This window comes from Prinia subflava, chromosome 1 (assembly GCF_021018805.1).
Source record: "Prinia subflava isolate CZ2003 ecotype Zambia chromosome 1, Cam_Psub_1.2, whole genome shotgun sequence".
Lineage (NCBI taxonomy): Eukaryota > Metazoa > Chordata > Aves > Passeriformes > Cisticolidae > Prinia > Prinia subflava.
The window spans coordinates 82,445,369-82,517,457 of NC_086247.1; the positions used below are offsets into that span (position 1 = coordinate 82,445,369).

Below are 72,089 nucleotides of genomic sequence, written 5' to 3' on the forward strand. Positions count from 1 at the left end.
ATATTTCCCATTGTTTCCCGACCAGCTATACAAATTCAGGAGTTTCCCCAACCAGGCAGAAAAGAGTTCTTTTCTCCTTTCATATGTTAATGTCCAATTTCTATAGATCCTTATGGTTGATGAATGATCGAGATATGGATGATATTGCTTGATAGTCTGTGAAGGTGGCAACCAAGGTGTGAGTTGCTGTGCCACCTTATCTTGATTGGTCTCCTCCTGGTACTTGAGAAGGCTGCAGGCTTTTCCCGAAAATCCTTTGTTCCTTTCTGAATGGAAGCGCCTGCTTTTTCAGGGTTGTTAGTTTCACCATCTGCTACAAGGTCTCCTAAAACATAGGCTTTTACCCAATACAAATTTATACAATTTTATAGTTTTCCAATTTACCATAAGAACATGAATTAATCATTTCACATTTTTCAAAAGATGAAGATCCAAATGATGTAGACTGTGTTGTTATCTTTAGATACTCCATCTTTTATTTTCCTTGAAAAATCATCATTTAATTGGCCTCACTGCCTTGAGAATGTGAATGAAGGCAGGCTGGTATAACAAATAATATTTGTATTGGAAAGTGGTGAGATGTGACAAGAAATTAATGGGGGTAAGAGAAAGAAAGAAGGTTAAACAAAAGGATAAGGTACGTGCTTTTATTTCAGTGTTTTTGGTGGTATTTTTAAGGTTGGGACACCTGGAATAATAACTCAGATAAATCTGCACATGTTAGCTTCCAGAAAACATGACCAGTTTTTGCTGCTTTTTTTTTTTTTTTTCCCCTTCTTAATACCTGTTATATAAAAAGACATAGATGAGGAAACATTCAGTGGATTGCTGTTCCCTGGGAACGGAGCAGTCAGGAGTTCACAGAGACAAATCCATACTCTCTTCTAGATGACATTTTTTTTTTTACTTTCTTTCCTGTTTTATTTTTAATTTCCTTCTGCTATGACAGCTATTCCTGTTCAATGTGTGACTGATAGCTACCAATAATTAACTGCAATTTTGGCAAAAAGGGAAAATGGAAACCAAACAAGGTCATAGAATCATAGAATGATTTGGGTTGGAAGGGACCTTTAAGATATCTAGACATTTCCCACCAAAACACATGGCCTTGTCCAGCCTGGCCTTGAACACTTCCAGGGTTGGGGCATCCACAACCTCCTGGGCAACCTGTTCCAATGTCTCACCACCCTTACAGCCAAGAATTTCTTTCTGCTATCTAACCTAAATTTTTCCTCTTTCAATTTGTGCCCATTACTCCTTGTCCTGTCCCTACAGTTCCTGATGAAGGGTCCCTCTCCAGCTTCCCTGTAGGCTCCCTTCATGTACTTGAGAGTTGCTATGAGGTGTCCATGCAACCTTCTCTTCTCCAGACTGAACAGCCCCAGCTCAGACTGTCTTCATAGGGAAGGCACTGCAGTCCTCATCAGCTTTGTGTCCCTCCCAGCAGTTCCATGTCCTTTTACATGGGGACCCCAGAGCTGGATGCAGCACTCCAGGTGAGAGCACCAGAGCAGAGCAGAGGGGCAGAATCACCCCCTCTGACCTGCTGGCCGTGCCCCTTTGGATGCAGCCCAGGGTTCCATTGGCTTTCTGGGCTGGGAGTGCTCACTGCTGCTCATGTTGAGTTTTCATCAGCCATCAGCCCCAAGTCCTTCTCCTGAGGGCTGCTCAGGAGGGAGGGCTGCTCCCAAACACTTCTCTGCCCAGCCCGTGGGTGTTCCTGGGATTGCCCTGACCCACGTGCAGGACCCTGCACTTGGCTTTGTTAAACCTCAGGAGGTTTGCACAGGCCCAGCTCCCCACCCTGCCCAGTCCCTCTGGATGCCATCCCCTCCCTCCAGCACGTCGACAGCCCCACACAGCTCGGTGTTGTCAGTGAACTTGCTGAGGGTGCCCTGGATCCCAGTGTCTGTGTCACCAACAGGATGTGGCACAGTATCGGCCCCAGGGCTGACCCCTGAGGGACACCACTGGTCACTGGTCTCCCCGTGGATGCCAATGACCCCAATCTCAGTGTGCAGCCATCCAGTTCTTAATCCCCAAGTGGTTCATCAAATCCATGCCTCCAGTTTGGAGACAAGGATAACGTGCTGGACAGTGTCAAACACTTTTCAGAAGTCCAGGTAGACAATGTCAGTTCCTCTGCCCCATCCACCAACACCGTGGCCCCACAACAGAAGGTCACCAAATTTGTCAGGCATGATTTCCCTTTGTGAAGCCAGGTTGGCTGTCACCAACCACCTTCTTGTTTTCCATGTGCCTCAGTCTAGTTTCCAGGAGAATCTGCTCCATGATCTCACCTAGCACAGAGATGAGACTGACTGTTTGTAGTTCCCCAGGTCTTCTGCTTTGTCCTGTTTAAAAATGGGAATTTTATTTCCCCTTTTCCAGTCATTGGGGACTTTAACTGATTGTCACAGTTTTTCAGCAATAATAGACAGCAGCTTAGCAATTTTGTCTGCCAGCTCCCTCAGGACCTGCAGATGGATCTCATCAGGTCCCATGGACTTGTGCACATTCAGGTTCCTTAGAAGGTCTCAAACCTGATCCTCTCCTACAGTGGTCTTATGGTCTTCATTCTCCCAGTGCCTGCACTGGCCTGTCTTAACTGGGCTAGAGTGGCTAGAGCACTTGCCATGGAAGACTGAAGCATAGAGGTCATTGAGAAAGTCTTTCTCTTTGTCTCTTTTGGGACATTTTTGACTCGTTTTCTCCTTGGGATGCATTGCTTCCTAAGATACCCAAAGACTTTTGTCATAAATATCATCAGAGTTTTGGTATTCTTTTCAAAAAGATTCTACTCTAATGAGAGCTAAGTAGTTTTGGAAAGCTTTAGAACTTTGTTTAAAAAGTTTTGAAGTGAGGATATGTGCTTAAAACATATCAGCTCTTTAAACACTGTTGACCCCTTTGTTGGATATTCCATCTAACATTTATTTCCCATTAGACAATGCCAATTCCAGGAAATCAGAGATTTTACATAAGACCAGGAGTGTGGAAGGAGTAGATGGTTCTGATCACAGCTGACCTGCATCTTCTGAGGCTTTATTATCCTCCTGAACTAAACAAAAAAGTAACTGCCCTTAGAAAAATAAAAGATAAACCATGCTAAAGGGAATGTACATCTCTAATTCTCCTCATCTTTACCAAGTGGTACATAAGTTGAGAGAGTTCAGAGTTCCCCTCTAGAATGAAAATTATGTGTTTCTAGTCATCTCACTGCAAGTCAGTGATGAGTGCTTACAATGAAAGGACAAAATCTCTCAAACAGAAGGCTGGTAGTTATGCAAAATGAAGGGTCACAGCAATCTAATAGTAATTCCTTTTTTAATTTCAAAGCATAAAATAATTAGACATACCTTGCCCTCATTTGTACCTGTGCAAATTCTGTTATTTCCAGCAAGGCTTTATAAAGAGGACAAAACTTATCCCTTGCAAATTAAGAAATCAACACATAATGAGAATTGGTTGCTTTCCATTTCCCAAGTATTTATTTTTCACTGATGAACATTTTCAGCAGTCTTGTATTTTATGTCTATCCAGGATTGGAATCTGGACCACGGGCTGTAGCTACGCTGTTGCAGGAAACACAATCCATTTGGTTGTATTTAGGTGTTTGATTTGGTACTAGTTTCTTACTGTCCTGGAAGCTGGGAAACTTATTAATGTCTTCAAAGTGCAGGAGGTGTCCAAGTTGATATTTTGGTTTCCATTCTTTGCTGAAATATGAAGATAATTGCATTCATAGGTATTGTTCCTTGGAGAATCTGGGGCAGTATTTGGGACTGGGACTATGAAAACGGAACATCCTAGTTTCAGTTTTGGTATCCCATTTCAACAGGATGCTGTGAGACTCTTGTTATTTTAAAGTACAGCCAGCTGTGATCAGCCAAAAATATAGCTGGATCTCATAAGAATACTGAAGCTCTGAATGGACTATTGAACACCTTCCCCAGCTCCAGTGAAGGGAATAGAAATTACAGGTGCACAATATCTTATGAATAAGACCCTACTGGGCAATTTGTGCACTCACTTATGCTAGTGTGGAATCCCTAACGAAAGTGTAATGCTCTGAATTTACATTACACTGATCAAAGGAGCTGATCAACCGTACACAAAAGGGCAGTGCTTCAGATATTGATTTAAGGGACCAAAGCATCACACACAAAACAAAACAAAACAAAAAACAAAACAAAAAACCCAACAAGCCAAAAAAAACCAAAATAAGCATTCCAGGTGAGACAGCTGTGCTTTTTGAAATCATGCAAACATTTAATGAGACTTTATGGTATTTTTTTCAAATTGTAATTTTACCTTGACTCTTATTACAGCTATACAAAAGGGATGAAGGTCTGCTACCTAAAAAAATATTCTCTCTAAATAGCAATTACTTCTTTGCATTGAATCCTTAACACTGTATCATATAATTGCTGAAAGAGACTGAAAAGTTTTAACATATTTGTAAGCAAATATAATACAACTGTCTTTTGAAGAAAAATGTATTTCACTAATATTAGTAATTGCATGTTTATTACAGCTTTCTCTGCCAAGATAAGGAGGAAAATTGTACACAGTCTAGTTTTAAATTACCTAATGCTGAACAATCTTTTTTTCTGTCCATCATAATTTTACCCAAAATTAGAGTGCAATTTACAGTTTCATTCTTCCATCTGCATCGTTTTGCTATCATGTAAAATTCCAGATATTCTATGGTGAAGATTTTATTTCTCCTGGTTTTTTTTATTACTTTGGTGTTGTGTTACTGACATTTTTTAATACAAGCTTACAAAAAGGGCAAAGAAAATACTGTGAAGAGTAGCGTGGCTCATCCACATGAACCCTAAACTGACAGCCTCATTGTAGTCATGTAAACGTTGAGGAAATGCTGATCTTGAGATAATAATATTTTTTCTCTAATTGTAAAGCTTTAAAAGTAAAATATAATGTACCACAGTGTTTATTGTCTCTGCTGCACAAATCCATGATAAGAGACTAGTATAACCAGCTTCTGAAGTTTCAGTGCAAATAGAAGTTCTCAGACAGGTTTTCCATAGTGTTTTGACTGTGTTTTGAAGGTGTTTTCTTCCATACAACAATTGTCAGTTACAGAGTTTTATTGCTTTTTATTCACATATATGTTTCTCTAAAGGAAAGTGTGTTATTTGTGGTATTTTAAAACAGATTTCATTTGTTGGAAATCAGACAGTGATGGTGTTTTCTTCTGTAACTGATTTACTTCAGACTTGTTCCCCTGCAAGGGTCAACAAGCCTGAAATTCTCTTGTTATTAAAAAGTTGAGTGTATGTATCCATGCTTGTGGAGCACAGGCCTTCACTTTGTCTAATTCTTCCTAATACAACAGGCCTCTGTGGCAATTAAGAATCTGATAAAGTTGAGAAGGAGAGGATCTGAATGGGGGATGTAGCCTCAAAGTCACAGATAACCCACTTCTGTCCAACACATTAAATCTTTCATATTTCCAATAGTATTTATACAAAGTGCATGCAACGAGTACTCTCTTTATCTACCCAGAGTCCTTTGTGGAAATTATCAAGGAATTTTTTTTCCTATAGAATTTTGGAAAACAGGGTAAACATTTAACAGAAAATAACATACCGTTGTACTTTACAATAATCAGGCATTTATAATGGTGATAATAAAAAGGATGTAAAACTACCTGAAGAAAATATAAAAGCCACCAGAACTTTCACTTTTAAATGGCATCACAATGCATGTATTTTTTCAATATTAAACATGAAAGACTATTTTAAGCATGCTATGTTATCAAAACTGCTTAAATAATTCTAGAGTGAATCTGTAATAGAAGGTTGTACCTAAAGACCATTATTATTATATTATTGAAAGGTTATTTATCTCCCAGTGTTCAAAATATTTCTGTATGAGCGACATGCATCTGAGGTGTTGAGCAAGTGCTTTGATTAGCAGCTGTATATTGATAAGTAGTCCCTGAAGTAATTTGATATCCTGGGGAATAAATTCACAGTGAAACAGTCTAAATCGGGCTAGGCAATCATATACCTGCCAACCATTAGCACACAGCAGTCTCTGAAGCTGTGATCTGGCGTTAGCTTGGTGCAAAGCAGTTTATTAACTTGCACAAATGTTCAGGGTCTGTTTTAGCACCGTTTCTGTAAGTTTCCTGTAAGAGTGGTGAATTCTGATGTCTAATTTCTGAATCTTTTGCTGTGTCAGTGTAGCTGAGGAAGAACTGGTGGGAGCCATCTAAAGAACCTGCAGCAGGGATGATGAGGTATGTGTATAGAGTGCTGCAGATGTAATTTAAGCACAGTGTATTACCTGACCATACGTGCACTGCTATACAATATAATGCTACTTTTTTAAAATTTTTGGTCATTTCACTAAAGATGTCTGTGGCAGACAACGAATATCACCCCACCAATTTTTCAGTATCTTGTAGCCTTGAATGACTCGTAAAGATACAGAAAAAACTTGGCAGGCCAAATTATATGTTCTGAAGATATAAGTTTTAAAACTATGTGGAATTATATAAAAAATACCATAACTTTGGTATGAAAAAGCTTCACAGTTTGTTGATTATTTAAAATAGGAAGATAATTTCTCATCTGTTTGACTTAGAGTTATCAATATAATCATTAGTGTAAGGTTTTAGTGTAATTATTTTTTTTTTGTAGTTCCTAGATGGTGTCTGTCTTTTCCATGAGAGAATTTTATTTAAATTGTTCAAAATGTAGAATTCAAACAGATTCAACAAGCCATTAACAAAACACTGTGTGGGAGGTACAGAAAAACATTTCTTATTCATTTTGAAAATTTACAGGGCTATTATGTGTCTCTAAACCCTTCAGCTATTTTGTACCTTTCTCTGAAATTACATTTTCCTGCAGTTGGTGCACTAAAATTGTGCCTCTGAAGGGTCCTTGGGTCCTTTTTTAATTTGCTTATTTTGTAAGTGACTTATTCTTTGAGGAGATGAGAGCATGTCACTCATCTCTCCTGCTGGTTGTGTAAAGTCACAAATTCACAGCGGAGGTAACTCTGCATTGCTTGCAAGATCTAGAATGTATTTTACACTCTGATATGAGATCTGCTGTGACAGTATGGCTGATGCACTAAGGGGGAGATGTGCTCATATTACACATTGGAATTAAACCAAGATATTGCAAATACCCAGACCCCAGCAAAGACTACAGAATTTAGAATATTCATTACAGCTGGCATCTATCCCATTGTCTTTTCTCATGAGCAGATTTTAAGCTCATTGTTTTTGCTAACCTTCTTTAATCTTAAGATTTTAGGTAACCTCTGACTCTGTTTTTGATGTTTGAAAAATAAGGCCTATGTCTTTTCTTTTTATCCCTAAGTATGAAGACTGGAATTTTGAGGGGACCACATTGTATTTTCCTGACTATAGAAAAGGCTTTGGATTATTGTCAGAGGAGGGGAAAAAAATAGGAAATCCAGGTACAATGAAAAATTATACCTTCTAAACAGATGATGGGAAAACAGAACATTAAAATGCAACTGAGATACATGGCCCTTAACTGCAAAATAATTAAATTTACTTACTCTGGGGACAACAACCTTGTCCCCAGAGTAAGTAAATTTACTCTGAAATTACTCATGAAACAACCTTGTTTATGCCATGCTAAGAGACTTCAGCAGAATGTTCAGGGATGAACCTACTTGAAATAAGGAGAACTTTAAAGGCCTGAGTTCTCACTGTCCTCACCAAACTAATATCCATCGTCAGAAACAGCATTTTCTACAGAAATGGGACTTTGTAGAACAAAATACTCACCCAGACATACTATTTTCTGGTAAGGTTATGGTGGGAGAGTTCAAGTAATAATCTAAGGGCTCCTTTTGTTTTGAGATGGGATTGTTTCTGTCTAAAATAGAAATTTACTTTACTTTAGAGATCTTTGGTTTGGAGGTAACAACACAATTTCAGAGGTATTTGGTTTTTTTAGTTATATTTTGCAATTGATCCAAAGCTTAATTTCTTCAGTTTGAGACATCTGCAGTAGTTTTTTGGCCAACAAGGGAGAAGGAAGACTTTCTTGTCTCCTTCTTATCTTGTTTTTTGGTTTACATTCCCTTTTTTTTTTTTTTTTTCCAATAAATTGCTTTCACAGAAAGTAAATGAGTAAGTGCAAAATAATTCTGTATACTGAGTGGTGACATTTGAATGAATTGTCATTATGCAGGAATAAGAGCTGGTCAATTCTCAAAGACAATCCTGGAAAGCACACAGATTCCTTTCGACTAGTAAAGGAGCAGGAAGCAGAACTTAAAGTCCTATACAGCTGTATAAATAATGGTGTTTCTCAAACACCATAAGGCATTCTTGTTATCCCACCTTGAAAAGGAGATAATAGAATAAAAAAGACAAGATAAGAGCAGCAGAGATATTGAGAGGTTTGAGACAAATTGAGTAGACTGTTTAATGTGTCAAGAGAAAAGAGGAGCATCAGCTGAAAGCTGATACACTGCCATGTAAGGAATGGTCATTCACAGAACTTCCCAATGCAAGAGGCTAGGGGTAACAAATGAAGCTATCAGGCTTGACATTATAGACTTTAAAAAAATAACCAAACAGATCTCAATGGATAAGGTAAGTTGAAAAGTATAACTAATATGAAAATGAAATGTCTACATCATAGGTGAATAGAAATAATTGGCCAGAATCAAACATAATGGTCTAGTTACAGCCTATGGCTTCATGAGTCCCTATATTATTTCAGATTTGGGAGTGACCATTTTTAGACAAAGTTTAAAGGAGCTTTTGGTCTATCTCAATGAGGAAGAAAGTCTTTAGACTTTATTCCTTCTGGAACTGCCATCTTGTGCCCTGTGGTGGTGCATGTTTTTGAATTTGCTGTTTTATGTAAGGTTTGGTTATCTGTAAAAGTTCAGTTCTGTGTACTCCTACCCCCCCTAATTAATATTCCTTTGTTCCTCTCCTTCTCCCTCACGAGGGGTATTTTTTAGTCTGCACCTGTGTTCATCAGTTAATTGTCAGTCATCTTTCCCGCCTTTAGTTTTCCCCTCCCAGTTTTTTTTAATTGGTCCGAAGCACCTTTCCCCCCACCCCGTTCTCCCCAGAGACTGTAAACCATTGGCTGGAGGCGGCCAACCCCACCCCCTCCTCCTCCCCTTCTCTGCTCCCCTTAAAACCCTGTGTAAGACCAGAATCTGGGTCCAGAACCGGGCTTGGAGTTGAGCTAATAAACTCTCTGCTGCTGGATCCTCCTTTCCTTCCTCTGCCTTGCTGCTTTAACATTTCCTCACAAGCTCCTTCGGGATCATAGAACCCGTAGGAGTCAGCTCTGCCTGCGCAGCTCGCAGACTGACCCTGGACTGCGCCTTGCCCCAGCGCCTGGGCTGGCTCGGGGCGAGAGCCAGAGGCTTTGAGAGGCACTGCGTCAGTGCCCTTAGATCAAACCTCATTTACTCTCAGCTGCTATCCTTCAGATTGATAACAGGACTGTGATCACAGCCTTCATTACTCTCTGCATTCTTAGCCATAGCTCTGACAATTGTCATTTGTATTTTTATCTGAGATTGGACAGTTGGTGGTTGATGTGTACATGTTTCTGTTTCCTCAGACTGACGTGCATTTAATTTAGTTCTGGACTTTGTTCAGCTGTTTTGTTTTGCCAAAATGCCCCAGAGAGTGAGCCTGCAGCCACAAATCTTTCCAGGTTTGCTTTCAATTTGCAAATCCCATATTTGTAGTAGAAAAAAAGCACTCTCTTTTCTCAGTGGGAGTGTTTGTCAGACATTTTTTGGCAACAGCAATAAGTAGTTTATGGTCAATTTCATCTAACACTGGCCTCCCATAAATAAAGATGGGGAACTTTTTACACTGGTAGACTTGGGCCAAAGATGCTTTTTCTTTTTGTACACATCAACACTTTTGGATTTCAGACACTAAAGGAAAAGAATATTGGTCTCCAGTTCTGGCAATACTGTTAAAAACAATTCTTAGAATCTGAGAAACTAACTGTAATCTCAACTCGTGATTGCTTCTTTCACTGAAACAGGAGATTAACGCTCACTTCATACTGGTTTATCTAAATGAGAGGTTAAGTTATGAAACTGAATTTACACTCAGAGGAATCTCTTCATTTCTTCCTTATAACTGCTCTTATTTGGGAATGTATAGTCAGCCCTGGCTTTAAAATACTGTGCATTTTTGTTGAGTTCTCTTTTCTCCATGTTCTATGGCTTCTATTATGGGCAATTAGTTTGGGTCCCCCCTCCCCCCCTCCCCTTTTTTTTTTGTCTTCTGTCCCTTACATTTTTATCTGACTACATTTTTTCTCCTTAGTCTTCATTCTCCTTTCTCCCCCTCTGAGCTACCAAAAATACTTGATCGTGTTCTTCTCTTACTCCTTCAAATTAGAATCTCATTCAGGTAATATCCCTTTATGCCATCCATAAGGGATAGTTTTTTATAAAACCGCTACCAAGCACATTATAAAATGCAATATGAGTAAATGAAGTCTTCCAAGCCACTGGAGTGCTTTTTTGGGATTTGGGTGTGTATTTAGGTTTTGTCTTTTTTCAATAGTAGGCCTTTGTAACATCATCAAGGGATGGACAATAGTTTCTTGGGTATTTCTCCTGGACTTTCCCATCTCAGTAGCAAAAAGAAAATATCTTATGCTCTTCTCCATTTATTTTGGATGCGTGTATGAGTTCTTGCCTTATACAGTGAAAAGAGAATGAGCCTTAATTTCTCAGTCTGAGAGCAACACGGATGTTGAAGATTTATATAACATATACATATATAGATAATATATATGATATAGTTTGATAGCTATCTTATTTTTCAGTCCTCTGTTCTTCTGTTGAGTTTGTACTTCACATGAAACGATAGACAAGAATCTGTTCTTAACCCTATATCAGGCATTTTCTACTGTCACCATGAGATCTTCCTAGTTTGCTGAGCGTTCATACTAAAGTAGAAGGGTGCACCTTCTCACGCTCGTTAATGTAAACAGGAGATCGTGGTTTGTAAATATTGTCATTGTTTTGAATGCCTTCTCCAAGAGAAGGACAGGTTGAATGACAGCCTCCTTGACTAATGTGGTTAAGAGGTAGGAATGCCACTCTCCAATCCATGGTCACCTTGCTAGAGGTATATAACAGGAAGCAATAAACAAAGCAGGAGGATTTCTCCCCTGCTGCTCTGTGATCTCCCCAAACTCCGGACTCTGTGTGTCTTTCTGGCAAGGCTCACAGCGACATTCTTCAGTGCAAATTTTCTTCCCCATTAGTTGTCCTACGTATTTTCCCCTAAGTTTAATTTCCTGTGCCTGCCCACTCATCCTTAGGAACACTCAAACAGAACCTGGTTACTCTGATATTCAAAGCAACCTGGTGCCTTCCATAGTTTGTTCTCCGAAGTAATTTCTCAAGAACTCCAGTTTTGATGTCTATGCTTTGGGTTTCTTCTTAACTGTTTGATTGTTTGTGCCATCAGATGACTAGAAAGGTTAAGTTGTTCTTATTCTATGTCAGTCCTGGTGGATGCTTGCCTGTTTTTCTCTCAAATGTTTCCTAATGATGGAGACTCCATAGTTTCTGTTGGCAGCCTCTTGTATTTCATCATTGTTACCTTTACAAAGTCTTCTCTGCAGACTAACAGGAAACTGCCATAGACCACTTCAAGTTTGTTATTCCCACTTATAACGATCATGAGCATGATGAAGTATTGTAAAGATGAAGAGCACAATATCTTTTTTAATATTTTTAACAGCACTATTTCACCACTTGTTCAACCTGGCTTTTCCCCTCCTCCTTCCCTCAAATAGAATAAACCAACACCTATCTTTAAATTCTTATTCTTATACATTTGACTCTCCTTGTTAACCTTGTGACCTTTCTAATTTATACCTTTCACTGAAGTATATTTGTAGACAGAATGCCTTGAGGCCATTCCAAGGGTGGATAAGACTGAAGGGCTATATTCTGTACCTGACAGGCTGCATGCCTGTTAATGCCTCCCAGAACAAGAGGTCTTTACCCTGTGCTGCAATAGCATGACATTGTTGATGGGTATGCACCTTGTAATTTTTATAATTCTGTTGTGATAATCTTTCTGTAATTCTGTTACAATTGATTTTTGCTTGCTTCTTGAATTGTAATATCACTTTACCCTAAAAATCAGATATCTAATTTGCCAGGATACTTCTGAATTGGGTATTTTCACTGTATATTGTGTTCCTCCCACTCTGGTGCCATAAATAGCGTTTAATAAGCATATGCTATGTTCATTCCTAAAGTTTTTATTGATTGCATAGATTGATACTACAACTAAGGAGGAGTCCTGGAATGACGCCCTCAGTTTTGGCATTAAGTTGCTGAAAGCTAGTTTGAGAAAGACTTTCTAAACATCTGTGCCTCCTCTCTAGACCTTTTAGTAATTCCTGAATTGGCCGACAAAAATGACATTGAGATAAATCCTCTATTAAAGATAAGATGTGTCAAAGCCCACTTCATATATCCACAAAACCTATTTCTCTGACACAGAAAGAAAATAAATTAGCTTGATCTAATCTGCTTATGTATGCACAGCATGTCATTCATGTCTCTGCTTTTTTTCCCCAGGTGTTTTTAAATCATGTGAGTATTTGAATGGAAATTGGAATGAAGACTGAGTCATCCTTTTTTCTTTATTGCACTTAAAGGATGTTTACCAGATTTCCCCTCACCTAGCCTTTCTGTACCTTACCCTCCCTCCAGAGATGAACAATATATTCCACAGGTCATCATTAATTACATGACCAAGACAAAAAAAGCCTGTCTCCTAGGACAACCTGTTCCAGTAATTATTAGTGTCATGGTGGAATAGCTTTTGCTGTTGTTCAATCTGAACCTTTCAAGTTGCAATTTATGGCTGTTGTCCCTTGTTATGTTGTCTGCCAGTAGTGAGTTATTGTTTGTTTATTTAGAGAGTGTTTTTTCCTGCTCAGAAGAGTTTCTCTGTCCGCCTATGTTTCAGACTTATAAGCAGAATTTTTTTCTTGGCTTTCACTGTAAAGCTCATTTAAAGTGGAAAATACCAATAATGCCTTCCAATACAAAAAGACTTATACTTTTCTGTTTGATTTTGTCAATAATATCTATAGCAAGTGTTACTTGCACTACCAGAGGCATAAGGAGTGTGTTTAATAAAAGTCATGAGTTTTGTAAGCTGCTATGTTATGAAATGTGAGCCTGGATTTATGGAGAACTTATTCATAATTTCAGCACTGGTTACTGTTCCTGTGGGGTTGGTTGTTTTGTTTTTTTCTGCCTTAATTTATTTTAGTCAGGAGATTTATCCATAGACAACTGAGATTTTTAAGTTGATTTGGTATAGATTTAGTTTTTCATAGATAATCCACAAATTCCAATAAACTGAATTCATATTCTAGTGCTGTAATTCTAAGTTCACTAGGCAGAACCATGTGATGTAATGTTACCCAATAAGTGAGAAAAAAAAGGAGACCAGAAAAATACCTTCCCCCTTAATCATGACCATACTGGTTCTGCCTGATTCGATGCTGGGATTTTGAAGTATTAAATCCCTGATTCAGTGAAGTCTTTAAAGTCATATATAGCACTAATCATTTGAGTAATTGCAGTGATTCTCAACACAAGAGGGGAAATTGAATTCTTGTCCTGAGAGGTTTGTCCAGTTTATACACTACACTTTGTTGTATTCAAACAGTATATCAATGCATATCAGTGTTTTGTCTGAATTCCAGTTTCTCTCTATCATTAAATGAAAAATTAGATCATAGATTTGAATTTTTTGAATGTGCAAAGTTTAGTGCTAAAAGTGTTTTTAAAAAACTGAGATGTCTGGTTTTGAATTAAAGGGAATATTTTTCACAGCTTTATCTATTACAATATAAGTAATCTTATTTCATGCAACACTAACTTGGAGATGCTTTCCTAGGAGAACTGATTACAAGATTTGTTTTCTTGTAGATAGTCAGTGTCATTAGTAAGTCACACGTAAAATTTATTAAGATCTATTAATTTTCTCTTGCTTTTAAGTGTCATAGATGCATGTATGTACTCTGGATGATTTGTAAAATTTTGTTCTCAAAAGTCTGATATAAAAAGTATGAAGAAATACCTAGAAGTCATGAAAATTTTGATTCTTATGAACTGGCTTCATAGATAAATTATAAATAATTATTATAGGGCTTAAACAACTTTTACCTTTTCTAGGCTATTTTAGCACTGATTGCACAAGTCTCAGAAAACTTGTGGGCAGGAAGGTGATACAAAGGCAGTAGAGAAGCCTGTAGCCCATTTATGATAGTATTTCTGTAGTTCATGTACCTCCTATTTCTAAGCCAATTCTGTTTGCACCATGCCGTGGTGCAAGGCAGAGGAGAAATGGGCATCTTGAGGGCATGATATGGACTTTAAAGATGGTATAAATTCAGGTGATTCTGTCTTCAGATGATCTATTTTTATAACTAATTCCTAATTTTAGTGCAAATGAAACCACGAGTACTTAAGGTCTTTGTGAAAAAAGTAGTCTTCTCTGCCTAAATTTTCAGATCCAAGAGTTATGGGAAGTATTTCATGTATTACAAGAACAACTTATTTGTCAGTCAAAAAACCCCATGTGGCTGAATTGTAACTTGTTAATTGCTGTGGTATTGGTTATGGCACTGTATGCAGGAATACAGCTACTGTTTTTTTCTTTAATGTCCCAGTAGCGAAATTTAGGTGTTCATGATATGGTACAACCAAAACTGGGCCAAAGCTCTGCAAAAAGTGGGACTAATACAAATTTTCTCTAAAATCTTTTTTTTTTCAGTAACACTGTCCAGAAATGACATTGTCACATCCTAGATACATCAAACAGCAAAATGAAAAACAGTTTACCTAAAACCTGTGGGAAAACAATAAAACAAACTTATCAAAATCAAGCTCTTCTAAAATGTAACTGAAAAGCAAGGGTTTCTCTTCTGTCTGAAAAATGAAAAGTTTCTATCAAATTTGCATTTTAAAAAAACCCCAGTGAAATAGTAACAGGGTTCGAATATCTCTCCCTAAGAAATGAAAATACAGGTACAGATCCCGGGGCTTCCACATGGAAATACACTGCATCTTGAAAAACATTTTCCTTTGTTGTTCTTTTGTTGTCATCTTCTGAAGACTCTCTGCTATTTCTGTTTCAGAGGAAAAAGTAGCTCTTATAGGTCTTCAGCAAACATAAGACTTCTGTCAAGGACTAAGGGAGAGGAAGGGAAAAAAGACTACAGACCTAGATATAGATCTGATCTGGCTACAAAAACTATGACATCATTTAGATACTTGGTACCTGATAAGTGTTTGATGAGGGAAGGCATGCTAAGCAATTAGCTCTAATCATGAGAATTAAAGTTAGACATTTTCATAAATGAATGAATTACAGTCTAAAGAGAATTGGCAAGATCTTCAGCTGCGGCACATCAGATACGATACCAGACTGTATCTAATTCTCTTGCAAAACTCCAGTTTTCTGAAAGCAGTAAGACGCATGTTTAAGTTATTTTCAAAAACTGGGATGATACTTAGCCAAAATTAAAGTGGACTCAACAAATTATGCTGTATTTAGCACATTCAAAAACCTACATATAGTAATGAGTGGTTTCCTCTTCACTAATATTAATGTAGTGCACTCACTGTATACATAAAAGTGTATTTATTTTATATTTATATATAGTCTTATAGAAATACTAGAGATACTATTTTTATGTGTATGTATAAATGTATATTACAAAGCCTTTTTTTTTTTTTTTTTCCAGCCTGTGGGAAGGGCTCATATTGGAGATATTTATACAGGACTGCCTCTGAGAGGGACCCCAAGGTGGATCAGGGGAAGAGTGACATGAATCCCCCCTTGAGGAAGAAGAAGCATCAGAAAAAATATGTGATGAACCGACCACATCCCCCTTTTCCTGTCCCCCAGTGCCACTGGTGGAAGGAGGTAGAGGAAATTGGGAGTGGAGTTTTGCCCAAGCAGGAGTGAGGGATGGGAGTTTTAAGTCCTGTTTTGTTTTGTTTTTAATTGTTATTACTCTACTCTGATAAAATTGGCAAAAAATTAAACAAATTTCCCTGCATTCCCTGCATTACTGCCTACAACAGTAATCAGTGAGTGATCATACCTCTCCCTATCTCAGCCCAGGAGCCTTTCATTGTATTTTCTCTCCTCTGTTCCACTGTGGAGGGAAGGGATTTGTTGGGCACTTGATATCCAGTTAGAGTCAAACCACCACAACTGCTTTTGATAATTTGGCATAGTAGCAACATAGTTCACCACAACAAGGCATGTAGAAGGTGTCATTTTTATTTATTTTTTTCTTTTTTGGAATGGTGAGATAAAGGTTTTTGTGTCACACAACTTCTGAACTTTGCTGGGAAAGGGAAGAGTCCTTTTTATCATTTTTGCAGTTCATTTTAGTTTTCAAGTCTTGAAAATGTCTAATATAAATGCTGATAGCAAGAGCTAATAGCACATATGTTCAAGTATCTAAAAGGTCCTTGCATATTGTTAGGGTTTGTTCTTGGGGTTTTTCTGCCCTTTCTATATATCAGGGCCAATGAGGCCCTTTTAATAAATGTCATTACCTAATACATGATACCCTTACTCTGGGTCTCTAGTTTCTGAAGGACTGGGAACCATGATATTCCACTTACAACTTTTACCTCTGGAAGGCTTAAAAGATCCTGTGGAAAGGATGTAAGCAGGGAAGAGAAGAGCAGTGGAGGGTTGTTTCCTATTGTCTTTGCTCATGAGACTCAGAGCTTTTTAGCTAGAAAAAAAGGAAATAAGGTTTCTTTTAAAGTACTAAAAGGCTTTTCATGTGTAAAAACAATTGGTATGTGCTTAGTCGTTTCTGCAGTATGAAATTACTAACAGTTCAGTTTAATATTGGGAATCTGGATTTGAATCCCATATCATTCAGATGATTTACATTTTACTTTACCTTCATTCTAATCAAAGTCCTCTGTCTGAAAATTTTGGAAGTGACTAATTCTTACCAGATGCTGAAAATATTTTTCTGTAAACACCTGTGTGTTTTGCCAGTGTGTGTCTGTGTGCACAAAATATAAACTAATTCCTGTAAAGGTGAAATCAGTAACCTCACCTTTAGTGTCTCCCCTCCCTCTGGCTCATATGCAGCTAGGCATAGATGGGACCTTTGAAGGCCTTCATTCCCTTGGTAAATTTATCAAAATTATTCACCTTACCTCATTATTTAGGTATTTTTACCTGAATATTTTAAATGTGGTAATATTAATTTTTATTATAATATATTATAAAAAATATTTTTAATATTTACCATATTATTTAGGACCTGCGTCCATCCCTTTAAAGTATCTATTATCTCTATGATCTGATGTTCTCTGGGAGGGAGCTGCACAAAATCCTGCGCACAGCATTATCACAGAGGTGTTGTTGATTCTCTATTGGTTGGCAGGGTTGGAGGGGAAGGTGGGAAAAGGATAAACAGGAAGAGCCTTTCAAACACCTGTTGTCTCTTTACATATTTACTCAGTGTTGGTTATCCACAAGGAGCTTGGAAAGGCCTTCAAAGACTGATATTCCTACAGGAACAGAAGTTAAGAGTAGATTTTTGATGGCACAGCAATTAAAATGTCACTTCTTGCTGCACTTAACCCTGGGTTGTCCACAGGGATGCTGATGAAATTCATTCTAAGTGCTGAATGTTGATGTTATTAAACAGTTTTATTACAGCCAAAGCTACTACACACTGCCTTCACAAATTAACAGCATCAGCCTGTCTTCTGTAGAGATTGAGGCCAAGAGACTTGGAGACCAAGGATCTCGGGGCAAGCTGCAGCCCAGTACTTTGTGAGCCTTTTGCCTTCCCCATCCCTGTCGCTGCCTCTGCACTGGCACAAAGCCCAGGCTAATGCCCTCGGTGGACCTTTCAGTCTGGTCTTGCTCTCTGCTCTGCTGGTAAGACACACTTCATTAGCTGAGAACCAACACACTTTCTACAAGCTTGATTTCCTGAACACTGCTGGCCTTTAAACTTTCAATCTGTTCACTCAATATTAACTCTAATAACTACTTGGGTTTCAAAACAATTTGTCTTAGTTAAAGCTTGTCTTCTGAAAGAGCATCCCTTTTTGACATAGAGTCAAGAGATGGAGAATCCAGGTCATCTTTTTCTACCTTTTACTATAGTATTTTTTTTTTCTCTTTTCATTTAATTTTATTTTATTTCAATTTGGTTTTAAATTCCAGCTCTTGGCTTCGGTTTTACCTTTTCCGCCTAGATTAGACAGCTTTGTCCAACCCATTATCCTCATGATTTAAAACATTTGTAAATATAATCAAATTACGTTGCAATCTTCTTTCTGGTAAGCTAAAGAAACTGGGATCTTTATGTTTCTCAGTGTAAGGCACTTTCTCCAAACCTAAACTAAACTGGCTGGCTTCTTTACAGAAGTCCACATATGTCAACAGATTCTAAGAAATAAGGATGCAAGAGTGATTTGGAGCATTTTTATATAGGGGTCACAAAATAATATACAAAGGTAGAATTATTTTCTGGGTCCTACCCTCTAAGCCCCTGTTTCCTAAAAGGCCAACAATTTCGAACTCATTTCTACAGTTTTATATAATTACACTTAAAATGATTGCATTTCGTTTATTTAAAATGTTGTTTCAAGATGATAAAAACTCCATGAGCTCCCATCATATTCCTCAATACATTCAACCCAAATGGGGGAAGTGTTTAGGACAAGATCTTTCATTCTGAGTATTTTTAAAATAAAAAAATATCTTTGTTTCTTATTGAAAAACTGACCTGGGTTTTAAAATATGGGACGCAAAGATTTTGAAAATTTTCTCCTGTGATTAATTATTTTTTCTTTTAATGATGTTCATAATTTTTTTGGCAAACACTAGCACCAAACAAAAATAATCTGCAGCTGTTCTAGCTTAAATTAAGTAGGTGACATGGTTATAGACTGCACACAGAGACCATTAGCAATTTTAATGCTTTGTGAAAGGCCCTAACTAAAAAAATGAAGCTAAATTCTTGTTGAAGCACTTGTAAATGAAAAATATAATGTAAATAAATATAATATTCAGGCAAATATTACAAATTTATGCAAGGACTGAACAGCAAAATACACTCAAAGCATCTTTGAATAAAGCGTAGCAAAAATATTCCAGAAACAATCCAACTTTTAGATTTGTTGTTATCTATTTCTCTCTCTTGTGGAGACAAGAGGCTAAAAAATGAGCAGGTCAAATCCCTACTTGCATTCACTTTAGTAGAAGGAGAGTAGACCATGTATTCACACTTTTAGGGGTAGGGAATGCAATAGCAGCATTGTCATTGCAGGCACTGGAGGAATTAAGATCTTGCATAACGAAGGTTGTATTTCTTTGCTTTGGCAAGATGGGAGCAATCATTAAGCAGGTGATTAACAGATCAAATAAGCACTTTGAATTTTATTACAGATCTTTATCTGCCATTCTATCATACTTTTAGTAGAATACTGTAGGCATAATGGAGGAAGAAAAAGACACTTTCAAAGTCTTAACTTCCCTTCCTACCTCTCTCTTTGACACCTTATTTCAGCTTGCAGAAATTTTTTTCCCTTTTCACTACAAGTGATGTTGGATTATGGTTAGCTTTCAGGACTAGGATGGGCTTGCATAGAAGTAAAATGTTTGTTATATTAAAAAGCATTTAGTTAGTTCTGCAAATGTCTTTTTTCCAACTGCAAATCCTTACACATGTGAACAGGCTGCTTTCTTTATTAATGTCAGCCAAACTGAGCCCAACCTGTAAAAGATGGTTTTGCCCCCGTGTGAATACATGTTAAGATAACTCCTTTATGATACAGTTTTTATGTGCCAATAGACACATTGGGACATGCAGCTGTGGGACAGCCTGCAGCACAAATCACTGGATGCAGGTGATGCTCTGCTCTCTAGCTCTGAGGAAGGAGTGGACTCAGCAGAGCTGAGGAGTCAAGCAACTCTCCCAGATAATGAGGAACTGTTGACAGATGTGCACTAGGTACTGGTTCAAGGCTAAGGGGAATTTCTGCTTTGAATTTCAACCCCTTTGCCCATGGATGTAATGTTCTTTTGATTTGCTTGACTGTGTCCTTGAATTCAGCGGCAAAACCTGTAGACTCAGAATCTACAGCTTTCCACTATTTAATTAAAACACAAAACTGTTCTGTTTATTGAAACAAATATAGGGGGATATATTTTCTGTCTCTTCTATAATCAGTAAAAAAATTTAGAGCATTGATTAAAACCTCCTGAAGACATGTAGCCTCTGACCTCACAAGGCAAGCATTCTGGAAAGATCCCCTCAAATGCTAGAACAAATGCAAGACTATAGGACATTAAAAGATTAGGCCAACAGTATAGATAAAGGTTATTCTTTAGAGAATAAACATTTAAAGGTCATTTTTTAAGCTTAACAAGGAAATTCAACACTATGTTAACTGATTAACAGTAATATAATGATGAATTCAGTAAGATGTGTAGTAATATGCTATTTAAAATGAAAATTATCTGAGTCTATTATAAGCTAATTTATTATATTCATAAGGAAATTGCTGTAAAAATTAATGTTGTGTCGTGCTCTAATATTATCATCAAGGAATATTAGATTTATTGAACAAAGACAATGAAAGAAGGGGGGAGAAAATAAAATAATGAAGCCACCTAGGTTTGAAATTCATCACTTTTTAGTGTTCTGTGCATTAATAAATCAGGGGTAGAGTTGATTACTGCACTGCTGCATGAGCTAAAGTCACAACAAAAATGAAGGCTGAATTTAGAAACTCTGCAAACTCCTGAAACCTCAGAGAGTCATGTGCCCAAAAAGGCAGATTAGCAGAGATACCTGCATCTTCCTGGACTTCACCCTTCATGAACCAAGAGGCACGTGGTATTTGCCCAGAAGGAGGATCTCAACAAAGGCATCAGCCTGTGCTGCTGGAGACCAGCCTTGACCACAGAAGTGCAGTACTCCAAGTTCTTATAATCAAACACAGTTGGGTGCAGCCACTCCTCCATGCAGGCACCACTGTCTAATACACACACAGTTATCCACAATCATCTTGCAGAAAAACTGTGAACGTTAGAGGCAGAAGGATCCAGCACACTCCTTTTGACTTATGGAGGCATCTTTGGATTTTCTGGGCCTGAGACACTAAATATCAGAAAGAAAAACCTGTGGTAGATCAAAGACCAGAGAAATCCAGCTCTACAGATAGACTTCAAAGGTAATTAGTTTTTCTTTTTTTCCCTCAACTAATAAAAGCACAAAAAGGAACTCAGCAAAGCATCCCCATGCCATTTCTATATTAAGGGATAATAATTTGTTCCCTTCCTCACCCCAGCAGAATTTTCTATTGCTAAGTCTGACATCTGGAGTGCTGTATATAGCCAGAAGAGAACTCAGAGGTAAGACAATGCTTTCATCTCAAATCAAGGTATGTGGATGTTTTTAGGCCTAATTATAAACACTTTTATCTCGTGCTCCAATCAATTAACAGTTGTTATTTGGTAGCTGTAAATGCCATGAAGCAGTGCAGTTGTCAGCTACACTCAGCTGCACTTAGTACATCAAGGGCTGATTTCCCTCAAATGATTCTTTTTGCACAGAGATTCCTTTTCTGGATGTGCCATGTTATTTCTGTCCTGAAGGAGAAATTCAGATCCTTTGCTTGATAAAGCAGTGCAGCTTTCCTGAAGTTAATGGAGCTATGCAGAGCCACAGCAGCTGGATATGTGGCCAGCAGGAAAATTGTTGTTTCAGAGCTCAGCAGAAGAGGAAGACAAACTGGAGAAGAACATTCAGGAAAGGAGTGCTTGAAAAGAATAGTTTTAATAATTTGGTTTTGTAATTTGCTCTGTAATACCAATCATTACCCTATTTAAAAAACATAGGTGTCTCTCAAGTAAATCTCTTCTTTTTCTCCTGTAACCTTATCACTGTCTGATCAAATTTGTCTTAAGTTCCTCTATGAACAGAAGCTGCACTCTTTGAAACTCACTTCTTAATGCAAATCAGCTTGCTTGTTTTCAGCTTCATAATCTTTTCCATGGCAACAGCCTATCCGGATGTCACAGATAGAAAATGATGACTTTTGATGAGTAATAAGCAGCAGGGGCAAATGAATCCTTCAGGAAGGAGAGTGAAAAAAAAATATCCTCTTTAGATTAGATCCAACACAAAGAACTATATTCGCCAAGCATATAATTTAAACCCAGTGATGATATTTGCAAAGTTTATTTGGTCTTAAACTTCCTTTAAGTACTCTCTGTGCATGATGCAGCATAACTTACTGGTCTGCTGGGCTCCCATCAGCACAGCAGCAGAAAGAGTCCTAGAATTTGTCCCAAAAGAACATGAAAGTCTGGCAAAACATCCTTGATGAATGAAACCAATAAAACAAAAGAGAAACATTTTCAGTGGGGGAATTGGGTGGAGTTTAATGTCCGTGCACCATGCTGAAGATTTTTACATGGCAGTGCCTATGTATAGCAAGCTTTTGTCTCTTCTGTCAGAACTGTCTGCCACCTACTGCTTATTCAGAGGGTGTTTTCATAGTTAATAGCAGCATAACTAACAACCAAAGGATATTTCTGGCTGCAGGGACTTTGCATCGCTGGGAGAATATTTGAGTGACTTAGAGATTTGTTTTGCTCTTGGTTAGGGCTTATATATTTTTAAAATACTTAATACAGAAATATAGGGAAACTAGAATCTTCAGACCTCCCTGAGGCAATAAGCATTAGTGATTAGGCTGTGCTCCCTCTAGCCAGAGACACTTCAGTGATTTTTAAAATTAATATGTTTCCACTGTTAAAATCTGAGTGTTATTTGCCTTAGGGACGTGCAGAATGTTGCGTACTCCCAGAGAGGGAAAGATCTATGTGTTTTTAGCAGGATCCATGCTGGTTTTAGGTCTTCGAAGAACTTTGCAGACTTGACTGTGGCATTAGTCACAGCAGCCTGTAAGAGGCACTAAATAAGCATGCAGCTTCAGAGGGAAGCAGGGAAAAGGTAGAACTTAAATTCAGCCTTCCCCTCGTGAGCTCCCTGATTATTTCTCTGTAGCAAGGAGCAATGTGCATATTTTAAAGAGGTGCTCTAGTTCAGTGAAACCTCCTACAGACTACAGTTGAGCAGACCCTTCTGATGGAAGAAGTATAATTCTTCTTTCTTTCCCTTACTAATTCAGCTTTATGTGTTGCCTTTTCCACATCTCTATTAACCTCTTTTATTTTCTCAGCCTAAAGCAGCCATGTTGGTCACAGTCACAATTAGTGGTTTTTTGCCTTCAGAAGTCATTATTACCTCTCTTGGGGAGTCGAATGTTAATTCTTCTGTATTTGTTTGGGCAGTGAGTGGTGTGCAGTATTTTACTTCAAGTATCATTTCAAAGCCTTATCTCTTTAATAGCTGCCAATAGAGAGGGTCCACAGGTGACCAAGGGCTGATGGAGGGGGACAAGATGAAATTCTATGTTTGAATTTCAGTAAGCAGTTTTTGGCATCTCTGGGCAGAGGCTGTCTGTGCCTTTCAAAGCAGAATTCAGCCTGACTTTGCTCTGGCATCTCTGCTGGAGTAAGCACGCCATGCTGGCCTGCCTGCCGTTTTGACATACTTCACTGTTCTCAGTTTTTATAGCAGTTTTACCTCATGGAGGCTGGGAGAGGGACATTATCCATTTATAAGCTGCTGATTTAAGCAGAGTCAGTGGAATGTAGTGATACTGGATGGTAAAACTAATGCAGTTATGAGCAAAGCTTCTGGAGAGTGAGGTGCTTAGGTTGCAAAATATTGTAAAAACCACATGAAATGATGTGTTTTAGTCATAATGGCATTGAATAAGGAAGGCTTCAGTAGACAGATATCAAAAATCAGACATTAGTGTATGCATTGCTGGAAAAATAAGTAAAGCAAAAATAGTAACACTCTTATAGTCTGGGGGGGGTTATGTTATGTCACAGGGGGGGTGGTAGCTGGGGATGGTCATAGCTGGGTCTAAGGTTAGTAACAGAATGGAAAATTACCGGGGCTAGGGGATTGCATACCACGGGAAGTGAGGGGGGAAGGGTCCCCTTTCCTTACATCCCGAGATCTTCTGAGTGCCTGTCCCTACTTACCACACACTCTCTCCCTGACTTGCACTTTACACTAAGATGTTCCCTAGAATTATCCTTCCAAAGAGCTGCACCATCAAAAGAAGCTGCTGGTTTCATGCAGCTTCTGTGACCCTTTGTCTTAGTCCTGTGGGACATTTGTGAGACATTGCAGCACTGCTTGTGCACTAACTGAGCTGCCTCCCTCTCAGCTGTGGGGTAAAAGAGTCTGAGGTACTCAAACCACTTTTAGACAGTCAGTCGTGGCTTTTGCCTATTTTTCAGTAGTTAACCTTTCCAGGGTTATCAGTGGGCCCTGGTAACCTGCCATGAGTACTGGGGTAGGGAGACAGATGTGGAAGGTCTTTAGCAAGCACAGGAGAAACAGTTTGTCCATGGTCTCCATAGAAGTGTGTGTTTTAGGTAACTGAGAAGATTTAATAGATTTAATAGAACCTCAAATCTGAGACTTATTTTTCCTCTCCTCCTTTCTGTGTTCTCCAGTCTTTTCATCTGCAGTTTATGTATGCCAAGGTTGTGCCATTTTCTCCTAGGTGAAGATTTGACTATGAATTAGATCATGGAAACACTCACGGCACAAGCACTGCTAAGAATCTGTGACAGGTTCTGAGTTTCCTAAAGAACATTTTCTGTGTCCAGGAATGCATGTCCATGTTCAGGTGAGCAGGCATATGCAGACCCCTCTGGGGGTGCCAATTCAAATTCACCTAAATGCAGCATCATTTGTGGAAGTGAGCAGGTAGAATCCAGAATAACTGCTCAGAAAATAACCTGGGTTTAAAATGGACATAAAAATAAACATAAATGAAGGTGCCCTGTTTACTACACTTTATTCTTTTTTAGCCATTTTAAGACTTTCAATGATGTATCAGTAAGTACTAGTAAATTCCACATGACATATGAGTGAGAGTGAAGTTTCCTTCATTGGATTCTGTAGGATTCTTCTAGTCAGTTACCAAAATAATTGACCTTACTATGTGAAAAAAATGGCAAGTTCTGTTTTAGTACACGGTTTTAGAAACCAATTCCAAAATATTCACTCCAAATGTCAGTTTTAAGAGAGGGAGATGATACTCAATGCAAGATACAGTTTGCATGTATAATTGCCTCAGGCTTATTGGTTCCAATGCATTTTTATCAATTCCAAAGATCAGGATTTGGCTTCAGATTGAAACATTCAATTAATCTACCCAAATAATAGAATTTAGGCTCGAGGGAAAACTTGAAAAATTTTAGAGACTGAATTTTTACCCTGTTATGCCATTGGTAGTTTATAGGTAAATATTTGCTTTTATTCCTAGCTGCAGAATAATGTAAACCATCAGTTCATGTAATTTAAAGACTAGGTTTATACTGTCCTTTTTAATCTCTATTTAAATGTAAATTAAAATCTTCCTTTAAATCAGTCCAGAAGTGGCCTGTATCCTCAGTGTTTCCAGCACTAAGACAGAGTTAGTAATATTTTCTTAGACTTTGAAAAAGATGCAGTAAGTTTCACATTTCACTAATTTGTACACAGCAAGATGAATCATACATAAGTGCTAGGAATACTGTTAATATGCAGTGTATTATTCTTTGTGTATTCAGATAAAAATTACTTGAAATCAGGTAAACAATTGTCTTTAATTTTATTTTTTTCCAACTATTTGGAAAGTTGAAATACATGTTTAATGAAAAATTGACAATTTAGGAATATCCAAAAGTACAAATAGATGAAAGGGTTTATACATCTATCTGTTTTATAAAGCTGCATACTTCAATTATTTTTAACTTCTTAACTGTATAATATTCTGTTTAAGGCACATTGACTCTTGGAATGAATACATTTTCTTTAAATAGATGCTCAGTAAATGTTAATGAAAACAGCAAAACTCGAAATGAGGCAGATACAGGCAAGAGTTAATGCACTGAACTGTATTTTTGGATAAATTTTGTTTAAAGAATGCGTGGTTTGATTCCTTTCTGTTTATTCTAACATTCAAACCAAGTGGAACTCCAGGGAATTATTAGAGAGACAAATTAAAACAACAGATGGACTTGTAGTTACGTGCATAAGGACATCCTTTCCAAAAGCCTCCTGACAATTTCAGATATTCCAAGTTATTCTATTTAATTTCAAATGAAGAATGTTTCTTTTTCTTCAGAGCTGTCAATCTCAGCAAGCCCATAAGAAGATGATTTAAAAACATCATGAAATATATTTTTCCACTTGTCTTTTTTGAAGTACATTGACAATCAGCTTACAAAGTAGGTAGAAAAATGCATTCCATTTTTTAACGGATGCAAAACATGAGCACTCAGATCTTTCAAACCCAGCAGACTGCAATGCTTGCACAGAAATTATTTCTTTGCAGTTAGGTATATTGACACAGTCTTTGAAGAAAAAAATATCAAAATTTCCAGTGGTTTGTCTACTCTTAGAACTAGCAAAAGTTTTCTGGATAGTGGACATTAATCAGATCAAACCTACCTGAATGTCTGTAACCAGGCAGCTGGTACAGTATTGGATTTGCCTGATTGTAATGTTGAAAGATAATGAAATAATTTGTGAATTGCAGGGCAACAGAACTGTTATTGCTATGCCCTTTGATTGTTTGGCCTTCTGCCACTTTCTCTCAGCTGTCACGATTAATCAAGGGAGAAGAATGGAGAGGGAAAGAGAATCTTTACCAGCTCGTCCTCGGTAACATGACTTAAAGGGATGTACATGCGAGTTTTGAAGCTTTGAGACAGGGCTGCTTAAATACCACACAGCTTGTACAAAATAGACAAATTAAACCCACAAGTGCCACAGAATAGCTGTCTGTAGCAGGGGAGTACGCTTGGCCACCTCTGTGATGGGCACAGTACAAGGACTTAGACAAACAGAGAAGCAGTGCTAACGAGTCCCTGACACTGACAAAGGGCACGTCAGAGCAAGCACAGACTTTTCATATGAATCCTCTGTATGGGGACTAGTCAGTGCCTGGCAAACATATAGTGCAAGAATCATTGTCCCTGCTAAATGTCCCTCTTTGTTAACAAGCTGGGCCACGACTGGACCAAATCTGGCTTACACTGCACTGTCACACACCATGAATGCTTTCAAATTTGTCTGGGTGTCTTCTTACACCTCTGCCCACAGGTACATACTTGTATTACACACCGAAGATTTCCTTAATTAGTCCTTTAAACAGGGTTGAACTTCACATGAACTATACCCATTTCTTCAGGTAGGTCTTCCACTTAGGTATGGATAAATATGATTTTTGTGTTCATGAGCAAATACAGCAAATGTAACGGGCTGGCTTTCCCATGTTTTAGTAAACTCCTGAGACAGAAGTTTGTAGCTTCATAAACGGTACTGCAGCAGTGGGATTTCAGATATACTGGGTCTTTATGACCAATAAATGAGCTCCCCTTCTTTGAGCCTCCCTAGAACCTCTCTGAGAAGTTTGTTCACGTTCATTAATACCAGTGCTTTTCTGAGAGTTTTCTACAAAGGCAGCAAATCCCAGAACTGCAGAACCACTGAGGGTGTGGGAATGTGGCAAGGAAACAATTTTATTATCTTTTGTTTCATCTTATTTTGCACTGATACCTTGCAATAATACATGAAGCATGAGTTTGAAAAAGGTGTTTTATTAATCAAAATTTTCTTTTTAGAACTTTTGTGAGTCTACATTGTTTTATAACAACCTCTTTAAAATGCTGGATTTGGTTACTGAAATTGTTATCTGTTAGTTCCCAAGTTTAACTCTTTTGTCTTTCAAAACAAGTAAGTTTTTGAGAAATACAATGAAAAAAAATAAAATTTAAAAATTAGTGTGAACAAAGCTGTATTTTATAACTAATAGATGCTCCCTCAATTCATATTTTAAATGCTTTTTCATGAAGTATTTGTACTCGATAACAGGAAAACATGCCAATGTCCTTTAAGAAGTCAATCTTAAGACTTCAAAAATCAGCTGACCTATCCAAAAGTTGGTTCCATATACACACACACTTAGTATTTAGAGCTACTTATAATCTAATGGGCTAGAGGTGTTTCATTTTTGTTGTAGATTTTTACAGCCTTATGGTAGCATAACCAATTGAGCTTGCAGACCTAATGCACCGACCCATTCAAAAAATGATTATCTGGGATTTATAGCCATCACAATTAAAAAATAAATGCAATTATTGCTGTCTTTACTTATTCCTTCTCAACACTGAAGTAAAGTAACAGATCAACTTACATGTACCCAGTTAACCTTTAGAGCTTAGGAAAACTTCTGTAAGTAAAAGTGTTTTACTTCGCACTTTTTATCACAGCAAACATATACAACATTTTGAGTTCTCTTATATTCCAGTGAATCAAGTAAAATCAACCTTCTAAATTTCAATATTGCATAATGATTTTTAATGCTTTGATTATACTTGCACAGCTCACCCTGGACTAATACCAGTATTGTTATCAATTTTATTTGGATTATGAGTACATGGACAGAGGAAGACTTGGGTTGTCTCAGGTCTCATTCAGATTTTATGTCTCTACAAAATGATGTTATTCTTCTATCATTTCATGAAGTTTTTCCTGAGTTAAAACCAAAGCCTGAAATGAATTCACTTCAAGTCATGGTCTTTGTACAATTGATAGGCTCCTACAGACTTCAGTAGGTTTTTGCATTGGTCCTTTTCTATCAATATCCTTTCAGAATTTGTCTTTGAATTAAATCTGGTTTGAAGTTGATTGCATATCCATTCCAGCAATGCTGAAAAAACCAACTATATCTCACTCTCTCATTAAGCTTCTGGAAGTTTTCTGTTAATGGGATCATGATTAGATACCTTGAAAGTGAAGAAATTTTTGCAAGCTTTGATTAAGTGTTTTTGGGTCACATAGACAGTTTTTCAAGATTTTTTTTAAAGTGTGCCAAATAGCATATATTTCTTGTCTAGTCTCTCCTATTTGAGAAAAGAACTTAAGCTTTTTGTTCCTGAGAAATTTTCTGTCATACTGAATTAAACTTCACTTGACAAATAGTTGATCATCTCCAGTTCCAGGTCTCGTCTGACAGAAATAGGTGATCAGATCTGTAGATCAGAGAAGGAGAGTCCTATCCCACACTTCTACCAAAATAATCAGTAGATTAGTGGGATGGACTGTGTAAAGGTAACAAGCAAAATTAACAAATTTGGAAAACACCTATTGCTTCAGAATAAATACACACAGAGGACTGCACTAGAGAATGAGGAATGTTGAGCTCTCCTTTTCAAGGATGGCAGAAGAGGAAGCAGTGATTACAAAGGCATTCTAGAAAACCTTTTTCTCTGTACTGAGGGGAACCAAGGAGAGAGATGAAAGTCTAGTCTGAAATTAATATTTTCAGCTCTGATCACAAGAGCTGAAAAGCTGCCTGTAAACTTTGTTTTGATAGTTGGGTAGAACTACCTCAACAACAAAGAGTAGCATTTGAACAGAGAGTCACAGGCATATCATTACTAGTAAAGAAGAAATTCTTGAAGGAAAGGAAGCAAGCAGGACTCAACTATTCATCTGCCAGATTCTGAGACCAGAATTCTTGAAATTAGAGAATTTAAGATGTGAAGCACCACAAAGAAATATTAGTGAGAGAATCAAAGCTGGATCTCATTTTGGACTTTGGAAGGAATATAAACTTTAGTAGTTTTAGCAACAGAGCATAACTTACCACTTGAGGAAGTAAAGGAGACAAAGGTTCTAGACCTCTAAGCTAGGTTTTGTTTTGCAGTGTTATATCATAATAGACAGCAGGATGCAGGCTCAAAGTTTCATTTTTTATAAAGCAAGGACAATGCATAGCACTCCCACTGTAGTGAGTGATCAAAGTACATTTAACACAGTACATGTTCTCCAATTCTGCCTCCTCAATATAGCATTTCAACAATTTTCTAAGGTGTAAAGATGTGCAGAATGAATTGCTGATTTATTTTTAAGACTTTGAAGCAGAGTCAACAAAGTGCAAAAGTAACTGGATTCAAGCACAATCACTGATGGCTTAAAAAGATTGGTTTTGTAGTCCACATAGAATGCAACAGCTGTTTCTAAAAAGGATGAGAGGGAGACGTTTCTTAATAGCATGAGAACATTTGGACTCAGTGGATATTTATTTCTATGAAAAATAAAAGTCTGTCAACAAATACACAACAACAGACTAGTCCGTATGTTGCCTTTTTTCCCAATGCGTCTTTTGGGTATAATTTCTCTTGTAAAATATGATGAGTTTTTCACTACCAAATGATTCTGCCCTCAAGATAATAGCTGGAGGTTTTTCCTCCTTTTTCTCTCTGCAGGGTCCAAACCACCCCAGAGCCTTACATATCAAGAGAGCATCATCTTCATGGGGCCTGAGCATGAACTAAGTCTCATTATTTTACCAAGATATACCCAATACAGCTAAAAAGTATACAATAACTTAGGAAACCATTATAAGAAGTTTATGGTAGTCATAGACTTGGATGTTTGTAGGTCAGCATAAGACTTCTGCTGTCAAGAGTTCCCAAGCCCCTAAATGATGCTGTAAAGAAAGATTCACTCGCTGTACTTGAACAGAGAGTGAGTGAGAAAGTGAGAGTACTTTAGCCTATTTCTTTGCTAGCTTGGTTTCTTATCTGTTTTCTAAAAGCTGCTGGAAAGCAACAGAGATTTAGCTGCCAGGTCTAAACTGCAGGGGAGGAATTGGCAGTAGTAAAAGCAAAAAGATTCAGCAAATAAAAGATAATATAGATCGTCTCCTGTTGTGCCTGTTTTCAAATTACTGTGTTTAAATGAACTTCTTGTTCTGCAAGCTGTCTTTAGTCTCTCGCTTGCTGGCCTCCAATGACCTTTCTCTGATTTTCTTTTTCCTTTACAGTCTCATGACATTCAAACTTTTATCTGCCTCTCTGGTACTTTAAACATGGGCACATTCAGTGTATACTTTTAATCCTATGGGAAGTCTGATCTCAATTTCTAGCTGTTTAGGGAATGAAATGCAGTGTAAGATACTGCCTTGTGTGATGGCTGTATCAGTTTCTAACTTGTGAATATAAATATTTGTACACTGAGATTCTCACTCTGCCTCTTCTTCCTCTGTTTGTGTAACTATTCATGACAATAAAAATCAAAATCTCTTGTTTTAGAGGATGAGACCAATGTTAAACTCACATCTTTCATCTTATTCAGTACTTGTATAGGGATCATGTAAAATGTCTAATCAGATTTAACAGGACAAATATTTATTCTTCATCCTTTTTTTGTCACTAAATCAGTCCTAGCATAAAGAGACCATGTCTAAATGTTGATGGTCATCCTTGTGAGATTTTTCCTAGGTGCCTTTATTTACAAACATGAAAGAGTAAAAAAAAAAGTATGGTAGAGAACTGCTAAATAACTTTGGGGTTTCTTTGTTTTGAGATATTTGAGTGTTGTTTTGCACTACTTCATGAGTTTCAGGATAGGCTCTGAAGCTTTTTCTGAAGCCTGTGGAAGCTGTTGAAGATTTGTCAGAGAGGTATGTTTAAGACTCACATTCATCTTAAACATACTGGGCTAAAACAGTGGATGGGAAAGACAGATATCCTTTGTGTTCTTACCATTGCCTTTCCCTGCTCAAAAAGCTTTGTTGATTGGAATATCATTGCCCCAAGAAAGAAAGTTGTAATCAAGACCTTTCAGCTGCTTGCCTTTCCATGGCTGGGGCAGGTACAGTGGGACAGGAGAGCCTCAGAACAGAAACTGTGCCAACAGTCAGAAGAGAAGGCTACAACAGGAGCATGGCGATGGTGAACCTCCACTGCATTGCCTACAGGTAACAGCACAGGGGGCTGCCAGCATGAGGGCTGTGGAGGAAGGGTAGTTGGTGCTGAGGGTGTGAGCTGGGCGACCTAAATTATCCCAGGCTGATTATTCCTTTGGCATGTGGGATTAAATGGAGGTCAGAAGTCTAGAGCAAGTAATTATCGAAAGGTTGCCTCATGTAAAGCAAAGGACCATGGGTCAAAAGGTTTGCATGTTAACTTCTTTGTCACCATGACATCAGTGAGGATTGTTAGAGAGTCCCTACTGCTGAAGTCCCTTTAATCAGCCTAGATTCCTAGATTTGTAGCAGCATCTCAGGAACCTGTGTTTGATGTAATTACAGTTATAATGATACCAGATTCATGACAACGTAAGCACAGATAGTACCTTGACTGAGAAACTTTAACACCTACAGCAAAATAATAGACTGAATTTGGTTTTTTCAAGTCTGATATCTCAACAAGAATCAGTGTTTATTCTCTTTCTCATTTCTGGTTGAACTGCTTGTGCCAGGAATTTGAACTGCACCAATGTATGCATGTGTAGCAATGAGTACAGAGTCAACACTCAACACAAGCGTTTGGAAGATGGATTGTTCAGCTTCACTTCCACTTTTTTACTAGAGTGAGATGGACCTAATTAAACTGGCCTTTTCATCTGACTACGAAGAACTGTGAGAACCACGGTTTGTGAAGCAACTTGAGGGTAACAGGTGAAAGGCACCTTATGAATATTAAATGCAATTCTTTTATTAGAAATGTATACTTCTACTAGCAGAGAGCTTTTTGCAAAGTTGAAAGAGAAAGTAAAACTAAGTATGAAAACTTAGGAATGTGTTCCTTCTCATTTTTAATACAAGCAGTCTCGTATGTTTGAGTAGTTTTGAAATCTACTCTAGTTTTCATCTTTATTTCTGACACGGTTCTTTCCTTCAGGGACATATATATTATTCCTTTCACCTCCTCTTTCTTAGTGCTTGTGGGTCTCATAATGCTTTTCATTCATTTCTCTTCCTGTCCCAATGTGAAGTGTGCAGGGAGGTGAAGAAAAGCGTGCTTCTTACAAACTGATAGTTAAATAAAACCACTCTTAAAAACTAGAAGCAATGCAAATCCTGAAATGTTCCAGGAAAGAAATGTAAAGGAAGAAATCTCAGTCTTCTGAGTTTATTATTGCTGGTTTGTGGCATCATTGTTATTCAGAAGACAGAAAAGGAAAAGATAATATCTAAAAATTGCATGGGCAATAGTATTCAGGTGAAATTATTGCTAAGACTTTGTTTTCTTTTGATACATAAGTTTCCCATCAGCTATTTATCTTCTTTGTTCTCATGTTTTTATTCTCTCATGTAATCATGAAATTCTTTTAAGTAATAAGGAACCACTGCAATTCCTTCTATTCCTTACACAGTTCTTTCTAAATGTTTTTTTGTCAATAGCAAAAGTGGCTGGTTCTACTTCATCAGACAGTCACCAAAAAAGCTGAAAAATCATAGATTCACGGAATCATATAGGAAAACCCTCTAAGATTGTCGGGTCCAGCATTAACCCAGCACTGCTGTGTCCATCACTAAGCCACATTCCATCCCTGTGGTGTCTCCCAAACAAATCTTCACATCTTTCAATCACCTCCAGAGTTGGTGAAATTTTTCCAACATGGAGAAATGCTTCATAGTGTGAGGGATTGTTGGGAAGGATGAAGTAGAAAGACCTTACAAATATAGTGGTTTAGATTCTGGGAGTCTGAGTTCAACAAGCGAGATAGAAATGAAAGCATGCTTTGAGATTTAGGGTGTGGGGTGCAGGGCCATCAGCTTGTGAACAACGACCTGCTAAGCTGAGGGCCAGCCCCCTTGATTAAACAATATGCTCCTGCTAAGCTGAGGGCCAGATCGTTTGATTAAACAATCCCCTTCTGCTTGCCTTGGGTAGTAGGACATTTCTATTGGCTGTATATGTTGTCATCTTGTATTAGATTGGTTGGTCCAACTCATACTCTTCAACTTAGAAAAGATATTTAATGTACGGGATTCGGGGCTCTGCTCTCTCTCGGCTCGGTTCGCTGTTCCTGCTCTCCTGGCCTGCTTTAGCTGTGCCCAGCAGCTGCAAGCAAGGCCTTCACAATAAACCACGTGTTACCCCTGCTCGTTGCTTATAGAGATACTTTGTCGCCGATTCTACCCTGACGGAGATACTCCTTCAAGGGATGATGTTGACCAGCTTTTAGGAGATATTGTCCTCTGCTGGAGTTAGGAGCTTTTGAAAGTCCCTATCAGCAACCAGCTAATTGGAAGACAACTGTGCCTACAGACACCCTGTCGTGGTTTGAAGGGAAGTGAGTTTTTTTTAGAAGTAGTGGTCAAACCAATCAGTCCTTAGGTCTGAGTATTGGCACCTTTGTTGGCCACTAAGAGGTTGGACACGCCTCTGAGGACACGAGGGGTTAAAAGCCGGATTTCCCAGCAGGACTCCCTCTTTCCCTGCTCTGCTTTCGGAGAGGGAGCGTCTTCTCCTCTCCCCTGCCCAGGCCTGGCTAGGCTGGGTGGGGGAGGGGAGCAAGGTGGGCCTGGCTGAGCAAGGTGGGCCTCGGGGTGGGGAACAGAGGGAGCTGGAGTGGAGCTGGTCCAGCTTCCATCTAGAATGGAGGGGTGGAGGGAGAACTTTGGAGGTGTCTTCCGTGTCCCCCTCCCTGTTCCATCCCGTTCCCCCCCCCCCGGTCCCGTCTCTCTCCTCCCCCCACAGAGAGAAGGTGCCGAGCTGGAGCTGCTTGTGAGAGCTGCAGTGCCTGTGATCGCCTGTGCCTGACCTTGGTGGTGGGAGATAAAAGCTTTTAACTCTTTCTAAGGCAGAAGAGAGTTATCCCTGGATGCTGAATTCTCATAGTTGGTGGTTTTAGAAGAGAGAGGACAGCCTGGGACCGAGAGGGTAATGTGAGATGGAAAGAAGCCCCTTCGATTGCCGGAATGAAGAGGAGTGGCTTATGAGGCTGGACTTTTCTTGCATAATGATAGCCATAGACGGACCCTGGACCCTCCTGACTATAAATTAGACTGTGTTTGGGTGGATGTTTTTGGCTCAAACCCAGAGATGTTCTGGCCTGCTTCTTGGAGCCCCTGGCCCCAGGGGTAAATGGGGGGGGACCTGAGTCCCAAAATGAGAAGATGGCTGGTTTTTGGTACTTGGCCAAAACATCCTTAAAAAGAGCCCTGTTGCAGTTCAGGTCCATGGACGGCAGTGAGAGTGCTGGACATGGAAAGGAGGGGGTCACCCTGGCAGACTCTTCGAGGCAGTGCCATGGGTGACGTGGGAACACGGGATGGTGGACCTGTGTTTCCTGTGGGGGGGGGTGGTCTGTGGTGCGAGAGAGACTCCTCTCGTCCTGGATGGAATGTGGATTGTCTGAATTTTAAAGGATGATGATTTGGATTAGGAACCCAGGGTTGTTGAGGGATTAAGCAAGTAGATGAAGGTAATGTGCTGGAGTCAACTGAGTGAGCATGTATGGAATGGAAATTGGGGGGAGGAGAAGCAGTGTTTTTGGGAGGTTTTCTCTTCTGCTTTTGGGTGGCTGGGTTTTTCTTTCCTTTTCTATTGTCCATTGTTATGTAGTATAATAAATTGTCTGTCTGTTTCAAGTATTAGGCCTGCTCTGCTCTGTTCTTGACCACATCTCACAGTAGTTCATTAGGTAAAATATACCCTCATGGGTGCATTGGCATTTTGTCTAATGTCAACCCATGACACACCCCAAGTAAGAACAAACACTATGGAAGAGGGACACAAAGGTGCACTACCTACCCCTTATTTGATATGATGTAGCAGAAACTATTTTTAAAATCTCATTAAGGGTCCATAGTAGTTATTTCATGCAAATATAAAACTTAAGGTCTTGTGGAAAACATGGTTTCAAAGACTCAAATACCTAAGGACCAAATAAATATTGTCCAACAAAGCAAGCAACACAGAACTCATGGGGTTTTTCTTGATTATTTTGGGGTTGTTACCTGAGGAAATGTGAACTTCACAGGTAAAGTTGCATCCCCAGCCATTAATGGTTGCAGATTTTTATCTGCCTTCTGTGGAGGAAAATTCAGTCTTTTCTCCATGACTGTTATGTTAGCTCATTTACAAGCAACTGATTTCCCTCCCTGCACCTTGCCCCCTCTCTCTCTCCCCATGCCCTGTGCCTTGCCATTGTTCTCCCCACTGATGGGATAAGGATCAGGGCAGGTTTTGGTAGGTCACCTTATTATGTACATTTTGTGTCTTTGTTAAGGAAATCCTTGCTTACCAAGTTCATCCTGACTCTTTAGCCTCAGGGGTGTGTGTGCTGTTTAATCCAGGTATATGCAGAATCCCAGATGCAATTTGAAGTCTTCCAACTCAGCTGGTGCAGCTGAGAAAATATGAAAGTATACAACAGAATCTGTGGCAGTTTTGAATTGAGCAAAAAGCTGTGGGATGTTTTCTATATTTATGTCTCTTTGAAATGTTTCTTTGCTAATTTATACCACCCACTGGACAGCTTGTCTCTCTGCCATCTTTCCTGTTGCAAACAGGAGCTATGTAAGATTGGATGGTAGAACCTAACAATTCAGTGTTTTCAAGTGTTCCAAATTCTCTGAAGGAAATTATATACATTGGAGCTTTTTTTCTGTGCTTTACCACATGCACAACACTGAGGTGTGACTGGAAGGTGAAGTTTTTCATACTTCTTGACTATTTCTTACTTTTATTAAAAGGACTGGCCCAAAAGGACCCAACACTCTTTACATGCTTATGAATGGCTCTGACAAGAGCTAGTCAGAGACACCAAGGTTCACATGAATAAAATCTACAGGCTGTAATTATTCCTTTGCCCATCCTCAATACAACCACAGAGGAGACTTCTTCTAGACTCAGTCCAGTCAATTGCCAAGACATCTGCCTCCAGTGCACCAAGACACTTACATACATACTTATCTTGAAACAGTCACCTTTAACTGTGTCTTCAAAGAAAGACTGTGCATATATAAGACCTTTGTTGATTCAGTACCTAAAAAAATACAGTGTCTTTCAAGAAGTCCTCTGTGCCCCTGTTTCATCATCTGTCCTTTATCCTTTCCTCCTAGAGTGTCAATGCTTGAGGCAGCAATCATTTCTCATCCTCTCTGAGTGTGTGTATAACATAGGGTGATGGAGATTTTTATCTGCACTGAAGCCTTTATTTGTCTTCAATAGCTGTGACTACAGTTCTGTGAGGAGAAAAGAGAGGGCCATTGCATTTCTTTTGAATAGTCTTCATTATTATTCTTGACTCTTTCTCTTGCTTTCCTTTACTCTTTTTAAGTGTTTGATTTTCATCAGGCTTTCATATTTCAGGCTGCAACTCAGAAATCCCCATGTGATATGTTACTATACGTATTTTTGTTTTGTTGTTTTCTCTGTTGTTGGAGTTTTTTAAATGTATTTCACTTTCTGTAAGGAAATGTTGCCAAGTGGAGGAAGGGCTTTTTCTCCAAGCCACTGAACTTTATTTCTAGGATCATGAGAAATAACAAAGACAGGAAAGCAAGCATAAATGGACCACCTTGTGCCAAGCAAGGTAATAATTTGATAAATCTGTTTGGGTTTTCTCTAGCTATTGAGGTAATAATATTAAAGTGAAGGGGGAGAACTGTGTATTCACAATAAAGGAGGAGCTTGATTCATCTTCAAGTGCTTGTACTAGGTTGGTTTTTACACTACAGCACAGTGTTTTACTTTTGGATTTAAAGCATCCAATTTTCCTCTCACTGCCCTCTATGCCTCTATACTGTGTGAGATATACCTTGTTATTTTTCTACATTTTTGTAGCGTTTATTCTTTTTTAGGCATATATTCTGTATTTTGGGCCCTTTATACATTTTCTGTTTCATCTCATTTGTCCTTGGAACACCCTATTTTCCTACACATTTTCCTAAGTCAACCTGCAAACCTCAGGACACTAACATTCAGCTGAGGTTGTGAACAAGCAATGAAGTCAAATTTATACAGTGGTTTTCATCTTGGTTTTGTTGATACTGGCACTTGAATGAGATATTTTGGCCTTTCTTCTCTTATATTAGTTCTTACTTTCTTGTTGAGACTACAACTGTTTGGACAGGGTTGGTTTTTTTTTTATCAGAGAATATATATGTAGTACATGTGTACTACATGTGAGACTACAGCTGTTTGCTTTGTTTTGATAGATTATATTATCGCATAATTTCATTTTACCTGTTTGTACTCATCTTTTCTCTCCTTCTAATCTCCAGTGACCATCCATGTCTTCCTGACATTTGGTCTCACGTTTAATGATGCTTCTTCTATCCTCTCTTCCGTCAACATGAATCATCTTCCCTCTCCTCATCTCCATCACCTTCAGAAGAGCCCTTCTGTGTTTGTATTGATTATAGTCAGACTGAGTTTACATAAGACAATTGTTATCTAGCCAATGTTCAGCAGTTCTGTTAGTCTGAATTATCTCATTTTTCCTTATCAGTCATATATAAATAGTTATTCTTTAGAGAAATTTAAGGAGCAAACATGTATCTTTGATTTTTTAGGAACACTCAATTATTTAGGAGGTTATTGTAAATCAAGGAACTAAAACTCGTGTTCTCTTGCCAAAAGTAATCACTGATTGTCCCTTCTTTTCTGCTCTTTCTCTTCTGCCTGCATAGAGCAGGTCAGTCTGTCTCCTTGATAGCAGTCCCTGGTAGTTTATTTCCTGTGTATACCCTAGCTCCTTGCAGACACATTTACAATGTATTTACCAAAATGCAGTCTTTCTCCTCCCTTAAGGCAAGGAAAAAAATCATAACTTTCTGTAGTCAGAAAGAAATCTCAGAGGCTGGTGATCAACCAGACAATCCATGCTGGAGAAGTGATATCCCTTGGTGCTAAGCTAGGGGTGTGTTCTCTGTCCAGGAGTGCACTGTGGTTGGGATGGGTGTAGTAGTCCTACTGTGTAAAAGTGTATTCATTTCATTATGCAGTTAATTCTCTGCTATAAATGGGAATCTTTTTTTTTGTGAAGGCATTAGCTAGGACAGGTGAGCATCTCTCACTCTTAAAGGCCATTAGATATGAACCATTAAAAGGTGGCTGTGCTCTCTCTATGATAAAGCATAATGGGATAACGAGGCTACCTCACAATGAATAATACCTTGCTCTCCACTATATTAAAATGAATGGTTTCATATTTGATACACATATCAAATACCCACAGAGAGCTTGATGGATAATTGGCAAATCATGTCACCATTCAAGAGAAGGTCATCTCTTAAACTCTTGTGTCTCAGCTATTTTAACTCCAGCTCTGCTGTCATTTAAATACTTTGATATTCTCAGTGCTGGCAGCTGAATTTGTCTCATTTAATAGTCTTTTCCCTTACAGTGCATCAATGAGATGCAATCCCATATGTGACTTCTCATAAAGTGACTTCTCCATGATTGGAGTTCAATTGAAGTAAAGAGAGACTTTAACAAAAGTAATGCTTCTTTTATTTAGAACAGTGATATCAGCTCAGCATTAAAATGTTTGGAGTATTTGAGGGGCTGGTTTGTGTTTTAAAAGACTGTAGCATTCATGCCAAGAGCATGCCAAACCATCATATGCTCCCTTTTGTCTTTAGCACTAAATTCATCTTGATTGTTTATCTCTTACATAAAAATAGATGCAGACAAAGATTTCTCTCATATTAATTGGAGAAATTGTCATAAGCCTTTGCCGCTATTGAGGACTAATTTCACAGATATTAGAGAACAAATACTGTTTATACTCTAGATATGTAAATGCCAGATTTTTTTTTAATAACTTTTTTTTTAATCAACACTGAAGACAGTGATAGAGAAAATAGTATTTTGAAAGTCCCAAGTGAGTGAGACTTGATTGCAAGCATTAGTCCTACAGCACAATAATTAAAACAGGGACTGTAACTAACAGAGAAAAGATTTTTTTTTTAGTTTAGTTTTTCTAAGAAAAAAGAAAAGGGAGTATATAGTTGTAGCCTTGATTCTGGAGTGGTTTAGAGCTTGACACTTGATTGAAGAATAAAAATATCCAAAACATTGCTCCTAAGTCAGGAGGTAAGACTGAGTGCACAGAAAAGTGAACTACCACAGCTCTAGTATGGCAGGGAGCCTCCCTTGGCCTGCAGCCCCCCTCCTGTTTTAAAATTGGAGGACAAGATATGTGACTACTGGGAAAAAATAGTAACACATAAAATGATACACTTTTATTCTTATTTTTTAAAATCCCTCCCTACCTTTTCTGTTGAACAGTTCTATTGCTGGCATTAAAAACTGAAATTTAGAAAGAAGTAAGTCTTGTTCCAGAGAAAAAATGTTTTCATTTATTAGGATTTCAAGGTCTTGAGAGTTCAGAGCCTACTGTCCTTGCACTGATGGAGGCCCAGCTCTCTATAATGCAACAAGTCTTTAGTTTCCCTGCAGTAGCCTTTAGTGTACACTTTGAGGAAAACCAGCCACGGTTATGTAATTAGCTGTGTTGTTCTGCACCCTGTGTGATAGAAGAAGATAGGGAAACCAAATTAAGTCAAACTTTGTTATCACTTTGTGTACAGTGCTACTTGTACAGACTGGTGGCTTCTTAGGGCAAGGAATTGTTCCCAAAAAAACCTATGAAGAGCTACCCAATAGATTTAAAGTCATCCAATTCTGAAAGTCTCATTTACCTCTCCATTAAGATTACAGTCATTAAGGGATGTAAATACTTTACTCAAGAGCAAAACAGGAAACCTTTCTTTTTCCTTTATCTGCCAGATAACTGAAGTAACCAGGATCACTTAAAAATAATTTAGGAAAAGGGAGATTCATTTGAAAACATCTCCTGGATTCTGCACTTCCTCCCAAGGGCATGAGGAAGAAGTAGAGTACTAGAACTCCTTCATGGTGTTTCTGTAAGCTCCAGTGTGAAGGATTATCTGGTTTTAATACACATTGTGTGGAAAAAAAATTGTGCTAGCCATCAGGCAGTCACATGCCATTATTTTTTTTTTGCTGAAAATGAGTACAAACTAAGGCACAAGGAAATGGATTTTCTTGCCTGGCATGTTGTCATATGTTTGTAGCAGAACTTTCTGAGAAAAAGTATTCTGCTTTACAGTTTTGGTAATAAAAATCTATCTATTTTCACAAAGCTTCATTGTATGCTCTGACAAGGGCACTTAAATCCCTGATTCTATTATCAGTAAAATAAAATGTGAAATCTCATTATCTACCATAATGGAGTGGCACATGAAAATTACTTATAGTCTGGTTCCTTTTAAAATACACAGGTTTTACAGTAAATTTTCTACAAGCTGAAATAATAGAAGATTGGTGGGATAACTGGCACACCCTGTGTATCTTGAGAGCAGCACACTGCTGGAAAGAATGCAGCCTTGCTGGCGCTGGCTTGCATCTGATTTGTTATGCCATGCTGGGCTGGAGACAGCTCTGCACTGAGACCCCTCCCATGGCCCGGACCCAGGGCACAGCTGACTTGCAAGAGGATTAACCTCCCTCTGCATCACAGATGTTGCAGCTGCATTAAGGGGAGGGATCAAAAGAAGGAAAAGGAAAATCCTCTCTGTTAAAAAGGTGTGAGACATTGCTCCATGGCCCTGACCTCTTGTAGGAAGAGTATGCAAATATAGGAACTCTGGGTAAGGAGATAAGAGATCTCCTTTGAGGCAAGACCTGCCAGAGCAGTCCAATAGTGACTACTACTATGATTAGCTCTGAGCATCAAATTCCTTACCTCTGGTTTTCAATCACATGCAACTTCTCTGAAATTTGGGCTTTCTTGACTGCAACTTCATTCTTCAACTCTGCCTGAAAATAAATACTTTGCTTCGAGTATCTGAGAAGAAAACAGTCATTTCTTCACAAGGAGAAATCTGGAAAGGAAAATATATTCTGTAGTAACAAGCAAGTATTTTAAATAAGAGAAATTACTGTATTTTGAATTACCTTTACTGAAGGGAATGGTGAGGAGATTGATTTTAATTTGGCCAGTGTCAGCAGTTAAAATTTTATTTTTGAGAAGGCACAATAGATTCATCTTGCCTCTCCTATTCTCTTGCCAAGTGCACAGACCAGCAAGGGTGATCTACAAGTACATGTGAGCACTACAGGTATTAGGTTTGCCACCTAACTATCCAAGCAATGGGGCTACAGCTGAAGCAGGGGTTCCTTCATCCTTGGAAAAACTTGAAGAAATGAATTTGCTTTGAAAAGTCATGCACCACTTAATAAGAAGGTGCATTATTATGCATGGAGAAGAATGGGCAACTGTTCATGTCTTCCCTTGCATGATCTGAGATCTTTTATTTCTTACATGCAGAGGCATACGTGATGCCTGAGAGAAGATGATGTCCCAATGTTTGCACCAGAGTGAGTGGAAACAGCAATGTTAGAAATTTAACTTAATCAAGTCCTTTTTTCTAAAATTAACCCTTTGTGATCTCACTGAATTTTCTCTTTTTGTGTATGAATTTTTCAGAACAGACATAGGATTTCATTACAACTCTTTCTTAAACTTGGAAAAACTGTATTTCTGTGTCATTGAGTTATATTACAAACATTGACATTGTTTGTCAACTATCTGATGTTGCATTTCTTCAAGACCATGTAATTACCTTCCTTAAGAATACAGGAGCTTGTAATTGAAAAATCCATGAGCAGTTCCTTGGATACAGATGTGATTCCAATCTCACTCCTGTTCCAAGCTGTGTACAGAGAAAAGGCTTTAGAGAGTCTCCCCTCATCATTTGATTGCCCCACTATTTGGTCCTCATATTTGATTACAGACCTTTTATTTGTGTATAATTTCTGTTATTATTTTGGACACATTTAGATTAGATCTAAAATTTGAACCATTATTTCCAGAATTAGCTGTTTTCACCCTGCTTCAAAGCCCAAGCCAAATCTGCCTGATTTCTCACCCTTTTTATTTTACTAACAAGGACTTGCTGCAATCTCTTCCTTCCAGTCATGTCACCTGATTAGTGGCAGTCTGATTTTACCACCTGTGCTTCAGTGAAGTAAACTCTTATCAGTTCATAAGAATTTTGCCTTTGATGATAGTCTTAGCTTGAGTCTGGTCAGGTTACACTGTCATCAGTCCATTTTACAGCCTCTCTGGACATATCACACACAAAGCCTTGTCCCTGTAGAGCGTCCATTTGGATGGGGAGGAGATGGCATTTACACCATGACACCTTGATCATCCATCAAGGAATCTAGTCAAAATGGATTGTTCTTGAATATGTACTGATTCATTCTGTACAGAATTTTCATTCTGTAAAATAGGACTGTTTTCTCTTTTTTTTTTTTAGCAGCATTACTAGACTTCTTGAAGTAATAAAGCAGTAATGGTACCTGGTTTTTCTCTCTGAGGACTCTGAGGTTGTCTGGGTTTATTTAAATTGGAGGATAATTTTTCCTTCATGCTTTGTGGTGCTAGTGGCCTAGTAAGCTATCACTAAAACTAGGTTTAATAGACCTTTCAAATCACTGCAGAACAAAATCAGTCTAACTTGAAACTTTCTGCTGTGATATTCCTGCAGTACTTTTGCTCTGCCACCTTTGTTGAAATAACCTTTGAGATAATTAGCATCTGAGTCCAGCATGTGTTTTCCTTCCAACTCAAGGAAGAAGGGAGGATTTCTGAAGATAGTAGCTGAATGTAAAATACATAGCTAGAAAGATTGTTTTCCTGCTGTCTTGTTCCTGTCCCTGAACAGTTTATTTCTGTAGATACTACTTAAGCCATGCAGCATAGTTTGACTGGAAAATCTGCCAGTATGTGGTTGGGATTAAAATTCACATGATTTTTATCTTGCAGTGTTCCAGTATTTTCAGTTTTGCACTTTTCTTCATCTGTTAAATTCTGACTGGATTTGGTCAAGCTGATGGATAATCAGCTTAGAATTTATTTGGATACAATATATGGATTTGGATACAGAGAGTCTAGATAGGTTTTTGAAATTCAACTAATAATTCTGGACAAGGCTTCTTCAGTGACTTCCAAAAGTTACTTTTGGAAATGTTAGCCATGTTAGCTTAGCACTTCTTTCCATGTGGTTGTTTTTTCTGCTTGCCATCATAAGAGCCCCAAAGGATCTACATTTGCAAGTGTACCAAGATGTATGAATCAGCCCAGCAGCATACCTCTAAAAAGGTCCTGGCTAAAAATAATGTACCTTTTACAAAATAGCTACATCAGAAGAGAAAAAATTCTGTGACTGCTAGCCATTTCACAATTTAGAATTGGTCAGACTTTTCTGATGCCCTGCTTTAGGTGAACCTTCCATGTCTCATTTCCAAGTTAATGATCTGTTGGTCAGCGAATCAAATCTAGGATATTTCACAGCCTGTCTTAGAAAATCTTGACCATTTGCTTGTAAACCACAGAGCTTTTAGGTACAGCAGCTGAGCACAGTGTGCCTTATCCATAACAGGGTGTGCTTTGTGACTCACAAAGCAGTCTTGAGGGATCTGAGTCTCCATGATTTTCCAGGAGGGTTACAAAAGGCCTCAGAAAAGGGAGGAAAGTCTGCAGCTCCAGTGACTCTTCCTTGCCCAGCAGTGAATCTGTGGTGGTATGGTTCAGGGAGGTAACAAGAATAACCTTCTTCAAAAATTCATCTTGATATTCTCACCTGTTCAACAAAAGACCTTTTAACAAAACCTGATGCTGTACTGTGGTGCCTCTCTGGCTGATATCTACATCTCTTTTTCTGAGCTCTACCCACCCACAGCTGACTTTGCACCACATTAATCTATAGTTAGATATGCCATGCTCAGAGTGATTTTTATATAACTGATAGCAGCCTTCCCTGGAGGATATTAAATGCCTTAAAGCATTTGTAGGGAAGACTTAAGCACTAACAATGTTGCTGAAACCAAGGATGCTGCTTTTTAAAAAAAAAAGTCTTGTTAATATTGAGGGTTCTGCATGCTCTATCACCAGTTTAGGCAGGGCAATTTTCAGCAGCTGTCAGGTGGGGTGGTGATGTGAGGTCAGGGACGGGGGGAGGGAGATTCTTTGTGAGCTGTCTCACCTCTGTGTGCATGCACACATATACATAGCTGACAAAGGAAAATTGTCTCATTCCACATCTGAGCTTAAATTCATAGTCTTATTTGTGTTGTTGCCTCAGTCCCAACCCATGTGGAGGGTGAAAGACTGAACAGTACTTGCTATGATTTATAATTGCTGCATCAGTGCACCATTACCATTATTTAATTCTTTTTTCAGAGTACCTCAAATATTTTTGGTTTGTGGAGTGAAATCTCAACTTGGTTTTCATCTCTTTATTTGGTCTTTGACTCCATATTCTTGTGTCAGCATTAAAACCCTGGAACACTGTGCTGGGTTTTTGGTGTGTTGGAAGGATTTTTGAAGTGTTTTGTGTCTGTGTGAACAGCTGAGTCTGCCTTTTTACTATGTACCCACCAACATCACATTCCCCAGGGAGGCTAGTGAAACATCAAGTCACAGCAGTATTTATTTTAGCTGATATTGTCATTACAGTATACCGTAAACCTCTTGCTCCACTAAAATGTTGGTGAGAGGGGTATTAGAAAATGTATAAGGAAGTTGGAAATTTTTTTGAGTGTTTGTGAGGAACCTAAAAGGGAGGGCATCTACTGCCTTGGTCCAGGTACACGGCAGACATCCTCTGTCCAGCACAGTGCTTATGTGCTGCCCAGGAGCTCAGCAGGGGCAAAGGTCCTGCTTGTTCATAGCCCACCTTGTCTCTTTCTTCCCTGACAAAAGTAATTATTGTGAGAAAATAAATGAAAATAAAAGAAAACATGTCCACAACCACAGAAATTCTGCTCCGTACAAAATCTTGTGGTCAATTTGAAAAAATACAGCTGATTTTAGCAAAGAAGTTTACTCTGGGGAGAATGTATGTTTCGACGAAAATTTATGCAGGGAACTCTGGACAGGATTTTGCATTCATTTTTAAATTTAAATATCTCCAATGGGTATGTAGGATGGTTTTGGTTTTTTACAAAATGCTTCTTGTTTGGAACAAAAGTACACCCAAAACCTTTGCACAGTATTGTGTATACCCAGTAATGATGAGACAGACACCTTGTTTTGAAGGTCTCTTGACCCCACCAAACTAGCAAATAAATGTTGTAACATTCTCAGAGTGACCTTTTCCTGTGAAATTAACTATTCTGATGAATCATCAGTGCCCGTGTTTGACAGAAGCCAGTAATGGCAAGAATATCTTCACTCTGCAGAAGGGAAGCTGATCACCTAATGAGTGCACTCACCACCTTGTAACAGGAGCAGCCTTCTGTTAGCAGGATGTAATTTCTTCTTTTTGCCTACGAGCTGTGGTGATTTTCCTTAAACAGAAAAAAAAAAAAAAAAAAAGTGGGGGAAGAGGAAGTATAGAAGAATGGATGTACTGGGGTTTTTTGGGTTTTTTTTTTAATTCTTTCACCAATGAGGCAAAAATAAATCTTTATTGAGATGTAATACAGCCAGCAATTAGGGTATTGATTTCACATGTGATGCTGAATGTACCATTAAGTGGAGGTTGGTAGTTAAAAAGAATGGTGCTGCCTCTCAGTCCTTCTGAGGCAGTGTTTGCTTGATCTGCCACTGATCCATAGCCGTACACCCTGCTGTCATATTCATCCCCCTCCTATGGATACCAGCACCTTTCTCTCCCTCTCCCTCCCTCAAGTAATCCTTCATCTGTTTGAGCTCTTAACTCTGCCCATAAGAGGAGACATAATCTAAAAACAACACAGGGGACAGTGAGGACAACCACCACTGAAGTACCTTAAACATGGATTTGTAAAAACTTAATTGTTCTAAGCCTGCCCAAGCCAGGACTACAATTTGAATTAAACATAAGGCAACTCTTTTCACTGAGTCAATCAGTGCAAATAACATAGCTTGCAACCATGTTTTATTTCCCAGACAAAAATGGTTCTTAACAGCTTTCTGAAGGCTATGCTTCAGCCACCTGCTGCTAAAGTTGTTTGCATTTTCCTAGAAAATTTGATCTTCTACAACATTAAAACAGACAAGTATGCAGTCAGCATGCTTGTGCATACTTGGGGCTAGATGTTTGAGAGTCATATTTTTTGATGAACACTATAACTTTCTACAAACTTTATTTTAGCAAGTATAAATGACAGGGAGGAAGAGTGGTGAGCTGGAACTGTGGGAATCTTTCTTCCAGACTCACTTAATTTTAGCTACCTTTTGGAGACAAAGGCAATCCTCACTGTTATTGAGAAATGCCAGTTCCTAGTCTCTTGATATTCTTCTCTGGTGTGTCTGCTCTGGTATTTGGGTTCCTGCAGGGACCTTAGAACATGTATTTTGCAGTACTTGTTTCCATTTTGCAAATACACTGAAGCACACTGTAATACCAGTTGATTTTTGCAGCTGGCATATGAATGTATTGTGCTCCCAACAGGAGAGTGATTGAAATGCAGGCGCCAGGAACAGCTGCTTACAGTGAAATCCCAGTTCCCAATTGGGTTGTTCTGAGCAAGAGGAGTTTCCTAGAAAAGCAGATAACCTCTGCTTTTACTTTTCTCCACACTATTCTCCTTCCTAGAGGTATAAATGCGGAATAAAAGTTCCACATTTGCTATTTCACAATTAGTTTCATTAGCAAAGCTAACAACAATTAAAATCTCCTTCCCTAGGAGTTCTTCTCTATTCTGCTATTGCTCTTATCCTCTCCAGGCCAGCAAGTAGTGTATTACTTCATGCCTTCCCCTTGGTGTTCTACATCAGCAAAAGCATTAGGTAGAGGCAGTGAGAAGTGATAACCTCCAGCATTAAAGTTCATTAGAATTTCATGGGATTTACTTTCTGTTCCAATTCTCCCATATCATACAGATCACTACCATTTTTCAGTTGATTTCCCTACACACTTAATTGATACTGAAGTAGCTAACAGGTAAATGAGGGAGGAATGAAAACTCAGATGCGTTATTTTTAAGTCCTTTCTGAATCTAACATGCAGGATGAGGAAGAGAAAAATTGTATGAATCAGCATTATCTTTGAGTGCTAATTTACACTGTACAGGAGGATCTTGGGTGCTATATAGTTCTAACTTTGAATTTTCTGTCTTAGAGAACCTCTGCAGCTATGCATTAAAGCTGTTGTATGGACAGCAGGCAAACTGCACTTAATAACATGCTGTTGCTAAATCTAAACCATTTTTTTTTCTATAGAAGTGCTTAAGGGGAAGGAAAACATCCAAAATCCAGTCCAAATTGTGTCTTTATGACACAACAAAAATAAAAAAGTAAAAGCCAGACAAAATGAACATGTTTTTTATTGTTATTAAAAAGAATGTGGATCTGGACTGACAGCTTGTAAACTAAGAACAACTTGATCTGTTTTCAAATGCTGTACTATCCTCAGAAAAACCCATGGAAATCATGATGTTCTGTTAAATGATTCAGTACTCAGAGATTTGATTTGTCTTCTTAGTAAAAGGAGATTATTTCTCAGAAGAAATTTTTGTATTTTCATGCAGTTACCCTTTGACTCAACTATTAAAACAAGCTGTATCTCAGCAGCTGTGCAGAGATATGCTCAGGTGATTTAACCCTATACTCCAAACTTCTCCTCACCTGCTTTTCTACCCCCATCTCTCTTTCTCTGCAATCTTTGATGTGGTTAACTGGAACGTCATTTAAACATTATGGAAGATTTTATCAGAAGTGCAATAGCATTCTTTTTAAACAACAGTCTTTTCACAGATTCCACTTCCACCCTAGTTATTCATGGTTTTATCACATTAAGGGAAATAAAACTCTTTATTTACACTAGATTAATGATTTCTTGAGTCTAATGAGACAAACCTTGGCAGGTGCAACTTTGCAGATAAATTGTAAAAGCTCAATGGACATTTATTGCCTCCCTACCATTAATTATATATGTTTGGAAAACGTGTGTTAATAGAGGTGAATACACATTATGAGTGCAAAAGTAAATGAACAAGACATAAACCAAAACTGACAGAATAATTTGATAGGGAAGGAATAACCAAAGGAAGGAGGGCTGATTACCTAAATATGAGAAAAAACAACACCTCAATGCAACATTTGGGTTGCCCTGGTGGTGGAGTGAGCCAGGATCTGCTGTTACTTCCCAGCAAATGATCCCAGGCATCTCTGCTGGTTGCCAAGCCCACAAGTCTGTGCACAGAGATTAGACAGGAGGTATTTAAGTAACAACTACCACCTAGTGAAGGAATAACTATAGAATATAACCAAGTGCTTAACTTCTGAGAGAAAAGCAACATCTCCTTAAACGGCATGTCTGTCATTCCACAAGATATAAACACTATATTGCATAAATACTCTACTTTCGCTCCCTAAATGATGTTTTACAAGTATTTTCTGGCAGCTCCTAAACCAAATTGTTTATAAATGTGGCAATGGAAAAACTGCATCCATTAACTTTATCTGAAAATAAAAAAGAACCCTGCTGTTAGGGAACTATAAAATAGCTGACAGCCATTCCTTGGCTCTTGGTGATTTTAGTGAGCTATTCACTCTAATAGAGGGGACTACACAACCACAACACTGCTGAAAATTAGAAACTCCACAAATAGGTGATAAAAAATTAGCAGTGTTCTACCAGATGAACATGGATGCATTTAGCTTCAGCTTACATGTAACATTGACTCACTGAGGGGGTGAAATTCACAATCCTTTGTACAAAAGGTAGATGCTCATTTAACAGCAGCCCAGTTCATTACCTTGGTGCTTGTTCCCTCCAGAAATGTCAGTGTCTTTTAGCTGGGTACAGGTGCAAGAAATGTCTCAAATCTAAATGTAAAACTGCTGGGTGAAGGTTACAATGTGATGCTGGTCCAATCTTAATGCATGTAAACACATTATAATGATTATAATTAATGGATTATTGTGCAAAATATTTTAATCTGTGATTTGTCTGTAGTGGATTTTTTTTCATTTCTCTTTATCCTGCTACTCCTTCAAGATTTTTTTTCTTTTATTTTAATGGAAGCAGGCTCAGGCTCAAATTTTGCTGCACTTCTAACTTCTTTGCTTGGGGAATTTGCAATGTTATTTCAACACAATTCTTAGGTGTCACCTCAAGGCTTCAGATGACATTCTTCCCATGCACACAAATGTATCACAGATGAATACAAAGATGAGCAAGGACAGAAGAACTGTGAAGTTGAAGGAAATAGCAAGAGAGAGATCAAACTATACATGGTAATGTAGAAAGTAAGGATGGGGTCAGAACCAACACCTAGTATATGTGCACCTAGGACTCAGATTCAGGTTGGAAGCCAAACGATTCATCTGTGTTTGTTGAGGTGAATGGTGAAAAGGGGGCAAAATGCCATGTTGTGAGTCCCACATTTTACAATTTTCTGTATATAAATGTATCAAAGATATACAAAGGAAGAAATTCTTATCCTTTAAAAACGTTTGAAGCTGAATTCAACACATTTGGTAGATAATCACAGCACAGATTGCATTAACCAGGTTAATTTTTCTCTGACTTTTAATATTTTGCTGGTTTTGAAGGTAAGAAGGTTGAGTAGTTGAGACAAGAGAGATTCAAATCTCTTACTTTTGTATCTAATTTAGAGTTAGAATTGATTTTTTTTTTTGTGTGTGAAACTTTACTATTGCTTCAGATGTTCCACAGATACCCAAGAAATGCTTCTAAAACAAAGCACACAGCCCTAAGTTTAGGACTGATTTTAAAATTGGTTCTACCTTGCAATCCTACATCAGATTTTAAACAGGAAAATAAATAATGGGTGTCCTGAGCTACATTCTGTTGTAGGTAGCAGAACAGATTTATGTTGCCTCGTGAGAGACAGAGCAGTGTGTGTGAAAGCTCCTTTTTGGGGTTCTGCCAGAAAACGCTAAGGTGAAGGGCTCCTTGGTCTTTAACAGATAAGCTTCTCTCAGGTTCTGCAGTTGTATGAATTCAGTGAGACAAATGTCCAGTATATGTGCTTAAAGCTGTGTTCAGAGCTTGTAGTTCAAAGGAAGAGTTAAGACAAAACTAGGACAAAAAGGACAGCTATGCACTGGAACATCTGTGGGCTATGTGACCAAAGGACACTTTCTGTGAGATGCAAAACAGAAAACCAAATCTTCAGCTTGAACAAGAGATTTTTTTATTTTTAAATTCTGGCAGGATTATGGATTTTTGACATGAAAGATCTGGGTTATTAAAAATCAGGAAGGCTGCTAAAAAGGGTGTCACATTCACCACCACTTTCATCACCAAGACCATGAGCAGAAGGAAAACAGGATATAATGCAGAATGACACTAATTGTGAACTGATCTTGCTGAGAAAAGGTAAATGACTTCTCAGGGGCCTTCCCTTTGGTTTTTTTGGTTTTTTGGTGGGGTTTTTTTGTTTTGTTTTGTTTTGTTTTGTTTTTTTCTTTTGAATGTTTTTTAAGGCTGTTTTAGACAAAAAACTGCCAGAGTGATTTTACTAAAATGATAAGAGATATGAAATGTTTAAAACAGAACTATGGAATTATTAAGGTTGAGAAAGACTCCTCAAATCCAACCATTAAATCAGCACTGCCATGCATCAGGACACATCCCTGTGATTCAGTGCAGCCAGTTTTAGTTGTGTTCACTCTGACCTTAAGTTAAATAGCTTCCAGACCTGAGCTGGCTCTCACTCCCCAGTTAGGAGGACAGATGGAACTCATACTTTTGCTGCTCTTGGTGGACACAACTTCCAATCAAAATGATACTGTAGATGTTAAAAACATGAAGTAAACTGTGTTCATCAGGACATGTAGGAATAGCAAATAGACACTATCCCAAAAGGATGTAAACTACGGAGAGGCACTAATACTGTACACCTGTACTCAAGTTTGGTGGGATCCTCTTACATAAGGGAACAAGACAAGATTTCAAACAACTCCTGCTAATTTTGTTTTCATTGCTTTCCTGACATGTCCCTTTTGTTCTTCTAAGCCCCCACTTTCTGAAGAAAATGAAAACCCCAGCACAGTTTCACTGCTGTCTGTTGGCTTTCCAGGAGACCTTCTTGTCTCCTTATACAGATGAGTCCGTCAAGGAGCAAAGGTGCCACTACATGGTTGTAATGACTGACAGAGTCACTTCACTAATGAACCTCAAACACTCAGGTACGTTCAGCTAAACCTTCAATGTTCAGCTGATGAGAAACTGGCCAGCTGAACTGTGTTCTCAACCAAGCATCCGTAGGGCACTATTTGAGTGACAGATCAGTTCATACACATATCACATCATCTCCCTGTGGCCTACCCACAGTCAGAAGAAGGGGCTATTTTCAACCAATAGTCTGCAGTAAATAAATGCTCTACTGTAGAAGCTTTTCTTCTCCATCCATTTTTCTCCTAGTTTCTACTAAGCACTTCTGGGCACACTGTTTTCCCAGAGAACTCTGTTGATTGCCATAGGCTGCTGTTGAGGAATAAAGTTCAGTCACAGTCTCCAGTGTAATGTCAAAAGGGAAAACATTAATTAAAAGCAGAGGCAATCTAATACTTATGCCCTGTGAACAGACCCCAGGCAGCACAGAGCTGATTCTTCTGTTTCATTTCTCCATCTTTGGCATTTGTGCTGAGTCAGATAGATGAAACTATGCCTAGAGCAATGCTCTTTAACTGCTTTTTTTTTTTTTTTTATGTGCTGAACACCTGTCCCCTACTCTCCCAGTGCATTTAAAAGTGTAGAAGTCTCATAATATCATTTCTGTGTCTTTTTCTGAAAAGAAAATGGATTGAAATCTCTATTGATATTTAAAAACTGCTGTTTGGTGTGAGATGATAATTGGCTAAAGAGAGATGCCATTAAATTAGTGCATTTCAGTGTGGTTCTGCTTGTGTTTTTAACAGCTTTCAGGCATTAAACCAGCAGGATGTGTTCTGACACAATAGAGTGATGCTCATCATCCACATAACAAATGAACAACAGATTATATTCCAAAGAGGAATGCAAGAAACAGAGTCATGAGCATCTTAGGAACAATTTGTTAATTGGGAAAGTCTCTCCTAAATGGAATGTTTTAGTTGTTAGGTTATGTCCCGTGGTATCAATGCTTGTATCTCCTCAACAGACAAATTAATACAATTGCAAAAGGGTATGGACTCAAGTACAGCTTAAATGAAGTCCCAAACAGTTCTTTGCCTCTATTATTTTTTTCCAGCAATGAGTTCTTCACTGAAGACATCAAATTGTTGCATTGTTTTCAGCTTTACTGCCCGGTTCTCTTGTCTAAAACTAGAGGGTTTACCTGATCTAATTTTTATATGCCATTAGTCATCACATATTCTTTGTTACCTTTCTTTCTGTTAAATATATAATTTTTTTTCTCCTCCTCCAAAAGCTTTTTGGTTTTTTTTTTTTTTTTTTGAGCTGTTGGCACCCGTGTCCCCAGTTCTGAAGCACTTTTTCTAAAGAATTTTCTTGACATAAGGGTCATGACAGTGAACAGAACAGTGAACTTTCTGTGATGCCTGGATGATCTTCCAGAATTACCACTGTTTATTTAAAAGTCAACAACGTATCCAGGTAGGTCAAATGCTTTGTCCCAATTTGTGTTACCTTGCATTTTATGCTCTCAGTTCACCCAGCTTTATTGCATGTCACTGGAGTGCCATACAGCCTCTAGTCCTAATTATTCTGTGCAACTCTATGGCATCTGCAGGTTTTTGCCACCTTGCAAATAATTTTTAGATCTCTCATGGATAATATGAGCTAACCTGCCTTACTGTGGGGCTTTGTGCAGTCACTGACAACTTTTGACACATTTAAATTTGACCATTATTTCTCCTCTTTAATTTCTGTCTTGCAGTCAGTTTCTACCCAATGATGTGACTTTAGCTTTGGTTTTGTGCTTTCCACTGTACCTGTAAGCCATGCAGAGGTATTAATTCCTTGAGTGCCTCCCTGTCTGGCAGCTAATTTTCTCTTGTCATATTAGCTGTGGATACCAGGCCACCTGCAGCTGTTCCTGCAAGGAACCTTGGCCTCTTTCCCAAGGCATATCCTTTTTCCACTCCACCAAATTCCTAGTTTCCTCTAGAAAGACCAAGAGCTACAGTCATAAACAATACCAAAAGGCTGCCCTTCCCAGTAAGGGAGGAAAATTCCACTCCAAAGTAACCCAAAATCAACTGAACAAAGCAGTATTATCTGAGACAGTCCCATCACTTAAGGGAATGCAGTAACATTGCAGTAATATTGCCACACAAATTGAGATGTCTCACAGGTCCCAAGTCTCTAAATAAGGGCCATCCATAATTCAGTGCTGGCTGGTCTCACAGTAGTGGTCATTATAATGAAGCAGTCTGGGTAAAAACAGAATCATAGGAAGATGTAGCAACTTGATAAATATTAACAAGTCAGTATCATACAGGGTGTAAATCACCTTAAACTCCTCTATGATCTCTAAAACACTGCCTGTGCCTGCCCTTGGATGGAGTTCCACAGGCCTGAAAGTTTGCTGCTAATTCAGGCTGGCAAGGGTGATGGAAAGCACTCACCAGAGGGTAGAGTCTGATTCTGGAGCTGCAGTTATTGCTTAGCATATACTTAATTAATACTCAGTGTTCCTTGAATGAGAATGAGTTTTTAACACTTACTGCTCCCACTGCTCCCAAGCACTCCAAATCAAAGTTGTGTTGTCTTACAGGCACAAGAAGCAATTTTTGACCAGCTTTGTTTTCAGACATCATCTCTAGCTAAGCACTGAGGCTGCAGTGCAGGGAAAAAATCTCCAAGTCCTATAACTGGAAATATTGCTTATCTTCCCCACTGGAATTAAATAAAAAAAATGTGACATTCAGTTCTACTGATGTAAGTATTTGCAAATACGTATATTTGTAAAACTTTAATTTTAGGCCTAAGTTAACCTGACATGTCTTTTTAAGGAGCTTGCCCAAGGCCACAGAGTGGCTCTGTGTCAGCCAGGATTAGACCTCAGGAATTGTTGCCTTTCAGTCCACTAGACCAAGCTGCCTCTCACACTGCCATCAGAGCTCTCCAGGCCAGATCAGATCAGTCTGATCACTTTCTGCATGGGGTTGATCTTTAAAAACATGTGTATCCTAAATACCTGAAAAACCAAAATAATGGTTTTCTGTACCAATAGGGGGCATAACATTTTTCCTCTTTTCATTTTAATTTTTTGTGAGACAAAATTATATCATACATGTGCCTTAAACTTTAGGAAAGAAAAAAAGAAAAAAAAGAAAACCCTTAGGCACTTAAAGCTCCAGGGATGCTGGTCCACTTTGTGTTCTCATCCCTTCATCTTTAGCTTTTAACAGGATTGCCATTTGCCATTTGGCCAACTCCAGAAGGGATGTGGGTGGCATTCACAATAGCAAGAAATACACACAAATTCAGGATAAAAGACTTGAACTCAATTAAAGCATTAACACCTTCCTCATTATCATTTCAGGTATCCCTGGACCACAAAACATATTATCCAGAGACTGTATTTTGTCTTATCTCCTTGCCTCAAGGGCTGTGCAAAACAGATGGTGTCTGTGTTCCTGGCTGCATAAGGCTCCTTAGGCAGCAGTGGAAATCTGTTTCCAGCCAAGGTCTGGCTCCAGAATTTGACTGCTTCCTCTACCTTCCCCACTTAGTCCAGCTTGTCCTAAGTTCCAGGACATGACATCTTGTATGTAGTTTGTCTGTCTGCTGCAGCTCACTGACTGGCTGCCCGATCTGTCAGGCATGGTCTGCAGCAGAGAAGTGAGTCTTGCAAAGCCCTGTGCTGGCAGGAACAGTCATGCCATGCTCTGCTGGGCCTGTGCAGACATCCCAGTCCCATCCCAATCCAAGCATGAGCTTCCCTTGCTGTGGCATCCAAGGGATGGGATTTGGGGGTCACGCCACATGGAGATATTTGGGGTGCTGGTGGCATGACCAACAGAAAGATCAGAGTGATTCTTTTCACAGTGAAGTACTTGGAGTGTGAGAAGAGGACACTTAGCAGAACAGAAGTTTTTAAACCACTAGCTGAAGGTCTGACACTAAGGCAATTAACAAATCAAGATAGATTATGTAGATTTCTCTGGATCTACGGGGAAACCGCTGCTCACTGCAGCTCTTCAGGGCCCTTTTAAAACTCTGCCTATACTAAGCCAGACTAAGTAGAAGACCAGTGCAGCTCATTTTGTGATGGTACAGGAAATTTGCCAGCCTTCAGATTTTCATGATATACACACAGTAGCTGTGGGAGAACCTCTTACCATCTGCAGGTAATAACAGTAATGCCTTGCACTGATACTGTGCCTTTCATCTGTGGACATCAAAAGGCTTTCTAAACATTAACCACTTAAATAGCACCACTCCAGTGAGATATGTACTTCTAACTTGGGGTTTTGGGACTTTTATTAATGTAAGAGCTCTCATAGAGCTGCCAAGGCTTTGCTTACAAGGCAAAGATAACGATAGGCAAGATGTGTTGGTTTGGAGCCTGAAGACTAGGACAGTTTAGGGAGGGAGACTATTTTAACTATGCCATTTTTATATATTTTCACTGTGCTCTTAAAAATCCTTTGCTGACCTAAAATCTGAATAGCCATCTAAAAGGAGATAAATATGCATCTAGGGATAGCTGAAAGTAATGTGTTTGGTATGAGAAGGAATATAAAAAGCCTTGATGATGACTCAAGGTAAAACGAAACCAAACTATTCCCACAGCAGACACAAACCCTTTGGTAGCCTGTGTTGATGTTCCATCAAAACTCTGAAAGTTGAGTTTAATTTTGGAGTTTTTATCATCTTTTTTAATAGATTTACTTTTTAATGGCAAAAGGAAAAAACTTTTCTGTCAAAAATGTTCTGTTCTTAGATGGGGTTTATATATATATATATATTTCTATCTAGAAACAGTGAAATCTCTGGCCATTTTAAAGGGAATCACTGGGACTATGAATGTGGGTGTTTCTTCTACTCAAGACAGCTGAGTTGTATTCTTTCTCTCTCAGCGTTGAGGTGAGACACCCTCTCTCATTACAATTCAGCCTTTGTTGAAGCCAGGCTTTTCAGGAGAAGGAAGGAAAGCAATCACTTCCCAAGAGAGACTGGACACCTGGCAGTCCAGGTGTATGAGCTGCTCAACTGAGACTGCAGCCAGGGCTTACACTCCTGCGACACAGCTTTTCCTTTGCTGTGATCTGATGAATCCTTTAGGCAAAGCCCAAGGGCTCCACCATCAGTATTGTGGTACTAACTTGCCAAGGCGAGTATTTGAAATTCTTTGATGCCCTTGTTTTGCAACGAGCCCCACACAAGCAAGATCCCAAAGAGAAAATGTAGTCATCTCTTAGGCCAAGTGAGAAGAAACTCACAGTGGGATTGCCCTGTGTATTCTTTATGCAGCTGCTGACCACACTGCAATGGGAGGTATTGCCCAATTCTGTGTTGAACTTCGTGAGGCAAACCCTTCACACAGGAGGCCCAGAAGAGAAGGCCAGACAGTCACCATCTATTGAAGTGTAGTTTGCCAGGCTCCTTGGCATTCTTTGGTCAGAGCTGCTGTTTTTAATAAACAGACATATTTTAGGATGCTCTCCTTATGTTATCCTGTTTAGGAGACAGAGTAAGACCTAGAGGCAAAGAGCTATGAATATGGATAGAGAGCTGTGTTAGAATTCAGTCATGCTCAACACTGAAATACCCTGGTATAAAACCAGGTCACCTTAATTTGAGTCAATAGACCTCCTGGACTTTTAAGCATGCAAAGAATAGTACTGACTTCAGGGGGACAGTTTGAATCCTTAATATTAAGGATGTATTAGAATCCATAGGAGAAGGAAGACTAAATATGTATGTGATCATCTCACTGTCATACCATCACTGCTTTAATGTTAAAAGAAAACAGTGGATACTACTCAGGCACTGTGTGTCCCCAAGGGAGAAGAGTTACACATTCCATCCTTAAAAAAAAGGTAAAAAATTATCCACTGTACATTTACTGTGTGGAGCCAGCATGAGAACCTCTTTAACACCATAATAAACACCCAACACCACAGCTGAAGTGAACATACATCTTAGGAGAAATGAGTCTATAGTTATCAGTTCATTGTTTAATTGTGATCATGCCCCAAGGACTTGTACAATTTCAGAGAAGACACAGGTGGCAGACAAAGTAAATGCAGGATAAAATGCTTGTGCGTTATGATTTTATTTTTAAAACAAAGTTTAAAATTAGCATCATATGTGTTTCCAGTGAGTAATGCATGGATCTTCTTCCCTCGAAATACTCTCCACAGAATTTATATGTGTTTTTGACTGACCCTGCTGGAGCTGGAAGCTCTCTTGTGCCTCTGACAGTGTTCCATTTCAGCATTGACCCACAGACCCCACTTGAGCCCCCAGGCTAACTGAGGACATTCCAGCAAGGGTGGGCTAATGCAGAGTCCCACTGGTGTTAGCAGGAGCAAGGAAAGGCTTTAGGGAGGGCTCTTACACTTTTGCTGCACTCAGATGGACCTGTGCCAAGCTGGTCACCATTACTTTGAAAAGCAGAGAGCATTGTGTGGTCATCATTCTCAGAAGATCAGTCAGTCAGTCCCCCTCAGGTGCTGGTGTCAACTTCAGAAGAATTCCTAGTACATTTCTCTTGAACTCTTCCTTATGTCTCCTTTCCTATTTTTTTTAATTACACACAGTCCTCAATATCTTACTGATAACAAGAAGATAGGTTTAAGGGGGAAAAGTGTTGAATACAGGTTGTTTGTATTCTAATTATTGATTGAGCATTCCGATGCCTTTAACACAGATACTGTGCACGTACAGTTCTTGCTGTAACTGCAACATAGCTCACTGCTCATGAAAATTTATGGACTCTTTCAATCTTTAAAAACAATCCCAAAAACAACTTTCAATATACCAGAAACTTCACACTCTTGAAGGGGGAGGGAGAGTCACAACAAATTTCTTTAGTGCTACATTGTGCTTCATCCCAAGTGTTGGCTAGCTTTTGTATTTTTAATTTAGAAATGAAAGGAAATGCTTATCATTTGTTTATCATCTGATAAACTAGAGTACTGGAGGGCAAGTCTTATTTTTGTAAACAGGCCTTGATGCACTTTAAGTATTACAAATGATGGTTGATGAATATTCAGCTTACCCATTTTCTTCTCTGTGAATTTATTTTGGAACAAAAGGGAAGGCATAACGAGACTAAATCAAGTATATCTCTACTCAAAATCTTTCTGCACTTCTCTTGTACCACTCTGGATGTACAAAGAACTCATGAAAGCATTCTGCATTTTATTTGTGCTCAAGAACAAGCCTCAGGTGTTGTGACGCTCCTCAGCATCTCCTGTGGCTCAGCTTGTGTGAGGTGCTGAGACCATTGCTCAGGCAAGCACTTGCAGGCAGGCAGTGCATGAGCCGTGCAGGCTGCTGCTGTGCCAGCCTCTGGGCAGCTGAGCACTGCCCCAGGGAGGAAACACCTCAGAGCTGAGGGGGAGCAGGGTGAAGGCTGAAGGAGCTGGGAGGATGGGACTCAGATGGATTGCTAACCCCACACGGTATGTAAGCTGGAAAACAGGTAGGGCTGGGGGGAAATGACAAAGCAGTGGGGTCTTAAGTTGTGTATATCAGGGATGGAATATATGTGCAGTGGGTCCCAGAGCTGCACTAGATGTTAGAGGTGGTTTGCAGGCCATGGATGTCTGTCAAGTAATTCATTGTTGCTGCCTGAGGGTGGGAGCTTTAAAAATGTACTTTCAGAGGGAGAAGACTTGAGGTCAAATAATGACATGACACTGATGTCCTAGGAAACTGTAAGCTTTCCACAATGGTGTCTACACGGAACTCTTTTCCCTATATAACATAAAAAAACCCCCACAAAACCAAACCCACAACCAAAAGAAATAAAAAAGTAAAATAAAACCCCTGCCATGTACATATTCACAAGCCATGATTTTGCTTAATTTGAGCACTATTTGCAGCAGAAACTCACTCAGCCACTCTTTTAAGTGCTGCCATCATTTAATGTAAATGGCTTCATAGCAATTTGGAACAGAAATTGTTACAAGTCAGAGGTGTCATTCAGAGCAAATCCAGAGAGAAGTCAAGTGACTATGATATGTGAATCATGTTGAATTTGGCTGACTGCAGGATATAATTACCCCCATTTATTGTGTTTACGAACATTTCTTTGCATGAAAAGCTGTTTCTTCAGTTTTTAAAATACTTCTGTGGACAGAGATTGAGATAAATTCCAACAGAGTGGGAGAAATGCATCCTTGCACCTGTTTTTCCAGCACCTGTTTCTCCACCATTAATCGTATTAAGTAGCTCGGAACAATTATGCATTGCAGTCTTACAGTGTGAGTTTAAAGAAAATGCCAAAGACAAGATAAAGAGACATTATTAACACAAATAATTACAGGGAGCACCTTTCTCTCAGTGGTTTCAGCATCACATTTTCTGCCTCTGTCATATCTAATTGCTAAACAAGGAGCACAGTTTTAGGTTAGTGACTGAATAACCTTCTCCAGTTAAAGTTTACCTTATAAAAGAGAGGAAAAACTGACTCTTCCCACTACTTCATTTGTTGGTAGTCCTTCTGTCTTGTCACCCTTGAAGCCTAAAGGCTGTATTTCCAGATGGAGAAAAACTTTTAGTTCCTCACTTTTCATCAGAGATGTTATTTCAAAGGTTAGAGGAAGTGAGACAATTTGCATAAAACAACCCTTAAAGAAGTAATGTAGAAAAGTGACTCACTCTCTTCTCCCAGATTCTCTCTCTATAGTCAAATCTGACAAGTCCCTATTTGTTTTTCTGGCAGTGCAGAACAACGCTTTGAGGAGAGGGAAACACCCGATCTGTTGCAGACAAACATTGAGACAATAAAGCATATGAGCATCTGGCTGTTCCATACAGACAGTTTCAGGGAACTCTTTAATCAGGCTTAGGGTCTGCAGCTATACTGCCTAGGGGTTCCCACAGCATGGTAAAAGTGGACCATATTTGCCCTTGGATATATGCTTAATGTTTGAAAACTAGAAATGTTTCTTTTTTTCAAAAGGCTGGAGCACTGACTTGGTTTGGGACTGCCCCTGAAGCTCCAGATCTACAAAATGAGCTTTTCTTTCTGTGAATACAAAGCTGAGCTCAATGGGGTGTAGCACTCAGGGAATTTTGTTCTCCTGAACGGAGGTCTCTCAGGCTGAGACGTGGTGCCAGACACACCAAAGCTGTCTGCAAGGCTCTGCAGCTGCACTGCTCATAGGTTTTAGGTAAAGCACCTCTTTCCAATGAACTTGATCAGGGGCAGCAATTGTTGGAGTCCATGCTTATTTAACCACACAGACAGTCATTAATATTTTAAATATCTTTGTTAAGCAGGAACAGCCAGAAAACCCTGACTTCCAGATTGTCTTTGGGCAGAAGAGAAGCAAACATATTGGTGACTGCCATGTTTCTGGGTACATTTCTCTCACTTTCCATCTGAGAAAACATGACCAGGAATCTCTTCTGCCAAAATGTGTCTTTACACCTGCCTCTGTTCAGAATATGCCTCGCTTCACACGCACAGATGACAAATGAACAAACACTGTGAGACCTGGTATTTAAGTACATGGGGGTTGAGAGGAGCTCTGGCATGCTGTGGCATCCAGAGGCTCCTGTTTCCTGGCTCCTGATTCTATCAGCCAGAGCGAAGGATATCATCCAGCTCCTGGGGTCTTCATTTATGCCTTCTGCACTGGGCAGCAGGAGGTAGAGAAGTGAAAGAGCTAAATGCAGGTTTGGACGTTTTTGCTACAGAAGTTGCAGTTTCTCAGACTGCCACTGGCTGCTCATAGGCAAACGCAGACCAGCACACAGATAGAGCCAGCCTATTTTTCCCTTTTTTTTTTTTTTAAATGCCATCCGCTCCCCTTGAAAAGCCCTTCCTCAGTGCACTGTGTCTACCTAGATGTGTTCTGCAGACAAACCTGCAGTTGTCCATGAGAAAACAAAACAGCAGAGTGCTACTGCCATCCCGAAGGTCCAGCTTCATTCGTAGCAGTGACAGGCGGTAGGATTCGGGAGGAGGGAGGATGCAGGAGATCCTGCAATCTTTTCAGAAGATCAGCCTGAAAAAGTTTGCCTGGGATTATCTTGTGCTGGGTCCCACGAGTTCAGTTGCTGTGCCACTCATACCCACGAGAGCCCTTCTTTTCAGTCCCCTCAGCAGGGACAATGCAGCACAGGCATCTCCTTACTCCTGGCACTTTTCCGGGTGCCCCCACGCTGTGCCCAGATGTCTGAGTTCACATCTAGCTTGTACTCAAGATTTCTGCATTCAATTAGCTCTCAAGCAGTGTGATTATCACTTGGACCATTTCTGATAAATGGCATTGATTCACTGAAATATGCTAATTAAATTATTTGCATTTTACCCTGTTGTTGGAGAAAGATGCCTGAGCTGTAACTATCACAGCCTGGACACAAATGCCTCTCACATGCTCCTTTAATTAAATACCTCTCATGGAGGATGGAAATGGGCCACACAGGGCTGCTTCAGAGTCCAGGGGCCTATCCTGCCCATCAAAATTTCTCCAATCTTCTGTAAGAAAATGTAGCGGTTAGCCTTTCTCTTCTCACCTCTCCTCTGCTATCATTTTTTTTGTTATTTTTTTGAGCTTTTGCATTTACGTTTCTAATTAATTTAACGAGTGAATTGTACCATTTAATTCAGCACATCATATCTCTTTGTAGTGCATGCTCTTCAGTAATAAAGTGGCATTATAAATTATTCAATTTTTCAAGCTTTGAGTCTAAATCAAATAGCATATGATATCTTTGAAGACGTTTTTATTGCTGTTCTTAAAATATATGAATATGATAGTAGTTTCCACACAATGGAAACCAATCCCACTTATTTGTTTTGCTTTGCTTTAATTTGATAGGAAGTATATGTATAATTATATTTCTCCCTTTTATCTGTCATTTTTCTTGGACCCCAAATGAAGCATGTTTCTACATAAAGCAGGCAATGAAAGGAATGTCACCCCTTGAAAGAGATTTTGCCTGTTCCCAAACAGAAATATTTTAAGGGAGATTGACTGTTCTGAATAGGTTAGAAGCAGACTTTCATAACCCAAATTATAATACATTGATAACAACATTTGTGAGATTAGAAATGGAATGAGGTAGGTTGAGAGGTATTAGAAAGTAAATGGAAAACATACAAATCATTCTGGAAGTGCAAGTTCTAAAGCTGTTCTATTCATTAAAAAGCTACTTGTTGATGTCTGATTTATTGTGTGTTGTGTAAACAAACTGCATTGATATGAGAGGGGAGAGGGAGGGCTGTGTTTAACATCTGCAGCCAACTTGAAGCTCTTGCGAAGGAGTTTTTCACAGCTTCCACTGCACACAATGTAATATAACATAAAATATAGATTATTTGAAATCTCTTTTTTCAAGAGACACTGTTAGGGTTTTCAGTTAGAGGAGTAAAGGGGGAAGATCAGTATATACAGCTTTACAAAGGATGGTGGTGGGGTCTTAAGCAAACCTATGAAGGGTTCTGTTCAGGTTTTGTTCCTCTCTAGCCTGTATGATGGGATGTGATTAGGAGAGTAACTTTTACATTATCCATTATGTGCTTGGCACTTCAGAATAAAAGTTTGTTTCTACCACCAAAGGATTTACATTTAGCCATTTAGTGAGCTTGTGTGAATCAGAGGTGGGTTTGCTGATGGTAGCTGCAGATACAGCTAGGCTGAAAGTAGGCTGCACTTGGAAATCTATAAAAGGAGCAGAATTGCAATGCATTGGATAGGAGAAGAATTTCTAGCACCAGTATTTGACATCAATCTTATGGTCCAAATTGGGACTAGGTGGGAGGAAGCACAACTGCACTGATGTCAATAGTTTCAACTGTGTGCCCAGCTGCTTTGCTCATTGGAAAAGCTTGCAGCAACTAGAACAGGCTTGTGAACCATTACTTTTTAGTGCTTTACTTTACTTAATACTTTTACTTTGGGGCTTTGCATTTTCTTTCTACTTTTTTGTAATTTTGTTTTAATGGTGAATAATTTCTAACTGGCTTGTCAGATTTTATAGCATGTTTTGGCTTTGCAAAATTTGGCATATACACGAGTGACTGTGAATATTTTTGTTTATCTGTTTCTAAACATAAAGACTGCATGACAGCTCTAACAATTTTTTGTAGCTCCACTTTGATCAACAATACAACTGAATTTCTGAATGGGCTGTCTTTCATTTTTCTCATTGGCAACATTAGGAGTGGACATGAAATAAATGAAAAGTTACATTAGGTTGTTATTCACATCAGACTTACCCCTGGTGTCTAAGCATCGATTTTACGGTAAAGAGTAAAGCTCCATGCCTTCAGCTGATTAATGTCCCCTTCCCAATTTGCATGCATGGATAGTATCCACCCAAAGGTCAGAACAGAGGAGTGAGCTGAGCTGTGTTGGTACCTCTTCCTCAACCATGAGTTTGACAGCAAAGAGATGGAGAAAGAAAGCATGCAGAGATCCATGCCCATGGGAAGGGATCAAAAATGTCATTTTCAGCTCCATGATGCGTATTTTCCTTTTAATCATGCATGATAATAATCAAACCTACATACTGGGGAAAAAAAAAAAAAAAAAAAAAAAGCAGCTTGTCTACTTCTGCTTATTCAGCATTTACCAAATTTAGCTCCTCTCAGAAGACTGAGGCTTGATTTGTGATAGGGTTTGTTTGTGCTGTTGTTTTCTGAGACAGAGAAAGCGTGCATACAGCAAGGGCAACCACAGGGAGTTATTGCCAAGAAGAATGTTGTGGGGTTAACAGGAATGAGAAAGAAAGATGGGCAAGAAGATGAAAAAGTCAGGTAAATTGACCATAAGAGTCTGCATTTCCAGTCACTAATTAGTGAATTAGGTAATTGCAAAGTTGAAACTTAACTTGATATAATCATATAAGCCCATTTCTTAGAAATTGTCAATGCAGAGAGGGCCACCAATTTTCTATAAATTTCACTTTAAAAGAATGAACCACTGACCAATTTCTACAGTAACTATCTGCTCCTGAAAAAAAGGTTAAAAAAATCATTAAGAGGCTCCATGGATGCAGCTTGTCCACTCACGTTGCTCAGGACTGTCATTTCCACAGCCCAACGGGTCTCTCTTGCTTTGCAAGGTTTCCCACGCTGTGTGTCAGCTCAGTTTCTCAGTGGTGCTGTTTGGGCTCCCAAAGAAACCTGGAGGCCTGGTGAGCAGACATCCTTCCCTCTTCAGTGGTGCCTCCAGACCACCCGAGAACTGGGCACAGTGCTGGAAGCTGAAATCCTCATGCAAATGGAAGCTTATAGCTGAATGTGTCGGCGACTACCTTGTATTGCTTTTCTTTAGGGCATGTTTTAAGTCATTGAATAGTGAGGTCTGAGTCCTGCAGGCACTTGCATGTGGTGGAAATCCCACAATCAGATCGTGGGGTCAAGTTTACTGTGGTTTTTGAAATGCCTGAGCAGAGTGTTTCCTCTCAGAGGATTTGTAAATAAGAACTATGGAGTAAAGAGAGGTTTATACAGTGTTTAAACTAATGGGAGGTCTGTCTAAAGGCTAGTATAGAGCTTGTGGGTAACAAGGTATTAAGACAGCTTGAGAGGTCACTTACCTGTGTCCTACAAAAGAAAAGCAGAAATCTGGAAAGCAGACTGTAAAACTGTCATTTGTTTGTCCTCAAATGCTATACAGGAGTTCTTCTATCTTTCAAAACACTAACCCAGTCCATCTGCCACTGGAAATTCTACATATTGTCTCTGTTTCTCTCTGGGACCAGTCCAAGACCCTGAAGTAGTTGGTGTTGTCCCTGTCCTGCTATCTCCTGGGCAGGCTGGACTCAAATGCAGCTTGAGATGATGGCACTGGGGTGCCAAATACAGCAAGGAGGACATAAGGGGCACACATGGGTGTGGAAGGAGAGCAAGTCTCCCAAAATATTAGCTACTACCTCCATATCTCTTGTCAAGCAGTGGATGGCATGGCAGATCCAGATTTTTGGGTACCTGGACATCCCAGGTACATGCTTTTGTCCTCTTCTCTCCCATTTAGCAGGGGAAGTCTGTTTTCAGTCTGGCACTATCTCCTCTTCATCCTTTTAGCAGCAAAACTGCATCTGCTTATATTTCTGAGGAGCTTTGAGCCAGCCCTGTCTCATAAACATGTGTTTTGCATATTTACAATAACGTGTTACTTTCCTTATAAGTAGTGACATCTCCAGGTGTAATGCTTCCAGGATCAATAAATGCCATTAAAACCTTTATGCACCTTGTAGCTAAGAGATTGGGAGTGTTTGAATGAGCCTCAAGTTAAGCAAGCATATAAAATTGACAAGCATTCATTTTAAACTGTGGATGTGAAGGTCAGATCTCAAAGATGGTTTAGTTACTCGTTCATCTGAAACACCTGCACTTTTACTCTCTGACTTGTTTTGATTTATTAAAATAGAAAAGAGAAAATTTTTGAAAGCATAAGGCATATTTTATTTTCTTCCTTTAAACTCTTAAAATTAACCCTTTTATGTTTGCTTTAAAATCTTGAGGTTTTCTGAATCAGAAAAAAAATTTTAAATTATTTCTACTTTATTTAATTTTGTTCTCTATTAACTCTGAAACCAACATCAGATCTTGATAAATGGTGTTTTGATACCCATTCAGATAGTGTGCAATTAAAACTAAGCTTAAGGAAATTCATAAATGTTTGATTGTGACAATATATGAATCCAATATTGGGGGGGGGGGGGGGGGCAGGGGGGAAGGTGAGAAATTTTTCCCAGAATTTTTCAAAACTGTGTGGGAGGAAAATACAGGGAAGAATCTCAAATAATCACTTTCTGAAAGTCTGTGAAAGTAGTTAATATCCTTGATAATCAAAGTTGTTAGGGAAGTTTCTAGCTTACCTTAGTCTGCCTTCCTTTTGTCTACCTCAACCATATTTTACCTCTCCCTTCAGCACATGATGTCATTACTTTTCAATCCAAACACACTTTCGGTACTGGAATTTTTTCCACTGCAACAACTAGCCAGTTCACATACAGAAAAGATCTCTAACACTACTCCTTCCAGACTTTGCAAATATTGTATATTGTGTGACACTTTCCTTGTGCATCCAAATCCCTCTGCAATCTACCCAGTCTGCGAGGAATGAGACAAGGTTTTTTGCTTGGGATTTTTTTGATTTTCTTTTTTTTTACGGTGAGTACAACTCCTTTTTATCCAGAAGCAATCCTGGTACACGTTGGTGTTTGCTCCCAACCCACCTACATCTCAGAATGTAGAATACTCTCTCAGTCTCCTCAAAGATCTCTTCTTTGCCTGTGAGCACTACAAGTGAACAAAATTGGTAAGCTCTACCTTGTCCAAACAGTCCTCCATGGTTTTGTACAAAAGTTAGTGCCTGGTTATTTCCAAAAGATGGGGTAGGGGAAACAGTGAAAATGAGAAGCAGAGTTACACAATACACATTAGTGAAGTCTCTAACATACGTTTCTGTCAGCTTCATACGCCTTCTTCTCAGCCCTCCCCCTCCAGACTGACATTACACCACTTGCATACAGTCTCACCTACCTCCAGTGCACATTGCAAGAAAAGAAGCTATTCCATTTTGTTAAAGACACAGCCCACAGTATGATTCATTAATTTATCATTGTAACAAGTACTTGAAGCCACATCAGTTTTATGGCCACCATAAAGTGTCCCACCTAACACAGAACAAGAGCACCTTGCAGTACCTGCCTAATACCAAAGTGATAATTGCACCATTGCACTGTTTTATGAGGCAGTAATCCAGCTCCTGAGCAGACAAACTACCAGGCTGAAGGCTGAATAGTTTATCTTGATGAGGAAACTGTATCTTTGCAGAGTAATATAGCACAATGTTACTATCACCATTTTTTGTGCTTTTTGTAGGAATTCTTTTTGTTTATGGCGTGGTTTGTAGGGGGTTTTTAAGTATTTGAATGTGCCTTTATCCAACAGCTAATGGTCATCTGTGTATGAGCTGCAGTAGACAACACTGACTCTTTATTTTGGGATGTGTGTCTGTAATTTTTACCACTGCTGAGGCCCAGGCAAAGCCCCCACAGGCTGCCTGGCTGCCTGGCACATCACAGAGGAAAATTTTAGCTCCCCAGGGATTTGTGACCTCTTCCTCCAAAGCGCACATATGCATACAAGGGTGTTTGTGTACGTATTCCTCTCACAGGCAGAAACCTTGTGTGGTGCCTAGTTTCACCCATTGTGTACCTAACTGGTTCTTGATGACTTAGGCATCTTTCTTAGCCTGCTGGTTTTGTTATACAAAACCTCCATGCTGAGTAGTACAAAATCAATAAATAAAAAACAGAAGGATATTTCATCTGCCTTTCCTGCAAGCCTCTATGTCTCTTGATATATTGCAGGGAGTGTTGAAAGGCAAAATTATTTCAAAATCTAATGACAAACAATGCCCTTTGATTAAGTTCTGCTTATGTAGAAGATTTTGAAGAGAAAACAAAAATCTCTCTCTCTCTCTTCCTCATAACTTCTTTCCTCAGGCTTAATAGAAAAAGATAAACTGGGAAGCATTACAATGGCATTTGCCAATTTGCAGGCAGAATATATTGCAGGTGAGCAGGCATTCACCTTCAGAGATAAAACCGAGTCAGAGAGAAAGAGCCCACGTTGCCCTCAGCAGTAATGATCGTTCACATCACCCGGGATGTTTGTTATGCCAGCCGTTTGTCAGTCACACAGCAGACATCTTTTTGCTGCTCTCTGGTGTCACAGTTCAAATAAAATAATGCCATAATAGATGAGGCTGTCCAGGTCATGGGAGTTATTAAATGTCTTTCCTTTGCACCTAAACCTTTCCTGTTTCCACATAAGATAAATTATATGGTCCTTGTAATATTTATTAAAAAAAAAAAAAAAAAAAAAAAAAAGTTGCTATTTTATGTTACTGAGGGAAAACAGGAAACTACAATAAGAGGACAACCTCAAAGTAAAGGTCAATATTTGCAAGGGGATACAACAGACAAAAAGCCACATCCTCCTCTTGTTCGTGTGTCACCTGTGGAAATGCTGGATGGCAACCTGAGGAGCACAGCAGCTTCCCTATGTTCCCCATGTCTCCTGCCCTCCCAGAGAGCTGGGCAGGGTTGGAGGTGGCTCTGGATTTGGTTTATGGGCAGCTCTGGCAGCAGTGCAGGCATACACTGTCCCTTCCTCTGGCATTGTTGGCAGATCTGCAGGCAGACTGAGATCTATATCTTTCTGTGTTCCTAAATTCTCAGAACTGTTACATCAGGATGCCTGGCTTGGCATAAGTTAGGAGATCTGGCTCTCAGAAGGTGCTGAACACATCTTTCCTTTTGCCCTCTTTCCTTGCCTCCCCTTAAACAGAGTCCTTTCAATGCTCTGAAGTACAGGACCTCCAATTGCTACTCCATTTTTAAAGACTGTGATTGGTCTATAGGTGTTCCTGAAACACCTTATCTCTGGTCTCCAGCTGGAAATGTAATGCAGCACATAATTGCACAAGTGTCTCAGTAATGGTTCAAATTCAAGTTAAATCATGGGATATTTCACACAGTGCCCATACCTCCTGATGTCTGTTTTACAGGCTGCACAGTTTAGCAGCATGCTTTTTAAGATGTAGCACTACAGTAGACATTAAAAACAAGTAAACTAAATGTATGGACTCTGCAACAGTGTGAGATTTTTTTCCTTCCAGAGAAATGAGAACAATCTATTTAATTCAGGTTAATTCTTCCTGGCAATAATTTCTAAAAAAAAAAAAAAAAAAAAAAAGTACAATGAAGGTGACCAAAGAATTCTTGGGAAACTAAGTTAGATTTGGGTTTTTAGAATAAATATTTCTTTTCTTGGACTCAAGTAAAAGAAGAGTGTCCACTGTCCCAAGCCCTCTCCCTTTCCAGGCTGCCACACTTCATCCTCGTTCTTTCTGTGGCTCACACTGACAACTGTTTCTTCACAGGTCCACAAGGATCTCCTGTTTTAAATCTAAAGTCTGCCCCTCAGCACTGATGCAGTGCTCTGCAGTGTGTGCAACACGAATACCATGTTTTCTGTATTGCACTGGGAACCAAGGACACAAAAGCAGACCATGAACAGCCAGCTCCTGGCATCCAAACACACGGTCTGCTTGGTTCTAGTGGCCTCTCACAGCTGTGGATCACACTACATTCATGTAGACAAAGAAGAAATAATACGCAAAAAAGCTGGTGTTTATCCTCCATTCCCTTTTGCTCTGCCTTTTCTCTAGTTTTCCATACGTGGAGAGAGATAATAGAAGGAATCTCCTTGCACCAGCTTATCCAACAAAACTGCTTTGGCTCAGAGGTAGAATTGTTCTTGATTCAATCCAAACAGATTTGGCCAGTGGCATATTTGTGTTTCCAGGCACAGGAATGTTCAGGCATCGACAGACTGGCTATTTGTTTGGGTTTATTTTTTCATATAACATAATCTCCTTAAAAATAATGCTTACCATTATCTTCAATGATGCTGTTCCTACATGTGCTGTTCACAGCTGCTTGTTCAGCACTGACACTTTGATGCTAAGGAAAGCAAAAGGTAGCGAGTTCATTACAGAAGCTCCCTTCAGGCTTTTGGCAAGATGTAGTGAGATGCCAGTTGTTCCCAGTCATTTTCTGTGAACAAGAATATAATGGAGCATTCAACCAAGCAGAGTATATTCAACATTATTTCCTCTTGGTACATACTCTATATTTTGTACAGGCGTGATGAAAAGAGTTCAGTTGATCATGGTCACAAGTTTCCTTCCTAGCATCTTCTAAAACAGCAGGTATTCAAAATGCATGAAACTTTTGATGGTTGTGTGCTCCATGTGTTATTCTTGCCTTCTCCCCAATCCCTGTCCCCATTAAAAAATAGTAGAAGAAAAATTGAAAGGTATTCAAACCTATGTTGTCCATCGGAAAAGACAGGCAATATGAAACCATTTTTTTCTTTTTTAAATCTCCCACCTATATTATTTCCCCTGACATTTCATCTAGTAGAGTCATGTTCTATGTTGTGACAGTAATGTATTACTAGTTTCCAGGCACTACTTATATGTCATCCAAGTAATTGGAGAAATTATTTAAAAATTGAGCTTAAGCTCTTAAATTTTAATTAACGTAGGAGTGCCATACCTTAGCCTTGTTTGATTTTATTATGAGGCACCTACCCACCTGGCTAGATGTGTCTTTCTTGCTGCTCTCCCTCACCTGCACTGGGCACTCGATCAAGGAAGGTTAAGGTCTGCCCTGACCTCCCTAATGAGTGAATGCCACTGAGTCTTCACTTCTTGCTTTCTCAGAAAGCAAATTTGGAAGTCTGATAAAGGTAGGAAAAGTTGGACACTGCTTCCTAGGTGCTATCCTCATAAAGCTGTTACATAGAGACACCCTACCTGTTCCTGCTGGCCTCAGTGATGGCCCCAGCCTGCTCTCCTCTACACTTTAGCACTGCCAGATTGTGGCTGCTTCTGGGTGGGCTCAGATCTCCTTGCAGCTCATTACTGAGCCATGGAGTTCTTGAAAGGCAACAATGGTCCATCTATACTGTAATTGAAGATGTGAGGGCCTCATAGCCCAGCACAGCTCAGAAAGGTGCAGTCCAGGTGCCTGCAGCACAAGTGAAACCAGGTCAGTCAAGCCCTGCCTCAAGTGACTACTGGAATACGTCATGGGGTGCTTTGAGCTGCCAGTGCTCAGGTCTGAGCTACACCTGAGCTCACCTGCAGCTCACCTGAGCTACATTGCCCCTGTCATTCAAACCAAGTAAACTGACCAGAATTTCGATATGACTGCACATACTGCAGTAGCACCTATAGCTGCCTAAAACAGGGAGAGAGGGAGACTGGTACTTGCACAGTATCATTTTAGGCACCCAGCCAAAGTAAAGGAGATCATTTAGTCACCTTTAGTCACCGAGTTGGTGCTAATTCCCCCAGATCCCCTAAGCAGCCTGTGGAAAGAGGTTCCAGTTGTATGGTGCTTCCAGGCAGGAAGATCTCAAAGCCAACAGGCTGATGTTGCAAGATACACAACAGTCTGCCATG

General features: G+C 39.1%; 2 long non-coding RNA genes across 3 annotated transcripts; both read left to right on the top strand.

Moving 5' to 3' along the window:
* The first annotated feature begins 20,991 nt into the window (after nucleotides 1-20,991).
* On the top strand, nucleotides 20,992-54,659 carry LOC134552182 (uncharacterized). Of its 2 annotated transcripts, none has more exons than XR_010080803.1 (3): nucleotides 20,992-21,300; nucleotides 21,418-21,481; nucleotides 51,169-54,659. It is a non-coding gene; the product is annotated as an uncharacterized LOC134552182 (long non-coding RNA). The 2 variants fall into 2 exon arrangements; XR_010080804.1 differs by having other exon boundaries at nucleotides 21,421-21,481.
* LOC134562599 (uncharacterized) lies at nucleotides 34,147-35,607 on the top strand. The gene is made up of 2 exons (XR_010083212.1): nucleotides 34,147-34,548; nucleotides 34,815-35,607. It is a non-coding gene; the product is annotated as an uncharacterized LOC134562599 (long non-coding RNA).
* Nucleotides 54,660-72,089: the final 17,430 nt, after the last annotated feature.